The sequence below is a fragment of the Coenobita brevimanus genome, chromosome 45, assembly GCF_032717465.1.
Source record: "Coenobita brevimanus isolate Jiangsu-jjx chromosome 45, ASM3271746v2, whole genome shotgun sequence".
Classification (NCBI taxonomy): Eukaryota; Metazoa; Arthropoda; class Malacostraca; order Decapoda; family Coenobitidae; genus Coenobita; species Coenobita brevimanus.
Genome location: NC_136998.1, coordinates 8579156 through 8651244, shown reverse-complemented (window position 1 = coordinate 8651244; position 72089 = coordinate 8579156).

Below are 72089 nucleotides of genomic sequence, written 5' to 3'. Positions count from 1 at the left end.
TAGGCTCTTCTCCTAAAGGATCATGTCCTGGCTGCACAACAGAACATATTATACTACTCTGCAGCACTACACCTTACACTATTTCACACTAACATTGCTGTACACTACTATAGACTACATTAAAGCACACTATAATTTTCTACCAACCTAAAGCATACGTTAATACTGTAAAACACTAATTTATAGTACTACACAACACTGATGAGCATATAATACAGTAGAACACTAATGAACACTAATACTGACACCACTAATTTACACTAATGTACAATTCAACGCACTGTATATTGTTGTACAGCACCTCTATTAACTACCCAGTATAGTGAAATAATTCGTTTACACGAGAGAATGCTTAATTCAGTTTATTTTCTGGTGGCTGAAAGATACGGGAGACGTTAAGGTTGGTCGGGCCCACCCTTAGCGGCGATCGTAACTCCGGCTACCGTAAGGTCTCCGAAAGTGTTTAATGCATGCCAACATCCGACGCCGCTCCCTTTTCCCCCGCCTGTAGCAAGTTACGGGACCGCAACTGCGTTAGTGCATCCGGCTCCAGAATCGAAGAGAGTGTACTGAGATGGTATGGTCATGTGGAAAGAATGGACGACAATAGAGTGGTGAAAAAGGTATACCTGAGCGAATTTGAAGGAGAGAGGAGGCGAGGTAGGTCAAGGAGAAGGTGGAGAGATATGGTGGATGAGTGTTTGAGGAAGAGAGGTTTGAAAGTTGGTGAGGTTAAGTAACTGACAAGAGATCGACCTGGCTGGATGAATGTTGTGAGGAGAAGTGCATGATCAAGGATTTTGGCACCCCTTGTGAGCATGGCAGGGTCCGGATTGACTCAATCGGATACGTCTATGGGAAGCTGCAGAAGGTGGTGAATGTTTTTTTGGCGTATCCGGTAGAGCCAGGATTCCGGGGGCCTGAATGATGAGTGAATGGAAGTGTGGCCTATTTGGATTGGGCAAGTTTGTGCTATCTGGACATTGCTGCTCCTCACCCTGTCCTTGGATGGGAAAGGAGGTCCGGATGATGATGATGATATGATATATATTATGATGAAAAAGTACAAATAATCGGAAGAAAATTCTGTTATAGTGGAAAATACTTTTGATTATTGACAGTAAGTGAATAACTATTTTCTTCACAATATATTTTTTTATTTAGGATTTAAGTAGTAGTGGTAGTAGTAGTAGTTGTAGTAGTAGTGGTGGTAGCAGGAGTAGATGTAGTAGTGGTAGTACGTGTGTGTGTGTGTGTGTGTGTGTGTGTGTGTGAGCAGTGGTGAGGCGAGCAGGTACAGTCAAGGAAAGTTCCGCATTACCCACCTCTCGAAGCACTGGTGTGAGACAGGTGAATGTGATACAGCAGCGAGACCTTATGTGTCTGGTAACTCTGAGTGTGAAGGAGGGGGCGGCGTGGGACTGGGGACACAGGAGGGTTCGGTAATAGGTTGGTAATCACGTGTAAGTCTGCATATTATACGTTTCTCTTTTGTTTGCATAATTGCAACTCATATTTTTCTCTTTACTTGGACGGTGTGTTTGAGGTACTTTAGTACGGATATATGACAGTATGATGCTTGCGCGTTATTTAAAGAATTACATAGATGTCCGTTGAGTTAGGATTGTCAGGAAAGATACGGATGTTTGTTGGGTTCGAACAGAGGTTTGAATGCTTTCAATCCCTCTCGACTTTAACATGAGACGTTTCCCCATGGGATACTCGTAATGATATAACAGAGATTTATATTTTGTGTCGACTCGAAAACAAAGCCACTATATTATATCTGTCTGTCTGTGTCTATCTGTCTGTCTGTCTCTCTCTCTGTTCTTGTAAACTTGTTTATTTATCCTCTGTCATCCACAGTAAACACCCGCTTGCGCACATTCCTGGTGTTATTCAGGTAATTATTAATCTCGAACTAGAGAGTCTAGGGTAGTGTGCAACAATAATTAAAAAAATCTATATGAGTAATTAACAGACTTTTCGTTTTCCTTTAGACAGAATGACATGGGAAGTCCTAATTATTAGATCAGTCTCTGTAACTATCACTCGTATCGAACATTACGAAACGAAGGCAAAGAAGCATACCTTTGACAGTAAACATGTATTTTATATGCGGTAATGTAGACAGACTCAGAGAACAGTGTGATGCCATGCAAACAACATAGCTCTTTTGCACATTGAGAATACTGTACGTCGGACGCATTATCATTGGCTATTGATACTGTGACGTGAGCAACTCTCCAAACCCTCCTACTCCCGGCCATCCTCCCTTCCACTCACAGTTACCAGACATGTGAGGTCTGGCTGCTGTTTCTTGACTCTTCGTCGACCACCAATGCTCCGAACAGAGGGTAATGCGGAACTTTCCCTGACTGTACCTAAGCCAGCATGTTGCAATCATGGCACACTTTTGGAAAATATGCACAGAAATTGTGTTTGTGATGGATTGAGGTCTTCTGGATGGGTTATTATTGTGGAGTCTAAGCCTTAGTTGTGCCACAGCACCTCTGCCACGCATAGGCTACGGACACGGGCAAAAAAAAAAAAAAAAAAAAAAAAAATCCTTCTCTCTCTGACTACACGCACTTCAGAGACCATCTGAGGCAATCAACTTGAAGTCGAAGAACTGGCAAGTATTATGAAACTTTTTTTTGGTCAGGTATTAGCTGAGATGTGAAGGTTTTGAAATAGACGATTTTATCATAAATGACCGGCTGGGAGAAGGGTTGGCGGGAATTTATGCCGATGCGATGGGTTAAAGTGCATTAAGCATAGGGTAAATATTAACTGAATTCCTCCCAAACTGAACATGACCTTTCTACACCCAGTTGCACCATATCAGAGTGTCGGAGCTAAACTTTTCCGTTATTCGATTTCTAAGGATCACTCTAATATAGAGACAGATAGATAGACAGATAGATATAGCGTTGCCATACGTCTGGATTTTCCCGGACATGTCCTGCATTTTGATGCAAAAATCTTCTTCCGAGAGGAATTTTAAAAGTTCTCCAAAAGTCCGGAATTTCAGCATCCATCACTTTTTCCCGAAAAAATTAATATACCATTAATCTCTGTAACGACAGAGAGAGAGAGAGAGAGAGAGAGAGAGAGAGAGAGACCTTCGTTGTGTCCGTCAGCTGTTAAGTGTTGCCATCTTGGCTGGTTTAGTGCTAGTCGCTAGATAAAATGTCTTGCCTCTTCCTCTTCTTCAGCCACGAGTTTTTTCTTTTTCCATAGTGCTGTTATAGCCATAAAATAAATGGTAATTGCATACAGTTATTGGCTTAGTTTTCATTGTTACACTGTAGCATTTGTTATTCTCATGATCTTATCCTGCATCTAGTTTTAGCACTTGTTCATCTAGCCAATTCTGTACTTTGCCTGTTTTCCATTATATTGTAAACAGATTCAAGATTATGATACAGTACAACAGTATTGGTGTGTGTATCTCTCTCTCTCTCTCTCTCTCTCTCTCTCTCTCTATATATATATATATATATATATATATATATATATATATATATATATATATATATATATATATATATATATATATATATATATATATGAGCCTCTGTGGTACAGTGGTAGAGGGTGCGTTTCGTACACGGGTGAGCCAGGGTTCGCGCCCCGCCAAGGTAATAAACTTTGGGAGTGTTCGCCCGGCCTCGTACTGCGTTGGCGGACACAAGGAGTGCTGTGGTTGAACCAGTGTCGCTTAATATAAAGTATGTTTGCACCCAGTCGGCTTGCTCGGGCCGATTACACTTGGTTCACAGACTACACACACATCCAAAACCACTACAATTACACTTACAAGCACTTCTCACCCTACATACAATCTCTAACAGACAGCCTAAGCCACTTGGTAGAGGTACATTGTATCGTCCTCACTTCGATCGGGATATATATATATATATAGTCAAAGGCCCAAAATGTGTTTGGGGGCGGGGGTGGGGGAGCATGGACTTCAGCGTAGGCATCCGGAATTTTGACTGTTCAGATACATTCAAAAATTGTGTATATATATATATATAGATAGATAGATAGATAGATAGAGAGAGAGAGATAGCGACAATTCCTCTGTCTACACCAAACTACGTACACATTACACACCATAAATCCTGTTCCAAAATTTTAAAAAATGACAGGTCAACAATTAGTCTTGCAGTCCGCAGAGGGGGGGAACCATAAACGCTTCCACTTTTTATTCTTTTCTGCAACATTTCTGCCTTTCCACTAATTTTCTCCATATTAAACACCATCTTGCTTCCTCTAAATATCGCTTTCTGTTCTCCACTGAAACGAGCTCTGTGAGGCGACTGATAGCAGACCCTAGCCGTGTATCTTCTTACATTTTCTGTTCTCATTTCAAAGCCATGCGTAGTTGTTGTGTGTGTATGTAGCACCATATCTTGCTTTCGTCATGTTAAACTTAAAATCTCCTGAATTCTCATCACGTTGGCTTTGGCTATCATGTTATACTCTGACCAAATGTATCTGTTCATTGTGCTCATCCTCTAATTAAGCTCGTTATGGAAATTTCCCTTACTATCGTACTTATCAGATGTAAGCATGCTGTCAATTTCTCCTTTCTCTGACATCTGCATTCTAGGCGATTTCAACGTTCAACACCACCTTTGACGCTCGTCTCCATTCAGTGATACACCTGACTCTCGTCTCCATTCAGTGATACACCTGGTGAACATGCCTACATCTTATATGCCCTTACGACCTAGAGTAACTTGTACAGCATCCAACCCATATCCCTGACCGCCATGTAGAGAGAGTCCCAACATATCTGACCTTTTCCTTTCAACATGTCCTGTTTACTGCGCTAATATTTTAACTTCGCTGGGCTCCTCCAATCTCAACCTTATCACCATAACCAGTCCTATCGCTCCAGTAAGACCTGTGAACCCTCCCATGAAGCGGTGACTGTGGCAGAAGCCCCTGATTGTGAGGCCCTAAGGCAGTAGTTCTTTTATTTTCCGTAGAACAGTTATTATTTCCATGGCCAAGAGACATTTAAGTGTGCCTTGCGCATTATGGAGGTTTTTATCTTAGTCATGAAAGCATATATTCCTTTCTTTTATCCTCCGAGTAATGGGAAAAAAAAAAAAAAAGTGGTTAAATCACTCTTGTTCTAATGCTGTCCACAACAAGGACAAGCCCTAGAAAAGTTACTGGTGCTAATAAATCTCTGAACATCTCTTCTTTGTATTTCTGCCCGGAATCTATTCAAGTCTGTTTTCCGCCTTGCTAAGAATAATTCCATTTGTACTAAATGCTCTGAATTGACTTATTCAGATTCTTACTACTCATTCTGGCACCTTTCCAAAAACCTATCTAACGATGTTACTTCGTCCATCTTCCTTCCTCTTTCCTTCTCTAATGACTCTGTGCTGTTTTCTCCGCTAAAAAGGCTCAGACTTTTTCCTCTGTTCAACCTTAGATGGTTGAAGTGCTTTACCCCATCTCTCTCCCCTTCTGACTTCATCGTGACTGACATTAAAATTTCTTCAGGTGATGTGCTTTCTGGCCTCACTGGCCTCAATTCTAACAAAGAATATATGCTTCATGAGGTACCACTTGTTCTCAAAACCCTTGCTTCTGAGCATACACCCAGCCTAGAAAATCTTCACCTTTTTTTTTTTTTTTTTTTTGTCGACTTGTACCTTTCCTTCTTGCTGGAAGTTTGTTCTCATTTAGCATGTAGAGAAGAATGGTGACCGTTTTGAGTCCTCTAGCTATCGGTGAATTGCTTGAGCTTTGGAAAGATTGTACGCTTTAGAAATTCACGTTTACAGTATCTTACAACTAAATTCACTGTTGAACACCTTTCATGCTATCAAGTAAACATAGTATACTGTACACCCGACCCCCATCTCTGGACGCCAGACTTATGCCACTCACGTTGTGCAGTATTATCGTCAGCTTTTGAGGCTCCAGCACCAATTCAGTGCCGTTTCGTCTCTACTGTACTCAAGAAGCCATGAGCAAAAGTTAACCGATATTTCCTTGCTGGCTGTAACGATGGCAAATGTAATTTGACACAACAACATGAAGTACAACACAGTATGTGAAGGAAGGATGCTCTCTATTGATCAGGGAAGAATAAAAAATATGGGGAGCAGGACTCAATGATAACATGGGAGTGTCGGCGAACTTTTGGCAGCATATAACTTTACATTAATCTCCTCTGTTTTCAAAATATGCATTTTAAAAGAAAGGAATATATATATAAAAGCTTAAAATCATAACGTGCAAAATGCAAAATTTCGCCCTGGAGTAGGTGCTATGGTGCTTCCATTGCCCACGCAATTTCCAGCCAGAGTCGTAAGGCCCCGAATTTACTCGGTTCATACAAGGAATTACAGTTTTAAAGTGAACCTCAGGTAAAACTTGGGAGCCGTAAGATAAGGCGAGTGGCTGGGCTCGGGGAGACGGAAGTCTGAGCGAGAAAAGCAAGAGAGGGAAATATATGAAGATTAGAAAGCACACACACAGACAGAGTAAAGGAAAGATGAAAATTGAATGTTGCTTGTAGAAAGAAAGTTACCAGTTTTAACTCCATGTGCGAAGATTTCTTATGTTTTTTCTTAAACGTAAAATGAACTGAATCAGCAAAGGGGAGACGGCCATGCCGGACGTAATGAAAACTAGTCTCGTTGTGGAAGGTAATAATAAATAATCTTCATTAAACGATATAGTACGATATATTATGTGTTATGTATGCTTTCTAGGAACAGAGAGAGAGAGAGAGAGAGAGAGAGAGAGAGAGAGAGAGAGAGAGAGAGAGAGAGAGAGACTTCCCTTTATAAAAATACTGTACAGATGAACAGATGGCTGTATCCCACTGAAAACAGACCGCTCATTGTGACGCTGGTAGATGGCCTAGTCTTAATTTTTTCTAAAAAATAATGTTTTTGTATTCTCATCTTGCTACCGCCAGACAAATTTGGTAAGAAAGCAAAAGTGATTTATTAAAAATGCATTAGCATACGAGATGATCGTATAAAAATTTTTGAGAATACTAAATATTTTTGTTGTACACATAATTGTGACCAGAAAGAAGCTCAGACGAACCAAACTCAACATTTGCATTTATAATTAGAAAGTGTCAATAACACTGCAGGATCACTTAACGACAAATTACAGTATTATTGTTCGTTGTGACTCATACACCCAGTGAATTTTCACCCTCAGTAACAGTGATGGGCTTAAACCAGAAAATAATGAAAGACCTGTTCAGCACCCTTCGTAAGACTGTTTGTAGCACCTGTAATCCAGGGACCTCATACCGAAAATGAGTAAAATATCCTGATACTGACTGGAAAAACAGTATTAATGATGTCCCCGTTCATTTCGAGAGGTACCCTCCAGTGTAAAGTAAATCATCTTTCAGAAAAAAAGAATAATAAGATGTAACGGTACTAAAGATGTAAAGAGAAATTGTTCTTAGGCCAATGAGCACGAAGAGTCTCTCCTCAGATCGATAAAGCTGTCTGCCGGCATCAACGGCTACTTATAAGAAGTTGCTGTACTAAAATTAATTAAATTTTTTCTAAATCCCCTTTACAACAGGGAGTCGCTCCTCAGATGAAAAATATTGTTAACTACAGTAGTACACCATGTTATTCAATGAGTTATACTTGTAGGGATAATACCCATATGCTAATATTATGTATACTGGGACGATACAATATCGTCTGCCCTACTTGGACGCTCTTCTCTTGTACAACAGATATAGAATATCTGTGTGCCGGTCTGGTGTACGTGTTTTACTATGCTGCCGTTGTCTCTCAGTAAATACTGAAAAGAACAAGGCACACATAGCTCACCTACAACTATTTGTAAATTTGAGAAAAACAATTTGTTGGTGTTGTCCAAAAATTTGAAAGCATTGGAAGGGTGAGCTAAAACGCTCAAAGAGGGTGGTGCGAGGAGAGAGAGAGAGAGAGACAGCTGGGGGAAAGAGAGAAATCCTCCAAGCTCTCAACGGGCCTGTTCCCGATTTCCGAGCGGCAGGCGGCCAGCTCAGTGTTGAATCAGCAGTGGGTGGGGGAGAAAGCGCGGCATTCCATACCCCACTAACCCTTGTGTGTGCGTCGGTTGAGCCGTACCGTGGACTGAACCGCTTGGCTAAAAATGTCATATTATTTTACACAATCTTCTTTCGGTAAAAAGGCGAATGTGGAGCCGTTTCAGATTTAGGTCGATGTATATAGGTATCTGTCTTGTGTGTTTTGCTGTTGTATATGGAAATTTGGCTCCAGGATCAGAAACATCAACTCGCATCAAGAGCTGACTTCTACAATACGAACTCAATATGGAGTGCAGGACAGGGACTCATGAGGTAGGTTCCACACCAGAATTTTAACAGGTTGTAGCACACACACACACACACACACACACACACACACACACACACACACACACACACTGTAACTAATCATCAGATCTAATCACATCCAGTACACGAAGAACTGACTGTGACAGAAATAAAAGTTTGCATAACTAGTTTATGAAGAACTGAATATGGGAGTAGGACGTTGTTGTGTAATATCCTTAGACTGCTACCGTATCGTGAGGTGCCAACAAAACAGGTGACCTACAAACAGCTGATCCCTCAACAGCCTTCAGGTAACATAACGCCATAACACCAGCATCCAAAAAACAACACCATCAGCCAGGTAACATCGCCAACATCCAGGTAATATATTACCAACATCTTGGTAACACCACCTATACCCAGGTAAAAGTATCACCAGCCCCCAGGTAACAGTTACACCAGCATCAAGATAACATTGCCAGCAACCAGGCGACATATCATCATCACCCAAGTAACAGTTATGAACACCATACAGGTAGCAATTATCAACATCATCCTGGAACCATGCCAGCAGCACCCAGGTAAAAATTATCGACATTATCTTGGCCACATTATAAATAGGCAGGAACTAATTATCAACAGCATCCGGGCAATATTACCAGCACCTTGCTGACAATTATCAACAGCATCCAGGTATCGGTAATAATTATCAGCAGGACTCAGGCAACAATTATCACTAGCACCTAGGTAACATATCACTAACACCATGGTAATAGTTAACACTATCACCCAGGAAACAATTTTCTAGACCACCCAGGTACAGTTGACAATGATAAACTGCACCCATGTAACAACTGACAACAGCAGCCAGGTAACCCCGATCACCTGCACCATGGTATATACATATATATATATATATATATATATATATATATATATATATATATATATATATATATATATATATATATATGTGTGTGTGTGTGTGTGTGTGTGTGTGTGTGTGTGTGTCTATATACTGTATGTATAGATAGAAAGAGATAGATAGATAGATAGATAGACAGATAAATACTACCAACAGCATCCAGGTATAATGGCAACCTTATTACCAGCAGCCCTGTAACATACCTAACTCATCATGAACACTGACACGTACAATTTAATTGTGCTTTTAACTTCGTAAGTCCGATGGGACTCTCCAACACTAATGATCATTATACTGTTGGTAACAAATAAATTTATATTATAACGACCATTTTCTAACTGATGACATTAATTATTTTCTTTTTAGTTACTAAGTGAATACGAAGGCCAAGTGCGAGCTGAAAAGAAACAGATGTTTCAGTAGTGAAATTCGGCCATTACCACTGTATTTTGTAAGTGAAGAAACAAAATAATTAGAATACTTAGAACCAAAGCACTGGCAGCCTTACAGATTCACTGGTGAAGAACTGAATATGTGATAGGCTATTTACTTAGTGATAGGTCAGTGATCAGCGCATGAAATAGTTTGGCTGTAGCCAAAGTAAATCACATGAAGAAATGTGTTGGCAAAAGAAATCAGCTCAAAATTAGTATCACTGTAGCCAGAATTAAATTCCACGTTAGTCTTTGGCATTTCAAGGCTTAGGTAATTATGGAAAACAGAAAAGATTTCAGACGTACGACACGATCATGTCAGTATAACCTAAATGCTTCAAGATAAAACATGATACATAATATCTGACAGTAATCATTAATTTCAGTACACTCGCAAAGCATAGTTTTCTGATGAGTTGCATAACGCTTCCTAGTGAAAGCTAAAGTGAAGTACAGAAAACTAAATATTTGTGAGAATGTTTATGGAAATTGTTTTAACTCAAGCCCAGTCGGAAAGGGTGGTGGTGTCCCTTTAGGGGCAAAGACATTCCTGCTTTGTGGAATGCTACCGTACGGTAGTGATCAGGCACTAGTACTTCTTCGACTTAGTAACAGTTAGACTACTTGCTGGAAGGCAGACCTAGTTGCGGACAGACTAAAACCACTCTCATACCTTATTCGTGTGCCAGGCATGATGGAATGATGCGTATAGCCCTATATATATATATATATATATATATATATATATATATATATATATATATATATATAATCACTTCAACAAAGCAGACTTCGCTCTCTTGAGAAACATGTTATTTTCGGAGAATATGGGTATCATGAATGAATAATTTTCTTTTAAAATAACAGAACAAGGAAGGAAAAACAAATAAATGAAAAAAATATCGATACACAGGAAGAACGGTGTCGTCCATTCTTTAAAAATCTGTAACAGTTGGACTCCAGCAGCTGTAGGCTGAAGTTTGGGGGGAAATAACACTGGGGGAGTCAGTTCCAAAGAGATGCATTTCAGGGAATAAAAGATTTTTGATAGGCGGAAGTTCTGGAGTATGGCGGTGTGACATTCCTATCATGAGCGTTACCAGATGCTCGTGTAGCACAGGGGAAGGCATGGAGAGGTGGCACAATGGACGCAACTTCGTCTCAGCATTTGCCATAAAAGTATCAGTAAAATAATGCAAAGGAGGTAACATTCCTTCTTACCTTCAGGGGAGATAGTTTAGTTTTAATAGCAGTGTTATCAGTAATTCTAATAACTTTGTTCTGAACCATTCTTTAGTCAGGTGGGGTGTTTTGGCACTCCATTTTTTTTTTAAAGCTCATATTTCCTAGCCGGTAATTCAAATATTTCTCTCCAGTATTCTCCTGATTCAGTCAGGGGAGGGAGCATGTGGATTGGTTTAGTCCAGCCTCTGTTGTACTGAGAGGGAGGGGCACTTCCCCCCCCACCCTGGGGTGTCCAGTCACCCCCTCAAACTAACCATTTAGATCATATTGTGATATACATTGTTTTTTTTTTTATCTTATTTTTGCTTACTGTTTATCATTGTACTGATTTTAAATATCACAAAATGTATTTTCCTGTGCGTGTTTACCTGACAAATGAGATATGAGTCCATTTGGTGGAGGATTAGTGCCCCTCCCTGTAAAACAATTAACTCTAAGCCCTTGGCCACCCCGTCTGGGATACATGGCGTCTGGCAATGAATGAATGAAAAAATGTATTTTATTAATATAAATTAATAAACACCACCTACAAGGCATTCGGTCGTTTCATTAGTGATTAGAGTGATATGCTGAAGTGGCAGTATGAATATATTTTACATGTTAGCAACACTACATGTATTTTTGTATTGGGGTGTTGTAACACCCCACCGAACTAACCACGTTTGCCTACGCCACAGGACTAACGAAGGGTTAATTTTGTTTACTTGTTTTAGTGCATCCTCTCTTCCACATCCATTCCACAAGGGTGAGCAATATTCCAGCTTAAAGTGCATATGATTCTTATAAACTATAGCTAATTGCTGGTTAGTTAAAAAGCTACGAACTCTGTACAATAATCCAAGCTACTTTGAGGTGGTTTTAGCAGGTGATCTGACATGAGAGGTCCAGCTGAGGTTATTGTTAAGTGAAACACCGAGAATTTCAATACTTTTGGAGTTAGGAATATTAGTAGCATTGATGGTAATACAGGAATCTGACAATATCTGTCAATTAGTAAACTGTACTCGTATATATTTGCTTTTACTGATATTAAATGAGACAAAGTAATTTTGTCCCAATTCAGTGATCAAAGTTAAGTGTTGAAATATGGAGATGGCAGTACTGAGTTGTAAGAGTTATTACACTTTGTAAATGGATGTTCAAGTGTAAATGAACTGTAAAGTGTTGAGTCACCTGAATATGAATGGATGGAATTATGGGTGACAGATGAGAAATCATTAATATGAATTAGGAATAGGGTTGGAGCCAAAACTGATCCTTGTGGCACGCCAGCATTAACTGAGTGGAAACTGGAATACATCATCTACTTTTATATTTCTGTTGCTGAGATATTAAGAGAAAATCAGAGGAACAAAAGACGTTAGTCCATAGCAGGGGAGTTTAGATTGCAGGAAACAGTGCCACACTCTGTCAAAGGTTAAGAAATATCAAGGTCTGGTGCATGAGTTTCTCTATGTCGGCCAATCGATTGATGGAGGGCATGGGTCAGTAGATTGAATATATTGGTGGTGGATCTTTCGTGGCAAAAATCATACTGTCTATCAGTAATTAAGTTGTTGGATTCAAGATATTTAACTACGTGCTTATTCGATACAGTTTCAAATACTCGTACTTTACAGAGAGAAGACGTGATAGCTGTTAGTCTGTAATCAGAGGGGTCAGACGAACTTCCTTTCTTCGGAACTGGATGAATGGTTAATGGCTTCTTTCTAAGCATTAGGAAATGAAAAAGTATGTATGCATAAGCTGAATAATTTAACTAGGACAGAAGCAAGTCTGGGGAGCATTTTTTCAATACAGTTGTTAATTCCAATTGGCCCTGGAGCTTTGTTGGTTGGTAAATTGTCTAGTATGGATTTTACATACCTAGTCGTACCGTAAGAGAAGCAATATTGGGACATTCAAGTTCTAATACTGGGACGTTCTGGCTGACTTCCTCTTACATTGAAATCCTGGCAAATGTACTAGCAATGATGTTCACTTAACCAAGCGGGAAATTTGTAATGTTAATGTCTGACGATTTTAGTTGGGGAATGGGTGATGACTTGTTAAAGTTGTTATTGAAAGAATTGAGAGTTGACCAGAATATTCTATTGTCATTAGGATTGTTTCGTAGTTTTGATGCTTGGTTATGAAGGAAGTTTGATTTAGTGAGATTTCTTACTGCTTTTGCATGGGCTCTAGCAATTTTAAATTGACAGTGATTCAAATATATTTTATTTTAAGTTAGAGTTATACGCTAATGACTTTTGGGCCGTTGCTCTGGCACAATTGCTCTCAAACCATTTTTGGAAATCCAGTCTTTTAGTGAACTGTTGACTTGGTATGAACAATTCCATAGCCTACCAACTGGTATTAAGTCATTAATGAGGGACTGGGTAAAACCGATGTTACTAGAGAAGAAAGACTGCCATGGAGTATCAGCAAGATAATTTCTGAATCCACCTTTAGTAAAAAAAAATGATGTTTCCACAGAATCTGAGTGTCACAAAAGAATACACAATTATGATAGGTAATACCTACCATTAAAATATCGTCATTTAGTACTGGAGGCTGAACTGTCATCTGAACCCAAATCCTTGTATAGGACTGATTAATTTAAGCAGCTTTTAATACTGTTCCTCACCAAAGAGTTGTTACATGTAGGGGTGACCTTTATTTCAATGAAATTTAATTGAGATTTTTGCATTGTTAATGCAGCTAAGTTAAGTGGATGTTTGGGAGCAGGTATGCTGCTCACAGGGTAAATGGGGAGGAACCCAAATATTCTCGAAACAGAGTGCTAGCTTGGGAAAGAAATAGTTCCTTACCCCGATAGGCAAGACTTGCGTGCAATCTAGTGATTCATTCTTCCACTTGGCACTACACTGAGAAGGTCGAGTCGATATTTCTAGTGTTTATTCTCTCTTTTTGCACATAACTTCTGTGATTTTCATAATCAAACCACTGTGGTAGATTTGACAGAGAAAAGAGTACTTGAAAGAACAGTTGAGAAATGACCCAGAATATCTTTCAAATGTCATTATGGGTGACGAGACCTGGGTCTGTGAGTATGACCCTGAAACCATGCAGCATCCAGTCAGAGGAAGACACCAACATCTCCAAGATCAAAAACAGCACGTCAAGCCAAGTCCAACATCAAGACAATGTTGGCCTTGTTTTCTTGACATTGGGGAAGTTGTCCATAAAGAATTTGTTTCCCTTGGAGAGACAGTGATGCAGCACTTTTACATTACAGTGCTGAGATGTCTCCGAGAAAGCATTAGGCTCAAACGTCCGCAAAGTGGCTCACCCAGAAATGGTTTTTGAATCACGACAATGCCCCATCACACACCACTCTGCCAGTAAAGCAATTTGTCACCATAAACAACATCGTTGTTGCTCCACACATCCCGTACTCATCAAATCTCTCTCCCTGTGTTTTTTTCTTGTTCTCCCACATTTAGTTAAAACAGAAAGGCAAAAGATTTGACAACTTAGAGAATATCCAGTAGAAAACGCAGAAGCCTCAGGTCGAGGAAAAAATAAATAAAATTGAGGGAGTGGAAGTGCTTCCAGGGATGGGAAAAGCACTAGGGAAACTGTATAGACTATTGCATCTCAAAAGATGTACTGTGAAGGGAACTAAAGTGGATTTGCTTAAGCTTTATGATTCTTTTTGGATAACAATTCTGTGATTTTGTGTTCCCCCATATATGTGGATGAGAGCAGGTTTAACCTGTCTCTCCCTCTCACATGAGCAAGGTACGACAGGTGCCAGGCATAGAGAATGGTGTGCGGACAGCATGGCCAGAACATGGCTCTCGTCATGGCCATTTTGGACCCAGTCGGTATTTTGCACGCCGAGTATTCCTGGGGTCCAGTCTCACAGTGGAGAGGATCGAAGAGTAGCCTACTCGAAAATTTGTCCGTAATCTTAGGTGAAGAACCAGTTGTGTTGATAATTGAAAGTTCTCTCTCACATACCAGGAGCACCAGTGTAGGACAGTGTTCAGATCGAAAGCTCCTTCCCTACAGTCCATTCCTCAACCCAATTAAGAATTGCATCTCCAGAATAAAGTTTGAAGTAAATCAAAGACTGAGACCAATCCAAGGTCTTCTGGAGAATCGTAATGCAGCATTTCAATCGGTTTACCATATAGGACTGGAGACAACTTCATATCCAGCTTGTGACAGAGCTTAGTGTTGAAGATGTGATGCAGGTGGATGTAGTGGCATATTACTGTTGGTCCATGAGTTTCCTCAAAAGATGTGTTGCTCAGGAGGGGTGTTTGAGATGAGTAATGTTAGAGGAAAATTATTGTATGGGTAGTAGTAGTAGTTGTTCCCTAGGCAGTCTGGCCGAACAGCCCCGAGTCCCTTAGGAAGGCCATGGCCGAGACCGGGCTTTCCCACAGAGCTCTCAAAGAGTGTATGTTGTGTTGTTGGCGTAGGTGCTTGTGTGCAATGCAGTCTTCCATAATGTGCTTAATAGTATGGGGTGCTGTGTTGCATCCTGGACAGGCATCAGCGACTGAGTCATCCAGCCTCTTCTGGTAGCTTAAGAGGGCTGGATGGTGCCCACATCTCAGCCTGGCCAGGTGGACCCTGTCCTCATGAGGAAGATAGGATTCAGAAGGGTGGATGTCAGGAGGCCGTGCATGCAGCTGTGTGTTGTCTTTAAGTGACTGAATGGAGCAGCGAGTGATCTGAGTGTGGATATGCTTCTGGAAGCTGGTCTGAGGTGGGCGAGGGGGGAGAGATGATGTCTTAAAAGACTTTGTATAAACTTGTAGAGAAGTTTTGTTGTTTAGTTATATATACATTAGACTTGTGGACGAGCGATTGTTATAAGTGAGTAGATTTGTAAGTAGATAATCTTGGTTCCCTTTTGTCATGCAATGACAGGAGAGGTAAAGAATAGTATGGGACTATTTTTATTAGTCTTGGAAATATTAACAAAGTCTCTCACAGAGCGAAGTATAAAGTAGAGTCCTGCTAGCTACCTCCCTGTCTCGCTCTCTCTCTCTCTCTCTCTCTCTCTGGGAGCGCGGTAGCACAGTGGTAGCGCGCTGGACTCGTAATCGGGGGATTGCGAGTTCGAGCCTCACCTGGGCTGCCGTGCTGAGAGTGGTAGCTCGCTCCTGTAACCCTAGTGGGGCTATATAGTCCAATACAGGGCTTAACTCGGGGAATTCCATTTCTCCCATTTTTTTTTTTTCTCTCTCTCTCCCATGTTGCTAAGCTCGTTCTCCCTACTACCTGTCGATTCTATGGCCTGTCTCCTTCTGCCTCTGCTTCCTAAATTCTGGTGTAGCAGGGGTCGTGTCACGTGTGTTACACTGTGGTTGGAAAGTTCTAGAAACCTGTGTGTGAGTATGTGTGTATGTGTGTGTATGGTCACGAGGCGCTGTCGTGTGCCTATAAAGCATTCCTTGAGTTAAGAGTGTGTAAGCATGTTTAGCATTGCTCGATTCTCGCAGACACAATACCTTCTCATCATCTGACTTCCTGCTTCTATCTATCTCTCTATCTATCTATTTATCTATTTATCTATTATGATTTGTAATTATAATATGGAGTCCTAACATATGCTCGGCCACGCCGCTGGAGGTCCTCTGACAGCAATCATCATTGACATATGCTAATCTATTAGTACATAATATTGATTATAATATTGTATACATATAATATTCATAGTAAATTGCAATGATCTAGTAATATTACATTTTAAACAAGTTGTATACATATTTGAATAAATGCAATGGTTGTTGTATGACATTTTGTAAGATGTGTATGTATAACAGACATACGCATATCATTGTGCAATGGTAATACTGCTAGGTTATTCATTACATATTGAGTTATCCCTTTAGTAATGTCTAATATTTCACCTAATTTGTATGATGATACTGGTAATACAGAATTGTGGTATAATTGTACGACTTATAATATTGTACTAACATTGTGGTAATACATAATTGTAACATTGTGAATTGTTACATAATTGTATTGAATTGTTACATTGTAGTAACATTGTAGTAATACATAACTGTAATATTCTATGAATTGTTACATAATATTGTGGTAATGCATAATTGTATTGGTCTTATAATTGTAGTTACATTTTGTTAATGCAACTGTTACATAATTGTGTTGGCCTTAGAATTGTAGTTAAGGTTACATAAAAGTTACATCTTGTTAATGCAACTGTTACATAATTGTTACATATTGTTTGTAGTTACATAATTATAAAGTTACATAAAAGTTACATCTTGTTAATGCAACTGTTACATAATTGTTACATATTGTTTGTAGTTACATAATTGTAGTTAAAGTTACATAAAAGTTACATCTTGTTAATGCAACTGTTACATAATTGTTACATATTGTTTGTAGTTACATAATTGTAGTTAATGTTACATAAAAGTTACATCTTGTTCATGCAACTGTTACATAATTGTTACATATTGTTTGTAGTTACATAATTGTAGTTAAAGTTACATAAAAGTTACATCTTCTTCATGCAACTGTTACATAATTGTTACATATTGTTTGTAGTTACATAATTGTAGTTAAAGTTACATTAAAGTTACAGCTTGTTAATGCAACTGTTACATATTGTTACATATTGTTTGTAGTTACATAATTAATATAATTGCAGTCCTGACATTGAATCCGGTCTTGCTGCGGTTGATGATATGATGTGCCATGCCACTAGCTTGTGGAGACAATTTGCTATTTTGTTTGTAGTTTATGTGGTATTTTGGCATTTGTAGTAACACTTACACTTATTTTCATTTGTTTGTTATGTGATCTTACTCTATTTCTTTTTTTTTTTTCTTTTTTTTTTTTTTTTTGGTATGTATTGATTTTCTTTAGTTTGTTTTTCTTCGTTTGTCTACGCTTTTTCTGTGTTGTTCATGGTTGCATAATTGCTGGTTAATTCACTTGGGACCCTTTTTTAAGGTTTAGTTTATATTGCACAGATATTACTGAAAATGATATTATGTAGCCCCATATTTTGTTATTTTATATAAAAAATATATATACACTATATACAGTATTAACTATATACACTGACTTGTTCTTCACTTGTACCTATCGTGCGCAATATATGTGTCAGCACTGTGTGGAAATCTTTGTCTTCACAACTGTGTTGAAGATGTTCATTCTTGCTAACATCATCTGTGTTGGCCATTTTTTTTCTTTTTTTTTCTGGTTTTCCTTGTAGCTTAATTTATCTGTTTCCACTAGGTAGCTTTAATTAATAAATGATTAATACAGTTCTTTTGATAGCTCACTGAGTAACTGTGATTGTATATTTTCTTTATCACTTTGTAGATGTAATAATGTATAGCTGTATGTATGAAACACGTATTTTATGTAGGTATAAATGGTAACACTCGTTGGTAGTAAATAAATGCTATAATAAATGAATGAATATATACAGTGTAGAATATTTATTGTTGGTGCAAGTATTTAATGATTGAATTATGAAGATAATTGAAGTAGGTATATGTATTTAAGTTGTAACTATACAGCACGTTTTATATGTTTGTGCAGAAGTTTTTTGTCTATCACTGTGTATTGTATAAATGAAGTAACTCACTTTTACCGTGGTGGGAATGGTGTTAGCGATGGTGCAGGTGGTGTGTTGACTGACGTGGCGTATTTTCAGCAAGCACGCATGATGACGTCGACTTCCCACACTGGTAGCTTTGGTGAGTGAATGAGTAGCGATGAGTAACTTGAGTGAAGATGAGTGAGTAAGATGAGTTGTGAATATGGACTTGGTATTTGCTTCGTCGTCTTGGCCTCTCGACTCCTGCATCAGCGGTGGAGGTTGGGTGGATGTACCAGAGAGGTTGTGAGCTGTGAGTCGTATCTCACTCTTCGTTTGTTTGTTTTGTTTTGTCTTTCTTGATGTATTCTCGGTCCTTTTTTCTTGTAATTTACTCATTGTGGGATGAAGACTGCCGCTACTTGTAGGAGCGTGTAGAAGATTATAAGGTGTTACTTGTAGTTGATTGTAGATGGTTGTAGATCGTTGGTTCGTCATAGAAATTGCAAGATTGTTTGTATCAATATATTGTTAAACTACTTGCAGGGCGTCTGTGACCTCTTCACCTCTACATCAGCGTGATGATCAGGGAGACGGAGGGGGGGTTGGAGAGAACTGTCAGGAGCTGGTTGTGAGTTGTTGGTTGTGATAGGTATTTTTTTGTTTTCACTCTTGATAATGCAGAATCAATTGTACACTCGTGGGCATGTATATTGTAGGAATTCATTGTAGAACTGAAGCTAATTTTGTAGAGTCTCGCCTGCTTTTGTAGAAATTCACTGTTGATTCGAAGACAAGGTCCGTACTTTCGCTGGCCACCATATCTCATAAAAGGCTTTGTAACTTCTTTGTAGTGATGTTTTATATATATTAGACTTGTGGACGAGCGGTTGTTATACGTGAGTAGCTTTGTAAGTAGAAAATCTTCGTTTCCATTTGTCATGCAATGACAGGAGAGGTAAAGATGAGTATGGGACTATTTTTATTAGTCTTGGAAATATTAACAAAGTCTCTCACACAGAGCGAAGTATAAAGTAGAGTCCCGCTAGCTACCTCCCTGTCTCGCTCTCTCTCTCTCTCTCTCTCTCTCTCTTCCATGTTGCTAAGCTCGTTCTCCCTACTACCTGTCGATTCTATGGCCTGTCTCCTTCTGCCTCTGCTTCCTAAATTCTGGTGTAGCAGGGGTCGTGTCACGTGTGTTACACTGTGGTTGGAAAGTTCTAGAAACCTGTGTGTGAGTATGTGTGTGTATGGTCACGAGGCACTGTCGTGTGCCTATAAAGCATTCCTTGAGTTAAGAGTGTGTAAGAATGTTAAGCATTGCTCGATTCTCGCAGACACAATACCTTCTCATCATCTGACTTCCTGCTTCTATCTCTCTCTCTATCTATCAATTTATCTATTTATCTATTATGTTTGTAATTATAATATGGAGTCCTAACAATGACAGTATTTGTGTATGGTATCGTGTGCTGGGTGTTGTTTGGATGTTCCTTGGTGTGGTTGGACGTGCTGCCATGTACTGTAGTGGATGTTGTGGGTTTGTGGAGGCTGCAGCAGTCTTGACACATTGTAACATCACCAGCATTGGCCATTCCACATCTATCCAAAAAAGTTTACACTGGGGTTGGGGCACGGGCAGTGGGTGTGAAGTGTTTGACTGCCTGGTTGTCAGTGGCCGCGACTCCGGCTACTATGGGGGAGGAGGGATTAGTGCTTTTGGGTGTGCATGCATACGCATGTGTGTATGTAGTTCTGTGAATATATGTATATAGTGCATGTATGTATATAAATGTACCGTATATATTACTGATAATCTTTATATCCTCTCTCTCTCTCTCTTTATAGACATTAACCATATTATTAATAGCTGTCATATTTTTACGTTTGAATTATTGTCAGCATAAAAATAAAATCAATACTCTTCCATGATAACAATCAGTTTTTTTTATTACAATATATACAGTATAATTTTGCAGGTTGAAATGATTTTTTTTTTTCGACAATAGGGATGCCAGTTAGATGGGTTTGCATAATTTTGATATCGATAAATTAATTTTGAAACATCTGAAGCATTCTATTTTGGAAACAGATTTTTTTTTTTTTTTAATGTGTCCGACTCTGGGCAAAGGCTTCAGGGCCTATATCTCCGGGGCAGTAGCCTATCCCAAGGCCTAGTGGTCCTCCTACACCTCCACATGTCACCACTTCGGCGCTAACACCCACCGTCCATATTGAATACATGCTAGGGCTGTCTCATACAGGACTGGTGTATTGGTATTAGCGGGGGTATTTTTACGACATGTCGGCGGGTCATCTGGTAGATCAGGAAAGTCTGCTTTTAATGAAATTCAAATCCTTAAACTATCCCCTGCCCCAGCCAGGATTCAAACCTGGGTCTATCAGGACTGCAAGCCGCCTCTCTACTGATTCAGCCACCTTGAATGTATAGATATAGTTCACAGGTTTGTGTGAAGATAAATATAATCAAAGTGAGGGATATGATTGTGAAGTAGCAACAGAATCATTAAACAGTTATCATTATCTTTGTACTGTCGTCAACTTTGTTATAATAAAATGCAACTGAAATTTGTTAGAGAGGTTTATTATATACCTTGGTTTATTCTAGTATTTCTTTTAAACTTGATGTGGTATGGCTTATTGACAAAATTAACCGCAAAGCATAGCCTAAAATAAAAAGTAATTTCATTTTCTCCATCTAAGCATTTATCATTTGGCAGGGTACAGTGTCGGCTAAAATGACCTTGGTGTCACTTCCATTTACAAAACGTCGTCGTAGATGTTTGCTTCATGTCGAAATAGGTGTGGAGAGTCAGTTCTGTGTGACAACAAATAATGTTTCAAAACCATCTATTTCCAAAATAGAATGCTTCAGATGTTTCAAAATTAATTTATCGATATCAAAATTATGCAAACCCATCTAACTGGCATCCCTATTGTCGAAAAAAAAAAAAATCATTTCAACCTGCAAAATTATACTGTATATATTGTAATAAAAAAAACTGATTGTTATCATGGAATAGTAGATTTTATTTTTATACTGACAATAATTCAAACGTAAAAATATATATAGAGAGAGGATATAAAGATTATCAGTAATATATACGGTACATTTATATACATACATGCACTATATACATATATACACAGAACTACATACACACATGCGTATGCATGCAGACCCAAAAGCACTAATCCCTCCTCCCCCATAGTAGCCGGAGTCGCGGCCACTGACAACCAGGCGGTCAAACACTTCACACCCACTGCCCGTACCTCAACCCCAGTGTAAACTTTTTTGGATAGATGTGGAACGGCCAATGCTGGTGATATTACAATGTGTCAAGACTGTTTTTATAGACAATGAGGACCAGTAGGAGTTAGTATAATAAAGGCATTTATTGTGTAATACTACTCTGTTATCCAAAACATAATTTTCTGGACATGAGAAATGCATGAAAGTGAAAGAAGACCTACAATGTATTATGTGTTATTCATGCTTACGTCGTATATTAAAGTGTTACAAATAAGTATAATATAGGAAACAAAACCTGTTGAAAAATATGACTTCTTTTCAAAGCTATTCTCCTCTTACCTCTTACGCCTCTCTTACCCTCTCCTACACCACTCCCACCCTTTGTTAACCATCATAAACTAAGATAATGATGAAATGATCCATCAGGTATTGATCATATTATATTATCATACACCACTGTATTAAGAGCCAACAAATCAGTAACATAAAATACTTTGGTATATCTGCCAACTACTTCATCCTGTTGAAAGCTGTTATGTGTCATTCGCACTGCAAGTTGAACCTTGTTTTACAAGGACATTTGGTTGTTTATCGTTAACTCGGGTTATGTGTGGTTTTGGATGTCCCTTAATTCATATTAATGTGGCAATTTAAGCCTTACATCATAAACACATAAAGTTTATGTTCCTGTCATTTTTGCATTAACCAGACTAATCAGGAATCGGCTGTGATGAACCACAGACTCGCTGCTTTAACAAAATATTCCGATCTCTTGTGACAACAGTGACACAGTATTATTATGTATACAACTGAGTGTGGGTCAATCATATACATACTGACATTGTGTCACTGCTGTGACAAGAGGGTGGAATCTTTTCATTAAAGCAGGGTGTGTGGTTCGTCAGAGCCGATCCCTGACTTGTTTCGTTTGGGTGGCGGTAACTCAAGTAGCTTCGTATCCATTTGACCGATATTTGATTTGATTTGATTAATTTATTACGCCCGAAGGTGACAAACCTGTTACAGTGCCATGTGGCCATATGCAAGGCAAGTACAGGGGAATTCGTGCCACACAGGATACACTGTCTAGCTAAAACAAATTAACACCTACCAAACCGTGGATGACGTATGAGAATAACATCTAGGTTATCATCTTCCAACAAATGTTTACAAGTGTCCACTAATGTGAGTCCGTGTGGTATTAAATCAGAAACAAGTGGACATTGCAGGCAATAAGGATCAAAGGTGCTGGCACTGGGTGCGTCACACAGCTTACAGGAAGAGAAATGAGGTGTGTTGCCCGCCCCAGCCACCTGCCATACAGGTCGGTAGCCCAGTCTGAGGCGGGCACACACCATGTTATGTCGATGAACCATAAGACCACTGCAGCGATATCTATGGGGACGAGAGAGAAAGTGGTCATAATGTTGGATAGAAACACCGTGAGCCCTCTCAGCATTTGTATGGTGGAGAATAGGGGAGTGGGCTGCTCTGCATATTATCTGCTTGTAGCAAATGGGGGAGGCATTAATAGCATCCACAGAGGGCGGATCCAGTCCACAGGCAGTCCTAGCAATGAGGTCAGCGGTGTTGTTGGCTATGAGACCAATATGAGAAGGAATCCACAGAAAGTGCACCACCAGCAAACGAGCGCGGGCAATGACCAATTGACAGAGTATCTGCATAACGAGGTATTGATATACAGACATGGGAGAGGAGAGGGCATGGAGGGCTGGCTGTGAGTCACTGTTGTTGTTTGTTCATATTAATAAAGTAACTTCATCCAGGGGTCCATGTAGTTCGCAATACATAGAGCTCGACGAGGTTGGCAGTCAACGGCCCAACCAGCCCCCTTGAGGTGGGTCCTGACTTGGAGAAAATACAGCACAGCCAGTACTGTCATCCTCCTGCAGGGAGCCATCAGTGTAGATATGGTGGGCCGAAGGGAGGGAAGATGACAGCCTGGCGATGGTCTCCAAAGCTAGTTGTTTCTAAAGCTGAGGCAGGTCAGTCTTGGAGGCTGGAGTGCATGAGACAGCAGGCACAGGGGTCTGCCAAGGTGGAATGCTATAGTCCACCTCCTCAGCAAGCACCGGTACGTTGATGTTTAGCCATCTGACGTTTCAACAAACAGTATTAACAAGTGTGCGGCCACCACTGCGAAGCAGAGGCCTTGATGCAGTGGGATCAAGATAAGTCCGAATGATGTGAGAGTACTGGGGAGAAAGGTGAGGATAATGCAGGCACTTAACGCTGAAGAATGTAACCATGGAGTATATTCTCTCAACAAGTGGTGGAAGGTTTTCAAGTTGCATGTTGACAATTCTGGTTGAGCCAGGGCAACCCAGGATGAGTCTCATTTTTGTGTTTTGGAACTTTTCAAGAGGTTGTAAGGTTGTTCTGGAAAGTTAACAAAGAGCAGGGGAGAGATAATCAACAACTGATCGAATGAACGCTATGTATATGGTTTGCGCTACAGGGATAGACACCCCGGCAGTATAATTGGTGAGCCACTTGTGAGGTTTTAGGTGCTGCTGTAGCCGGGTCATCAGATCCTGAACAATCAGATGCACGCATTGTCTTGCAGGAATGGAGGGAAAAATCTGTACCAGCATCCCCAGGTAAAGGTACGAGTATTGTGTGCACAGAGGAATAACACAATCCCCGACAGAGAATACAGGCAGTGTTCTTGCTGGACGGGAAGTGAAGATTCTACTCTTTGCTGGAGAGATAATGAGTCCACATTAGGAAGCCAATTCCTGAAACAAGTGAAGGAAACATTGCAGATCTGCTGGGGAATTGGAGTGAATGCAGATGTCATCAGTGTAGCAAGTAATCGTGGTTCCAGGGATGTCAGGAAGGAGGGTGAGTAGATGATGTATGAGGATATTAAACAGAAAAGGACTAAGGACACCACATTGTGGAGTACCAAGCTCGAAATCCTTAGCAGTGCTGTATGCACCCTTAAAAAGAACACGAGAGGACCTACTAGTCAGGTAAACACGCATCCATCGCAGCAGGTTTCCCTTGACCCCAAAATCCACTTGCTGGTCGAGGATGATGTCTCTGTTGGCGACATCAAATGCACTCTTTAACCCCCCCCCCATCCCAACGTTTTCTGGATAGTGGTACGCCCCAGTCCCGACATTTTTGGACCTTTTTTTTTTTTTGGCTCAAACATCCGCTTTTGATGAGAAACATCGAAAATTCATATAGAAATCGCTCACCTGAGGTTTAAAATACTCGTTCCAGGTAGGAGTACCTCCTTACCTTACAGGGTTTTGTATCAGGCTGGCTGCAAAGAAAATGAGTTTTATGGGAGGATAACTATTCCAAACCACTCATAAATGGTATTTATTTATCTATTTGGTACGAATTTATATGTAGTACGAGAGTATATTGGTTTTCAAACGGTAATATAGGCATTATAAGCATTGTTTCACTCACTAACTCATCACCATTCCTGACCTTTTTTTGCCGCATTACCTGAACATCATTTCTGACTGTTTCTTCCTATAATGCTATGTAAACTTTGTACTCCACATTGTCATCGATTGGGGAATCACTCTGGCCCTGAATGTCTTTATTGGCCAGGTCACTGGTAACAGGTGAATTGCCGAGACAATGGCGTGCAAGGGGGGGGGGGAGAGGTTATGCGGCGTGAGGCATTGTCCCTGCTTGGCATCTTGTAGAGGAATAAAGGAAGGTGTCCCGTGTATACGTGCCAAAAATCACTAGCGAAAATTGAAAATTGTGCAAATTAGGGACTTTGCAATGTTGCCGCGTTAATTTACGTCTCCGGGATATGAGTGCACATCATGTGAGGGCGTGAATTCACGTCTACGGGACGGGGCGGGTTAAATCAATGAAGGGCACTACACTGGTGGTGGATAGGAGGGTGTATAGCTCCATGAGGCAGTGATGTGTCCCTCACTGAGGTAAAAATCCGTACAGTTGGGACAAGAGCTTGTCCTGTAGCCTAAACAAGAGTCTTGTGAGGAGGATACATTCTGCTACTTTACTGAAGTAGGAGGTGAGGGAAACAGGTCGGAATTTATCAGTGCCAGGTTTAGGAATTGGCACAATTATACTGTGGGTCCAGGCTTGTGTCATGTATCCCAGATGGATGCAAAGGTTGAATAGCCGCAGAAGGGGATTACCAGGAACTTTCAGGAGGACACGGAGAACAGAAAAAGTGATGCCATCATCACCTGGAGCAGTTACCCTACCCCTGGCGAGGGCCTGTCGCATTTCATCATCAGTTATAGCCACACCATCCTCATCATCTGCCCTCAGTAAAGCGACGGTGAGACAGAGTGCACAAAAGTTTTTCTGGGTGGATGGTGTGTCCTGTATGTGTGCGGGAAGGGTGCATCTGTGACTGTGCAGACCAGGCATCTAAAAGATCCAGTATGTACTGTGCTGGACTGTGGTGGAGGACACTATCGGGCTTCTTAACAACTTTGTTGATAAGGTGCAACATGGAACCAACAGTCGTTTGATGGTTGATGCTATCAGTATGTTAATGCCACGAATCAGTATAAACACAGTGCTGGAGAGCAACTAGATTACCCCTTGACAATCGATACCGATGGGGACTCTCGGGGGAATGTCATCTTTGAAAAGTAAGACCATCTTCCACTGCCTTCCTATCTACCTGAGTGATGCAATTATCCAGAGTCCAGGTGTGGGCATCGTGATGGCACGTAATGTGTGGCCTGCTGACATAATGGGTGTAGAAGTCATGCATGGAGCTGACAAGTGATGAATACAACTTTTCAGGACATTGAAGGTTGAACGTGGGAAGTAGGTTAGTCATATAGGAGATGTATATAGGGCAGTACTTGGGTGGGATTGCAATGCAAGTGCATCTGTGTACAAGTGAAGGTGTAACAGGGAGGGAATAATGAAGCCTGAGATCAATGTGATCAGAGAAGAGAGCAGGGATAGATGAACACCTGACTCGGGACGCCACGAGGCCGGATGTAAGGATGTGATCTAGTGTGCCTCCTTGAGAGCGTTTGGCCCCACCAGTGTCCCAGTGGGTGAGCTGATTACGACGAATATACTCAAGAAGTTTAGTCCCATTACGGTTAACGGTGGCAGAAAGGTCCCCCAAAGCAGGGTGTTGGGCATTATAATCCCCCATGTATGTTATGCCACAGATGGTGGAAGCTGAGAGAGCAGCTGTATTCAACCTGCCTAGCTCAGAGTACATGTTGCACAACTGAACTGGCCGCTTCCAATGGTGACCTCAAGAAGCTGTTAGGTTGTCTTAGCATCTACAGAGCTTTGGAGGAAACGGTGCTGGATGGAGGAGTGGACATACATGACAAGTCCATTCCTAACTCGATGGACGTAAGAAACATAATCACTGAGAGTGGGTGCCTCTACCCTGAGTAGTGTATGACCAACAAAGGATTCCTAAATGAAAATAATATTCGGGTGGTGACTGTATTCATATCCTTTGAGTGCAGTAAGTTTAGACTGGTAAGTAACACCACAGGCGTTCCAAGAGATGACGTGCAGTTGTGCCATGTTACTGAACTTTGCCATGATGTTTGTGGAGGCCTGATGAGGAAGTGGTGGTGGCATGAGAAGTGCTATGCGGCGTGCCATGAGGGGAAGACTCCCTGGGGGGAGCATTCAGTCGTCCAATGGGAGTGACAATGGAGTCCAGCTTTTCCGTAAGGGTGGTGACAGTCATAATGATGACTAGTTGTAATTCAACCAGTGAATTTAATGTTGTCTCAAGTGTGGCTTGCTTGATAACCAAGCCATCAATGTGGGCTTCTATTGCATTGAAACGTGCCGTAAGTGAGCTAATCCGAGTCCAGAGAGTGGCAACAGCATTGCAAAGTTCAGTGACTGCAGCTTAATCCAAACCGACAGTGGAGACAAGGGGAGTGGCAGTGTGGAGTGGTGGTGGTGGTGACGCTAGTGGAGCCCCATGCTTGGCAACGGGGGCAGGGTTAGCCCGGCGTCTAGTGCAGCCATGCCAAATTAATTCCTTCTTGATGACATCAGGGACATCTCCAGTGCAAGGTATCTGGAGGTGGCGGGTTGGGTTGCATCGAGGCTGTATCAGAAGCAGGTGGAGGGGGTCGGTGAGGACACGTCCGAGAGTCGTATTGGCCAGAGTACCATGCACACTGTTCTGGCGCAGAGCAATACTGGGAGATGTGACCAATGTCCCAGCATCAGAAGCACCACAATTGCTCGTCCTTCATCTTGCGAAACTCACGAGATGGGAGGTAGGGAAGGAAGCTGAAGGTGACAATTGGTGGTGGCAGGTTAGGAAGGCTCCAGGTGACTACCAGCCAGTTGGTAGGAGTGCCATTCTGGTGGAAACGTTGGGCTGAGTAGATACCTGGCAGCTCCTTGGCCAAGTTGGGAGCAGTACAGACTGGAGGTAAGTACGAAACTAGCGGGGCCTCTCAAGTGAGTCTTGAATTTCCAAAGAAAGGGATAGGAACTCTCCTTTAGTTATGCTATCTATAATGTCCCTGTGACGTCTGGAGATATAGACAAAACAGGAAGTGATTGCAGACATCTTGACCTCCGCTTGGGTGCAGTCAAGGTGAAAAGCATGGTTGACCTCAGACAACCATTAAAGTTTGATGTCCACAGTTGGACTGTCTTTGAATTAAAGCTTGATGTAGTCAGCCCTGGGCGTGAATGCCGGAGGCATAAAGCAGGAAGCAACGGTGAAACTTGGGGGGATTGAACAAGCTGCGGGGGGTGAGGAGTGTTTAATCCAAGGGCGGTTTCCCTCTGCAGAGAACCAGAAGTCTCTTGCTGCTTGGAGAACTTGGCAGCAGGGGATGAAGACTCACTGTTGCTGTCTGAGGTATTATGTGCAGGGCGCTTGGCAGAGGAAGATGCCTGGCCGACGAGGTGAGATGCGACAGGTATAGATAGTGCTGGTTCCATAGCTAGTTCCCCAGCTAGTGAGACATTGCTACTACTTTGTGGTAGCTGTGGCCAGTCACTCTGAGTCACCTCATCCTCATCACTCTGCGCCAGATCAGCTTCAAGGTCCTCGAGGGTGGCAGGACCCAAGTACTCCATGTTGCACACCTAGGCAGGTAGCAGGGTGAACGGGGCATCAGCTTCACCAGCACGACAGAACAGACCAATGGTTGCAGGGGAATTCCATGACGTCACACAGTTCGTACTGTGCATGCACAGAAATGAGAAGACCCGACCAGGGGGGCCCCGTCTGCCATACTTAATTTTCCCCCCAAACTACAGGCTAAGTCTAAACACCCAAAAAACACAACCAACGGTGAAATAAGCACTACACCTTTATGTTGCTCCCTGCAATGACAGAAGGGTTGTGGAAGGCAAGGACCAGTTGAAAAACCAGGAGTATGAGCCACACACAGCAATGATTTGTTTATGTACGGCCCTCTGGTGGCGTAATCTCATTTGACCGAGGCAGCATAACTGCATATTATGTTATTACCTAATTTTTGTTTAACTAAGGAAAGCATATGTTTTCACTTTGTAATAATAATTTTTCATTGAATAACATAATAGACACTGTAGGTAATGCCAGAATAATGAATATGTGTTAGTTGTGAACAGCTAATGAGTTTAAATCAGCAGCTCGAACAGAAGGAATACCCAGAGTTAGCCATCATGAAACAGAGGTAGCAAGAGAATCACAGCAGTAAGTCTATAACGAAAAGATTAAATTTAGTTTTCTGAGATTAATAGATATTATATTTATAAACTTTTAAGGATTTTTATTATTTTAGTATGGGTTGTGGATATCGATTATTAGTGTATGTGTGTGTGTGTGTGTGTGTGTGTGTGTGTGTGTGTAATTCACCGGGTCGGTCAGGATCACTAGATGGTCGTGATCGTCAGCTTTTACCCTCCCTGAAGGGAGCTGAGAGCCCATATAGTCCAATCTAAGGGCAAGGCTGTGACCTTCACACACGCATACACCCGACCCGTTGCTCAAGGGGGACAGTAACCACCCACTTCGTCAGTGAAACTTTTCACAACCTGAGCAAGGTGCAAACTCCCATCTACCAATTGGCAAGCGAGAACTGAGCCAGCGAGCAGTATGTGTGTGTGTGTGTGTGTGTGTGTGTGTGTGTGTGTGTGTGTGTGTGCACCCCATGTGATAAGCAGATTGAGAGGCACAGGCAGTGTTAGTGTTGGAGGTGTAAAGGGACGGGAATATATCCCAGTGTTTTTAAATTTCTTTCGCATACCTTATCCTACCCATATCCTTGAGCCCCTTTGAAATGCCTGCAAGAAGTAAATTTTTCAGATAATTCCTAATTTCAGGTAATATGCATTAAAAGTTAATGACACAATTTGGTGTTATATTGAGAGCTCTGTTTTTAACCTGCCCCATCCCGACGTTTTTGGACCTTTTTTTTTGGCTCAAACATCCGCTTTTGGTGAGAAACATCGAAAATTCATAGAGAAATCGCTCACCTGAGGTTTAAAATACCGGATTTAGGTGCGAGTACTTCCTTACCTGACTGGGTTTTCTAACAGGCTGGCACCAAAGAAAACGAGTTCTATGGGAGGGTAACTATTTTATCCACTCATAAACAGTATTTATTTATTCACTTGGTACGAATTTATATGTAGTACAAGAGTATATTGGTTTTCAAACAGTAATATAGGCATTATAAGCATTGTTTCACTCACTAACTCATCACCATTCATGACCTTTTTTTCCCCACATTACCTGATCATCATTTCTGACTGTTTCTTCCTATAATGCTATGTAAACATTGTCCTCCACATTGTCATTGATTGGGGAATCACTCTGGCCCTGAATGTCTTTATTGGCCAGGTCACTGGCAACAGATGAATTGCCGAGACAATGGCGTGCAGGGGGAGGGAGAGGTTATGCGGTGTAAGGCATTGTTCCTGCTTGGCATCTTGTAGAGGAATAGAGGAAGGTGTCCCGTGTATACGTGCCAAAAATCACTTGCGAAATCACTCGCAAAAATTGAAAATTGTGCAAATTAGGGACCTTGCAATGTTGCCGCATTAATTCACGTCGCCGGGACGGCGCGGGTTAAGGATTTGCATTAGGATGAGAATTGGTTTATAAGAGGTAATATACATTGGAAAGTTGCATTGAAATCCTGGAAGGTCTTGTGGCAATACTGGAATGGCTGTGACGACTGTGACTAACAGACAGCAGATCAAATTCACAATGATGATTGTTTTTTTTTTTATTAGCAAGTAAAATGCGTCCAGTTGCATTGCTTGGTGCCATACCTAGAATGCACTGGACTTACGAAACCGAAATTAGGACCCTTGTTCTGCAAAGGGGGTAATAGGGACTTATTTGTTGGTATTATAGAAAAATGCGTTTTGTAAAGAATAATTTGCAGCAATAATTATTAATCGATGGCATATGTATATACAAGAAGTTCATTGAAGAATGTATTTTCATTCGCATTATATTCAACAGAGCAGGAGTGTCAAAACTCTTGAGTGATGTAATGTAGAAAATAGTCAAAGTGAAAGACCATCGAATATAAAATATACCACTTAATTTAATTTCTGCCGTCGCGGGATGATATGCCGTCAATTTTAGCCTTTTTGTTGTGCCCCTTTTCCACCCTGCCAACATATATCTAATTTATGACATAGTTCAGGGCAAATAGTCCCATCATGATAACATTTGGATGAATGAGGTGTCCCATCCTCAAGTCAGAAAGACAGAAAACACAGAGGAGGAATGAAACACCTTTTGGATGAGCCTAGAGGTGAAGGTAGTGTCGAGATGGTTTAACCCCGCTGTGTGCCAGCTATTTTTAGCCCTTTGGGTCGCCTCCGTGCTGGCCATTTTTTGACCTTTTTTGGGGGGCTAAAATGACAGATTTTGATGTGAAAACAATGAATTTCACCATTAAAATGCACATTGAAGCTCGGAAATGGGTTTTATTGAGTCCTGAATACCATAATACAGGTATAGCTGCTCTCTCACGCTCACCACGTAGGTGAGAGAAATACGTTTTCTATGTAAAATATACTCAGGTATTTATGCTGGGAAGGTATACCAATGTTCAGTACACTTTTCTGATCACTTACTACTTCATCATCTATCACAATTTGCATGTCTTTCTCACTGTGAATGCATTATCTTACACTTGAAGATAGGTACAACCTGACTTCATTATGTACAGTCCTGGCACTTACAAGAAGGTAATTACAACCTGACTTTATATAGTCCTTACACTTACAAGGAAATATTTACAACATACACTTATGTGAAAATATTTACAAAATGTCTTCACTATGTACAGCAGTGGGTGAGGCACACAGGCAGAGTCAGGCAGAGTGAGCATGAGGGGGGGGGAGGAGTGAGTGAGTGTATGGCCTTGAGAGCCTGGGGGATGGTAGAGGAACAGTTACCATACATGCCCTCCAATTTTTACCCTTGAATCTTGAAAAATGTGGTCACAGTGAATTTTTTTTATTTTAAACCATTTTAAAACGGCACTGGCACTGGCCACGGAATTATGTCAGACCGTTTTAAAACGGCACTGGCACGCGGCGGGTTAAGCTTCAAAGTATTTTACGTATTATCTTCATAGCATCTTTCATATGTACTCACTAATTAGCAGATGGTGGTCTCTGTGTTTGCCTATGTTATTATATTATATAGCCTCAGACTTCATTTCATTATTAATGAATGTTTCCCTACATTTCCAAGTGGTTGTAGCCTGTCTCATACCCCTCACCAGTGCTGTAATTTAATGCAACCTTAATGCATGAAGAGCTGGTAATGAAACTAAGAAATAATTCAGCTGATTCAAGCCTGTACACCATTTCTGTAATTTATCATTCTCATCGTAATCACCTATGTTAATATCACCATCGCTATCCTCATCATCATCATCATCATTTCCAATGCATTACCTCTTAAAACATTTATGCTGATGTCAGCTGATGTTTGTTTAAGTTGATGGGTCAGTACTGGGATTGTTCGGCCACTCACCTGCAAGAATGGACTTCATGTCGAGATAATCCTGAGACACAATATAACCTCGCCCAGTAAATTTTTTAAATTCTCATCTCACAGCTTACTAAATCCACCAGTGAGGCTGGTCAGCAAAGAAAGAACGTGAAAATGGAGAAGATGGGTACAGCTAATATGCACCTAATAGTGTCTGTTCCTGTACTCTGCTTCTACTGTCAATCTTTCATATATCACTGATTTCATTCTAACTGTGCTTGCAGCCCTGTTGCATAGATGGTAAATGTTTTCAGTTGCTTTATATAACACTTTTGAATAATATTTTATTTCGTGAATGTAATGGTCGAATTATTATTTTTTTTTATATCCCACCGTTGTGGTTCTGTTTAACTTACTCGTTGATAACACAAATGGTACTCAACTTAGTCTCCCCTCAATGACTGATAAAGTATTCACCTCAGTAAAAACAAGGGGGGGAAGTACTTCGACTTTGAATGATAAAGGTTAATTGCTTAACAGATATTTTTGGTAGCGTTTGTAGTTTTGGCCGAGTCAAGAATAAGTCAGTACCACGTGTGTTAGTCGTTCCCAAAGCGGAGGAAGCTTGAACTGGAAGGGGAGTGAGTTATGCGTGAGAGGACATAATTCCCTTGGTTGGGTATCAAAATTACATATACTTTACTCTACTTTAATAATTCTATACTTGTTAATCAACAGACATTTTTGAATTACATGACCATTAATCGTATGTAAAAGGGTTGTAAATTAAGCCATAGTTTGGGCGAAAGTCATACAGTACTGTTACCAAGCGAAACAATTTGAATATTCAACAGTGACTTCTGAGGTCATCCCATTACATTCTTTATTATCGGTTATTCTTGGGCTCGTCAATAGCCTCAAGACTGGGACATTTATTGACATGAATTGTCTTTTCGGGCTGACATAGCCTCGAACAAAAAAATAATAATAATAATAATCACTTGTTCTATTTCGTCGGGGCAGTATAAACTCATCACACAATTCACTAATTATTCAAAATCACTAATAATTCATAATCACTAATAATTCATAATCGATCACTAATAATTTATAATCAGTCACTAATAATTCATAATCAATCACTAATCATTCATAATCACTAATAATTCATAATCACTCGGGCTTGTTTAGCCTCGAGGAACAACTCAAAAATCACATTTTTCTTACAACCACTAAGTTCACTTCAACACTCCCAATATTCCTAACCTATTAATAGAAGAGAAAAGAAAACGGTTGATGAGTTTGAATTCGCCTTTCCGTTACATGATCACATTATCTTTCAAAATTCTGTACCTTAACGACTATAAAAAAAGGTTCACCTGATTGATTCATAATTCAGTTTCTAATACATTCATTTTATAAAACTTTTCATGGGTAGTGTAAGTGTGTGTGTACGACAAGTCTATGGGCAATATCACATGATGGCCTCGTGCACGCCCCAAAGTCACGGTGTCTGTGAACTGAATCAACGTCTGTTATCCACCACGTCTGGGTAGCAAATGTCTACGTTAAGCTTCTAACAACATTACTTCATATTGTTCACGACAAGTAAGAATTAAAACCAGCAAGGGTGGGAGAAAGGAGGAATGTGTACAGCTCACCTGAATCAACGACTGTTATCCACCACGTCTGGATAGCAATTGTGGCTTGTCGGGCACATAGGGACTCCACTGGCAGATCAAATGAGGCTGTGTTTTTGCGATATGGTGAGGTTTAATTCTCTTCATTATTTATATAGTAGAGTACACATGACGTTAGGACTTTTGGTTGAATTGGGGAAAATTTGAGATTCATTCCTTACTACATTTAAATACTGAATTTACTGCCATCCTGCCTTGAGTTTGGGGTAGCTTATGCCATCTAGTGACGGCTAAGGCAAACGGGACTATTTGGTCCTCAAAAATTACATTATCTTGGCCTTTTTTACTATTAATTACACATATTGGGATTCTAGCAGCTTCATTAGTAAGCATTTCACAAGAATGATACGGAAAGAATTGCATACCCATTATTATTCTGTTTAAAGTTTAAACTTAGCGCCCGGCAACGACGCACCAGCACGGGAGGGACGTTGCTCACATCTGTTATTCGTTACTCCCATAGCTCAACACTTCAGTTACACTACCTATGCATAGATACAGAGATGTATACATATAAAAATAAAGTTATCCCTACATTGATCATTAACACATGAACTACTACTTAGGACAGGAGCCTTATAGACTAGTATTCAGATTACACCCTATCTAACGTAGAAATTACAGTACCTCTAAACATATACATGAGTACTAAATTTGTGGCATTACACGGGTCCCACATTCGGAAGACAAATTTTACCCAAGTTAGTCATGTATGACATGTGCATGGATGGAATGTTGTTACTCCTATAACTGCTATTAACACTTTGAATTGGAACATTTTTTCTCCCCACAATCGGTGGCACCTGTCGGTCCACATTAAACACCTGATGCGTACCTCGGAAGGTCGCTTACTCACTTCATTAGGAGGTATGATCACTCCTTACACTTGATGTGATGAGGGAATTTATGCCCCAGTCAGCCTCAGGTTTTGGAGGATAGCTTGTCGCCCACCTGAGCTTGACAGGGTCTCTTGAGAGTGAGATCACCACGGGGGCGCTTCCTTCCACTTTTCCATTCGCATTCGCATTCACTCGGTTCTTTTGTTTCCAGCATTCCGCCCGCAAGGAGGTGAGCGCTCATTCTGTCCTGAAGACTCCACTACCTCACAAACTGTGCTAACTGTAAGGTGAGGGGATTAATTACTCCCCTTGAAGTAAGGCACTTCCCGGTTCCAACCGGAACACTTTTCTCTCTTTTTTATTTCTTTTTACACCCTCTCCTCGGGGATGAGTCCACCCGGAACACAACCTCAGGTAGTTATGTTTCACAAAATTCGTCTCATGCACTTATCTCTACTTTTCCGTTTAACACTCCTCTGTGAGCCTCCAAGGGGCATTCCTCACTCGCGGTGGTAATCGCTCATCTTCGGGCTCCGGGGCGAGCTCCTGCTGCAACGGTTCAAAGAGCCATTCCTCGGTACCGTAATATGATTTTACCTTTTCAGCAGCCCTTTGTATTCTCTTGCCACTAAATACATTTTCAGTGATATAAACACTTCCATCTAGCAACACTTCTATCACTTTATATGGACCGTCCCATTTGGCATTCAGTTTCCTACAGGTACCCGGCTGTATGGATTCTTTTTTCGCCAACACCAAGCTATTAACCCCAACCTTCTGCGCTCTCCTCTGCCTGTTGGCCACCTCCCGGTATTGCCTGGTCATCTTCTGGTGGGTGTTCTTAATAAGGGTGTGTGCTATTGCTAGGTCATCCTCCTCTGCGTCCACGGAAGGCAATAAGGTACCAATGAGGCGAGGGGGTTGGCGTGAGAAGATGGCATAATAGGACTGTTGTCCCGTGCTCGAGTGCACCACTTGATCTATGACGGATTGGCACAATTGGAGCAGCTGAGGCCAACGCAAGGGGTGCCCGTTGCAGAGGGATGCTAGGATACTTTTCATAGTCCTATGCATCCTTTCGGTGATGGAATTTCCCTGGGGATGATAAGGGGTGACGTAAAACAAGTCCACCTGGTTCCTCCAGCAGAATTTCTTGAACTCTCCACTCGTGAACTCTCCGCCGTTGTCCAGGACGATACCTCGTGGCGTCCCAAAGTCGGTGAAGTATTGCCCAAGACAGTGTATGATGTGTTGTGTATGTTTGTCTCTGAGTGGGTAATATTTGTCTAGAGAACGATAATTACCTAACCCTTAACATTCTAAGCTGAAAGGAAGGAAAAGTAAAGAATTAGCACCAAGCTTGGAGGAAACATGGAAATATCAAGACGAGAGGTAGGACAGAAGAGCAGAAGAGGACAGTAAGGAGACAGACTGGAGACAAAAAGGCCCCTTTTAGTCGCCTCTTACGACAAGCAGGGATGCTGGGGAAGTATTCTTTCCCCCCCTCCCCAGGGGTAATACCAACTAGTACACTATTAGAACCTCCTACCAGGATGTTCTGACCATAGAGTTGCGGAGGTATTTGGGAATGACCAACCAATGTTACCCTTAACATTCTCACTCTCTTTCCTAGTCACTTCCCTTCACTTTCTCGCCAACGCCACTAACTGGGGAACGATGAATATCCCACCACTATTGACACCAGTGTAATGGTCGGATTATTATTTTTTATATATCCCACCGTTGTGGTTCTGTTTAACTTAATCGTTGATAACACAAATGGTACTCAACTTAGTCTCCCCTCAATGACTGATAAGTATTCACCTCAGTAAAAACAAGGGGGGGAAGTACTTCGACTTTGAATGATAAAGGTTAATTGCTTAACAGATATTTTTGGTAGCGTTTGTAGTTTTGGCCAAGTCGAGAATAAGTCAGTACCACGTGTTTTAGTCGTTCCCAAAGCGGAGGAATCTTGAACTGGAAGGGGAGTGAGTTATGCTTGAGAGGACATAATTCCCCTGGTTGGGTATCAAAATTACATATACTTTACTCTACTTTAATAATTCTATACTTGTTAATCAACAGACATTTTTGAATTACATGACCATTAATCGTATGTAAAAGGGTTGTAAATTAAGCCATAGTTTGGGCGAAAGTCATACAGTACTGTTACCAAGCGAAACAATTTGAATATTCAACAGTGACTTCTGAGGTCATCCCATTATATTCTTTATTATCGGTTATTCTTGGGCTCGTCGATAGCCTCAAGACTGGGACATTTATTGACATGAATTGTCTTTTCGGGCTGGCATAGCCTCGAACAAAAAAAAAATAATAATAATAATCACTTGTTCTATTTCGTCGGGGCAGTATAAACTCATCACACAATTCACTAATAATTCAAAATCACTAATAATTCATAATCAGTCACTAATAAATCATAATCACTAATAATTCATAATCACTAATAATTTATAATCAGTCACTAATAATTCATAATTAATGACTAATAATTTATAACTAATAATTCATAATCACTCGGGCTTGTTTAGCCTCGAGGAACAACTCAAAAATCACATTTTTCTTACAACCACTAAGTTCACTTCAACACTCCCAATATTCCTAACCTATTAATAGATGAGAAAAGAAAACGGTTGATGAGTTTGAATTCGCCTTTCCGTTATATGATCACATTATCTTTCAAAATTCTGTACCTTAACGACTATAAAAAAAGGTTCACCTGATTGATTCATAATTCAATTTCTAATACATTCAGTTTATAAAACTATTCATGGGTAGTGTAAGTGTGTGTGTACGACAAGTCTATGGGCAATATCACATGATGGCCTCGTGCACGCCCCAAAGTCACGGTGTCTGTGAACTGAATCAACGTCTGTTATCCACCACGTCTGGGTAGCGAATGTCTACGTTAAGCTTCTAACAACATTACTTCATATTGTTCACGACAAGTAAGAATTAAAACCAGCAAGGGGGGGAGAAAGGAGGAATGTGTACAGCTCACCTGAATCAACAACTGTTATCCACCACGTCTGGGTAGCGAATGTGGCTTGTCGGGCACATAGGGACTCCACTGGCAGATCAAATGAGACTGTGTTTTTGCGATATGGTGAGGTTTAATTCTCTTCACTATTTATATAGTAGGGTACACATGACGTTAGGATTTTTGGTTGAATTGGGGAAAATTTGAGATTCATTCCTTACTACATTTAAATACTGAATTTACTGCCATCCTGCCTTGAGTTTGGGGTAGCTTATGCCATCTAGTGACGGCTAAGGCAAACGGGACTATTTGGTCCTCCAAAATTACATTATCTTGGCCTTTTTGACTATTAATTACACATATTGGGATTCTAGCAGCTTCATTAGTAAGCATTTCACAACAATGATACGGAAAGAATTGCATACCCATTATTATTCTGTTTAAGGTTTAAACTTGGCGCCCGGCAACGACGCACCAGCGCGGAGGGGACGTTGCTCACATCTGTTATTCGTTACTCCCATAGCTCAACACTTCAGTTACACTACCTATGCATAGATACAGAGATGTATACATATAAAAATAAAGTTATCCCTACATCGATCATTAACACATGAACTACTACTTAGGACAGGAGCCTTATAGACTAGTGTTCAGATTACACCATATGTAACCTAGAAATTACAGTGCCTCTAAACATATACATGAATACTAAATTTGTGGCATTACATGAATACATATATTTTTAACTTACAGGAGACATTGTTTTGAAATGCTGCAGGTAATGACGTAAGCAGTAAAACAGAAGTGTAAAGATAAACCTGCTTTCCAGGCTTCAGTTTTGTGCACCTACCTAAACTGAACGAAGATATGATTTAAGGACTTTGCAAATTATTCTCTAGGACCATATAATAATCAGAGGAAACAGATCTTAAAAGAAAATATAACATATTATGATATCCATAATTCCATGAATGCAGAATATAAACACTTGTTGATTTCTTTTTTTCATATGAGGGAACTGGGACATTCGTGGTTCCATGAAATACGATGAGTCAGTTACGTGGCATGAATGAGTCATCTTGGATACCAATCAGATTCCTCGTCCAGTTTGATAACACATGGATAACTGAGGTGCAGATGGGCAAAAAATATTTGTCAGGTGAGGTTAAATGCACTATAATAGCAGTCTATCTATTCCAGTTGTTCTCAGCTTCATTCAGGTTATGCACAACTTCGCTTTGGTTCACACATCCATGCGCAATTCATAAGTCTTGGTTCGCATATTCACCTCCCCTACCTCCGCTTCCTGCCATCATGTGAATGTAAACTTATTCCAGAATTATTATTATTATTGCTGCAACTTCAGCTGGACATTAACCCAGATGAATACAGGCTGTATTATTAATCCCACTGCTATCCACTATCCTCCTTTTAGAGGGATGCGGGAAGTTGGGGGGGTTTTATATTTTAACTAGGGTGCGGTTCATCTTGCAACATAAGACTTTTTGGTTATCTTTGATTTTCTTGCAGAATGACGAGATTAGTGAAAGAGGAAAAGAAAAAAAAAACGATCACGCGACAGGTAATACACGGGTACAAAGAAAAATGAGCTATGAAGGCTGAAGGACAGAATGTGACTACCTTTTAATCAATAGTTCATCGTGACACACACACACACACACACACACACACACACACACACACACACACACACACACACACGCACACTTGTTCAAGCCTCTCACTATTTTTCTCTTGAATCTTTAGGTCCCTTATGGAAGTTGCTCACGCCACCTTAAGAGGGCGCCTCCTCCCCGGTTTGGATCATTGATCTACACCATTTGTGAGGAGAGTGCATGGAGGATACAGACACGTCATAGTCTTCGTTGAGCGTCTTTCATATCTTGGTCTACACGTCAGTACTAATAAATCCTCTTGTTAGTTTTGTTATGATGCAAGGTATAAATATCTATCAGCATGTATCAAAGTTAAACATACTGTATTTTGTAATGAAACTGCAGCTTATTTCCTACTTTTTAACCTCTGTAATCCACACTTTTTATCCTCAGTTTCTTTGTAGCCTTCCATTTCTTGAAACTTCAGGGGTGTGGGGGCAGAAATCACTCTGTCCCACGTATGGTGCAGGGGAAGGTGTTGCATTCTAAAAGCTGCCTGTGTTATTCGTTCGTTCCCCTGACATCGTTACTAAACTCCACTAATACACCCCTAGAGGTTAGCCCCCCCACTCACCTATTATTACCCTACGAAACTGTTTTCACCCAATGGACCCGTTTTTCTCCATGGATCTATTTCCGAGTCATCAGTATTTCCTATTGACCAATTACAGTATATCTCTGAAACTCATATTCCCTCATGGATCTGTTTTTCTTATAGATCTGTTCTTCCCTGAACCAACGTTATTCCATGCACCTACTTCTCCCAAGAGCCTGTTTTATCTAAGTGGGGGTAGATTCCCCAATGGATTTATTTTTCTCAGTGGACCAAGATTACCCATGTACTTATTTTCCTCACTGGTCCACCTTCATCCATTGAAAATTTTCCCTTGTGGAGCTGTTTCTTCATCAGCCTTTATTACCCATGGACATATATTTCCTCCATGGACCTACTTTCTGCATAAGACTGTTTTCCCCCGAAGTCGTATTTCTTTCTGTGGGGACACATTGACTCTCTACTTAGACCTATTCTCCCCCATACACCTATCTCATTCATGGACCTAATTTAATCCGTTTGCATTAGGCTTCCATGTAGGTCTATTTCCCCCAAGGAACTGCTTTCCCACATAGACCTGTTCCAACCCATTCACCCAGTGAAACTGTTTTCCCCCATCCACCCATCAAATCATATTTCTGCCCACTCACCCAGTGTAGCAAGATTGTCTCCTGCCTTCTCCTCTTGTGAGGCACACATCAACTCACCTGCCAGAAAAGCACCCACCCCAAAAAGTCACTCATCCACCCTGCCCAACCTAATCTCACCTGTCTCCTATTCCACCATGCCCGTTCACCCCACTTCACCTTCCTAACCCTACCCCACCCCCCTACTTTCCACCTACCCATCCCATCCACTCAGACCTCCCACTTTACCAGTCTCACCCTCTCATCTCACCCACCCCATCCACCCAACTACCCACCCTGTCCATCTGAATCACTCCAACCACCTTGCTCCACCCATTCCACCAACCTGCTTCAGCCATCCACCCACTAACCAGCTTATCCATCCTTCTACCCAGCTAGGACCATGAAGAGGATGATTGCAAGTTTATAACGAGAGAGAGAGAGAGAGAGAGAGAGAGAGAGAGAGAGAGAGAGAGAGAGAGAGAGAGAGAGAGAGACTGACAGACAGACAGACAGACAGAGAGACAGAAGAGAGAGAGAGACAGACAGACGGACAGCAGACAGACAGAGAGACAAACAGACAGAGACAGAAGCAGGTAGACGGGTAGACAGGTAGAAAGACAGGACAGACACTGGTGGATGGACAAACAGATCAATAGGTAGCCTATATTGATAAAAAGAAAAAAAATACGGATAGGCTGAAGGAAGGCTGCACGGACGGATATACAGTATATATATATATATATATATATATATATATATATATATATATATATATATATATATATATATATATATATTTGGAGCCTCTATGATACAGTGGTAAAGTGCACGTTTTCGTACACTGAACGAGGGTTCGCGCCCCGCCAGGGTAATAAACTTTGGGAACGTTCTGCTGGCCACTTACTGCATTGGCGGACATCAGGGGTGCTGTGGTTGAACCAGTGTCTCGTACTATAAAATATGTTTACACCCAGGCGGCTTGCGCAGGCCGATTACACTTGGTTCACAGACTACACACACATCCTAAGCCACTCCAACACTACAATACACTTACAAGCACTTGTCACCCTGCATACAATCTCTACCAGACAACCTAAGCAACTTGGTAGAGATACATTGGCTGTATCGTCCCCGCTTCGGCTGGGATAGGCCTGTCTTGCAGTGGACACTCAAACTGCTGCTGCTGATGATGATATATAGATAGATAGATCGTATAATCCTGTGTTGCCCCACAAGGAGCGTAGGAGCCCATGGCTAGGCATGTTGGTCTGGACATCTAAGATTAGGGTGACCGGTCTCACTCATCCCTGAGTGGTATTACGTGAGCAATAAACCCCAACCACCCCTTGGATATGAGCCTGCACCGGCTCAGTCCGACTGGAGCGCCTTAATTACCCATTAAACCTACAAGGCGCCATAATTGGGTTATATGTTTACAACTCAGCTTAGTAAATGGTCCTGGTGTACAGGAAAGCATTTTGGCTTGTCACTTAGTGTAGAGTCACCCGTGGGCAGAAGGAAGAGGAAAGAATGAAGGAAACGAAGACAGAAGAGGGAATGTAGACTCATCCGTAGGTATAACGAAGAGGAAAGAATGAAAGAAAAAAGACAGAAGAGGACGGAAGGAAAGAAGGAAGGAAGAGGTGAAAGGTAAGACACCCGAGAGCAGCACTACATCGAGTGAGTGGATAGCGAGCGTCCCCACCTACCACTTATATATATAGATAGATAGATATATATAGATATAGATATGGACAGATAGATAGATAGATAGATAGATAGATGGATAGATATAGATAGATAGATAGATATCCACATCAGCAATTGCATGTCCACTGCTGAACAAAGTCCTCTCCCAACTTTCTCCACGATTTCCTTGACTGAGTCAATCTCTGCCAGGTTTTGCCTGCAAACTTCTCTATCTCCACTCTGCACCTCCTGTCTGGCCTTTATCTGCAACGCTTACGATCTCTTGGAGTCCAGACAGTCAACCTATTGCTCATTTGTTCATCCCTTATTCTTGCTAAATGACCTGCCCACTTTCATTTCTGTTCTTTTACCTCTTTTATGTCTTGAACTATAGTCAGCTTTCTCACCCAAGTTGATCTTCTTATGTCACTTAAAGATATTCCCAATACTGAATTTTCGGTTGTTCTGTGAGATCAGATTAGTTGATTTTCCATCAATTATGCCAGTTTCCAGTCAGAACCGTACGTCATAAATGAAATTTTACATTCGTTGTATACTTTTCGCTTCATACACACTGACAACCTCCTTTTCATGATGTCTCTATGTTTACTGAAAGCTCTACATCCAACTGCTGTGCGTATTTTTGTTTCGTTATCATGGTCTTTCGTTATATTTGGTATTTGCCCTAAGTAACTGCACTCCTCGACTTCTTCAGGAATTTCGTCGCTTAGGCCTATTCTGATGACACTCTTTTGTGTATTGAGATTAAACATTAGTTTTACTCCGGTTCATCTTTTGCCCAACTTTAAGACTTTCTCTGTTGAGATCATGTAACATTTCTTGCAATGTCTCTTCTGTTTCTGAGAATAGGACAGTGTCATCTGCAAATTTTAAATGCTTTAGATTTTTTCCATCTATGTTTCCTACTTTGTTCTCCCAGTCTAACTTTCCGAAAATGCTTTCTAGGCATGCCCTAACTAATTTTGGTGATCTTTTTTTTATAATAACAGAACGGAGGAAGGAAAAACAAAAGAAAAGAATAATAATCCCTACACCAGATTACTGGTGTCCTTCTCTTCATAAAATATCTAACAGTTAGACTTGAACACCTGTGGGTTGATATTTGGAGGGAAACAACTCTGGGGAAGCGAGTTCCAGAAAGATGCAGTTCGGGGAATGAGAGAATTCTGATAGGCAGAAGTTCTGCAATATGGCTGAGTGACATTCCAGTCATGAGCGCTACCAGGTGCCCGAGTAGCACGAGGGAAGGCATGGAGAGGTATCACCATGGACGCAACTTCGTCTGAGCATTTGCCAAAAAAATATCTAAAATAATGCAAGGGAGGCAACATTCCTTCTTAATTGCAGGGGAGGTAATTTGTTTGTAATGGCAGGGTTGTTGATCATTCTAATAGCTTTGTTCTGAATTTTATCTAGTTGTTTTAATGCAACCTCTGCACATCCATTCCACAAGGGTGAGCAATATTCAAGCTGAGAGCGCACATCTATCTATCTATCTATTGCCAGACGCCTCAGTCCCGTTCGGGGTGGCCACAAACAAATCGCCTCCACGTCGCCCTGTCCCCCGCCATTTCACTGCCCCGCTCCCAACTCACACCCCTCTTTTGTATACCTCTCCACCCCATCCCTCCATCTCATCCTCGGCCTCGCCCTCCCTCTTCCCCCCTTCACCTCACTTACATACACTCTCTTCGTCAGTCTTTCGCCCTCCATCCTCTCCACATGGCCAACCCACCTCAGTGTATTCCTCCTAACGCTTCCTATCACATCCATATCCACACCACAACGCTCTTTTATATCCTAATTTGTCAGCCTCTCTCTCCATGTGACTCCACAGGCTCCTCTTAAATAACTCATTTCCACTGCTCTCACTCTTGACTTGTGTCCTTCCAGCAACGTCCAAGCTTCACTTCCATACGTTAGAGTTAGTATCACAATACTGTAATATAGTAACTTTTTCACTTCCATGGTCACTTCCATGCTTCTTATCACTGGTTTCAAGGAACCAGCAACCTTTCTTCCCTGCTGTACCCTTTCAAGCACTTCACCCTCCAAACCTCCATCCTTACTCATCACACTCCCCAAGTACTTAAACGTACTCACATTTTCCAATTCCTCACCATCCAACCTCGCTGTTCATTCACTGACCATCACTCAAAGACCATCACTTTACTCTTCCCTACATTCACCTTTATATTCCGTTTCATACACACTCTTCCAAACTCATCCACCAAGCCTTGCAGCTCTCCTTCGTCTTCACTCAACAACACAGTATCATCTGCAAATAACAGTACAGTGAGTTTCCAAACACTACCCTCTCTCACTAGGGCCACTCCAACATCCTCTACCCTACCTTGTACCTCTTTTATTACCCCATCCATGTACAGATTGAACAACCATGGAGACATGACACATCCCTGTTTCAACCCAACCTTCAAAGAGAAAAATTCACTCAGTTCACCATCCACACCCACTGCAGCCTTAGCACCATCATACATACTCTTCACAGCATTCAACAACTTCCCATCTACTCCATATATTCTTAATACTTTCCGCAATCCTTGTCTATCCACCCTGTCATATGCTTTCTCTAAATCCATGAAAGCCGCATACAACTTCTTTCCCTTCTCTAGAAACTTTTCCACTAAAGATCTAAGAATGAATATCTGATCTACACAACCTCTTCCCTTCCTATAGCCTCCGTGTTCTTCTCCAACTAATTCCTCTGTTCTTTCTCTAACTCCGTCAGTAAGTATCCTACCATACACTTTTCCTGTTATACTAAGAAGACAGATGCCCCTATGATTACCACACACTTCGTTTTCACCTTTTCCTTTGTACAAGGGAATAATTATACCGGTACCTGACTTCCAATCCTCCGGGACTCTACCTTCATCCCAGGCCAATCTGCACATTTTCCACATCCATTCTGCTACTATCTCTCCCCCATACTTCAGCATCTCACCACACACTCCATCAATTCCTGGGGCTTTCCCCAATTTAACTTTCTTCATTGCTTCCACAACTTCTATCCTACTGATTTCTTCCTGTCTTCTCACCTCCCTCCTCCTCCCAGCCATTCCCCAGCCACTTATACTCGCATTACTTCCATCCTCTATGTTCAACAATTCCTTAAAGTGTTCTCTCCATCTGCTCACTTTCTCTCCCCTCTCCACCAGCAATCTACCATTTTTATCTTTCACTCCCCTGCTAACTTCACTTCCACCCTGTCTTACTCTCTTCCCCTCTTTCCAGAATATTTTCTTGCAGTCCCTCCACTTTACACTCAAGTTCCTTCCAAATTCCTCATCCACTCTCTTCTTACTCTCTCTTACTAATCTTTTCACCTCTCTCTTTCTTTCTACATATAACTCTCTCTTCCACCACTCAACTTCTTCCACGCCCCTATTTCTCATCCATTCATTGTATGCTTTCTTCTTTTGTGCCACAGCCTGTCTCACCTCTTCATTCCACCACGCTGTTCCTTGCACCCCCCCTTCGTCTTCTCTTCATCCCACACACCACATCACACGCTGCACATATTTCTTCGGTAAATATCCTGCACACACCTTCCACGTCCCCTATCTGCTCCAATTCATATTTGCCCAATCGTTCCTCCACTTCTCTCTTATGCTCTGCCTTTTTTTCATCCTCTTGTAACCTTTCCACTCTCCTTACAAATACTCCATCTTCCCGTCCCTCCCTTCTTCTATTTCTCCATCCTAATTGGACCTTGATTCTGTCCACCACCAAGTAGTGGTCAGAAAGTCCACTCCCCCAACCTCCATAAGCTCTTGCATCCATTACATATTTTCGCATCCTTTCATCCATACACACATAATCAATCATTGCCTTCCTTTCATTCAGTTCGCCACCCACCCTTCTCATCACTCGCCATGTATACCTGTGGATCATTTTGTGCCTAAAGAGGGTATTGGCTATCACCAACTCCCTCCCAGCACAAATGTCCACTAATGCACTGCCATTCTCATCTATCACAGCAGGCACACTCCACTCACCAACTATTCCATCCACCTTCACATTCCCTACTTTACCATTCATATCACCGATCAAAAACACTATCTCATCCTTCCCAACTTTTCCATGCATACTTATAGGCAACTGCTCATCAGCGAAGAAGTTACGGACTCTGTACAATAATCCAAGTTTCTTTGAGGCAGTTTTAGCAAGTGATCTAACATGAGAGGTCCAGCTGAGGGCATTGTTAAGTGAGACGCCAAGAATTTCAATACTTTTGGAGATGGGAATATTAGTGGCACTGAAGGTAATGTACGAATCTGGCAATATCTGTCTATTAGTAAATTGTATATATTTAGTTGTACTAGCATTAAAAGAGACAAGGTTGTTTTGTCCCCATTCACTGATCGTAGATAGGTCTTGCTTTATGGAGATGGCTGTACTGAGTTCAGAGGTAGAGATATTAGACTTTGTAAATGGGTGTCTGAGTGTGAATGAACTATGTAGTGTTGAGTCATCTGCGTACGAGTGCATGGGATTATGGGTGACAGATAAGAGATCATTAATATGAACCAGGAATAGGGTTGGCGCCAGAATTGACCCCTGCGGCACGCCGGCGTTAATTGAGTGGAAATTGGAATATACATCATCTACTTTTACTGGTATTTTCCTGTCACTAAGATATGAAGAAATCGAAGGAACAAAAGACGTTAGTCCATAGCAAGGGAGTTTGGACAGCAGGGAACTGTGCCATACTCTGTCTAAAGCTTTAGAAATATCAAGAGCTACTGCAGGAGTTTCTCCATGTAGATCAATTGATAGATGGATGGTATAAGTTAGGAGACTGAGTATGTAAATGGTGGATCTTTCGTGGCGAAAACCATATTGTCTATTACTAATTAAGTTGTTGAATTCAAGATGTTTGACAATGTACTTATTAATTAAAGTTTCAAATACCTTACCAAGAGAAGATGTGACTGCTATTGGACTGTAATCAGAGGGGTCAGACGAACTTCCTTTCTTCGGAATTGGGTGGATATTGGCTTCTTTCTATGAATTTGGGAATAAAGAAGTACGTATGCATAGTCTGAATAATTTAGCTAGAACAGAGTAAAGTTCAGGGGAACATTTTTTCAGAACAATTGGCGGAATTCCATCTGGGCCTGGAGCTTTGTTGGTAGGTAAATTGTCTAGGATGGATTTTACATATCTTGTCTGTATTTTAAGTGGGGCAATTTCGGGAGAATCAAGTTCTAGTACTGGGACATTCTGGCTGCTGTCGTATATGGTAGAGTTTCTGGCAAATGTACAGGCAAATTTATCTGCTTTCCCACGGGGGTCATTTGTAATGTTGCCATCTGAAGATTTTAGTGGGGGAATGGAAGATGACTTGTTAAAGTTATTATTGAAAGAATTAAGAGTTGACCAGAATATTCTATTGTCATCAGGGTTGTTAAGTAGTTTTGATGCTTGCTTTGGAAGAAAGTTTGATTTAGCTGATTTAATACAGCTTTTGCATGATTTCTAGCAATTTTAAATTGAAAGAGTGATTCAGATGTTTTTTTTTTTAAGTAAGAGTTATATCCTAATGTCTTTTGGGTTGTTGCTCTGGTACAGTTGCCATCAAACCATTTTGGAGAGTTCGATCTTTTAGTGAACTGTTGACTTGTATCTCGCTGATGCACACCGGACATAGTCTTCATTTTTCCGAGTCTTTATGTAATTTAACTGTATCTTTTCCCTCTTTATATGTTTATGAGCAGTTTTACAATGTTCTCATTTACTCATTCCTACATTGCATTTTTAATTGCTATATACTCCACTGTCTTGAAAGTCTTTTCGTAATCAACAAAACCTAAGAACAGTGGTTTATTATATTCTGTATTCTTCTCGGTTAGCAAATTCATTGCGTGTAGATGATCAGAAGTTGAATACCCGATTCGGAATCCTGTATTCTCACGAGGTTGGTTTTCTTTCAAATCTGTAGTTTTTCTGTCCGTAAGGACTTCTGAGGAGTTATTAAATAACTGGTAATAAGCTAATGGGTCGATAGCTCCTCAGATTTTTTGAGTCACCTTTCTTATAAAGCAAAATAACTATGGCATTACACCACTTATTGGGATTTATCTTTTTTATACAATGCGTAAATAAGTGGGCGAGCATTTTGTTGTACTTCTACTCCTGCATGCAACAGTTAATCTGATACTATCCCGTTTTTTCCTTGGACCTTCCCTCTTTTCATACTTTTAAGGGAATTGTTTTCTTCGACTGGTGCTACCTCTGGTATTTCAATAGTGTCAATTGAAAAGTCAGCTATTTTGTTTTTATGTGTCCGACTCTGGGCATACAATAGGTTTCGCAGCCTGCTCCCAAGGCCCAGTAGTCCTCCTACATTCCATACACCTCAACATGCCACCACTTCGGCGCTAACATCCACCGTCCATATTGAATACATTCTAGGGCGGTCTCATACAGGGCTGGTGTATTGGTATTAGCGGGGGTATTTTTATGACATGTCGCGGATCTTCTGGTAGATCAGTAAAGTCTGATTTAATGAAATTCAGTTCCATAAACTGTTCCATGCCCCAGCGGGGATTTGAACCTGGGTCCGGCATGACTGCAGGCCACCTATCTACCGATTGAGCTACCGCGTTTGATGCATACAGTTCTTTTATTCTTCAAGTCTGTTCACCATCTTTTCTTTTCTTTGCCTTTAATGACTTCACCGTTTTTGTCTTTCACTGATAAATCTGTTGCTTTCCTGATGCCATTTTACTTGGGACCTGTTTCAGACATTTTCCTTTGTTGATGGTTTCCTTGAGCTGATTCATATTTCTCTTTATTTTTCTTCTTTCTGTCTCTTGCTGATAAGTTTGTTTAATTCTGTTCCCTCTGTTTCATCTATCTTCGTTTGTACTTCCATCTCTTCTTTTCTTTTCATGAGCTCGAGGGTCAATTTTGCATATTTGTTGGCTTTGGTAGTAATAGATTTCCCTACTACCTGCACTAGTTCTCTTAGCACCTTGGTTAGACTATCATTCAACTTATTATTGTCTGATTCAGCATTACTTATAGCCTGAAAACTGTTCGCTGTTACTAACTGAAAGGCTGCTTTGTTTTCGCATACTTTTAATGGGAATATGTTTAATTTTAATTGTCTTCTTTCTTTCACTTTGAAAATTGATTCTGGCAGTGCAACTCACAATATGGGCATTTCCAATATATTCTTTGTTGGTAACTGTGACATTTATGATCGTGTTATTCTTATCTGCTGTAGCTAATAAGTCGATTTAATTATTTATTTTTCCTTTTGGACTTTTCCAGGTCCATTTTCTCCCTGTTCTTTTGTGAAAAAAAATTGTTCATTATTCTCATGTTACAAATTTCTGCAGACTGTACCATCATTTCACCTCTGTCATTCCTTTCTCCCACTTCGAAATTTCCCATACATGCTTCTCCATTATTCGACTTGCCAACTTTTGCGTTGAAGTCTTCCATGAGTATAATATATCGGGTCTTTTCTTGTTCCATAATCATTGAGATGTCGTCATGGAATGTTTCTGTTTTTTCATTTGAGCTTTGAGAAATCAGTGCATATAGCTGTATTACTTTTAGGGTGTATATTTTGACTAGTCTGGTTACAACCCAAGCTATTCTGTCAGATACTCTGCTGAATTTAACAATGTTCTCTACAACATTTGTGTTACTTATCGTAGTCCTGTACCACTAACTCTTTTATTTTGCCTTCCTCTGTAGTAAAACTTGTTGCTGTCTTAGAGCTCAGTGAAACTTTTTTCTTTTATGTGGATCTCACTGAGACCTTCAGTATATCACCTATTTTATTTTTTTTATTTAGTCTCAAAGGTGTCAAATTGGTATCTTCTCCGAGGCTTCTTCCTTTGTATGTGTAGATCTTCATGAACTTCATTATGTTAAATGTCCCAATCTCTTATTTGTCAAGGCCGTGCCTGCTTAGCTTCGGTGGCACACTGCCTGTAAACACACGATGCAGTCCAGTTAGGCATTAGGTGGATGGTAATCCAACAGGAACGCCAGTGAATTCATTAGCAATAGAATTCATGTTTGCTTGGATGGATTGCGGCAAATAATCTCACCTCCTTGCCATGTAGTTTCTGGTGACAAAATTTTTTGTGCCACCTTATTTAGTATATATATTGAGCCCTATATATCAACAGGGGGTCTCATGGTCTGCTCCGTCTAAGACTGTACCTTGTATAGCTGCAGGGTCTTGCATTATGCTCCATCTGGGAATGCACCAGGTAGCAGTGGGATCCTTCTCCCGAAAAAAAAATTATTTCTATCTGGCTGTCTATTACCAAACACCTCAATTCCGTAAGGGGTGGTCACAAACAAATCGCCCCCAGGTCGCCCTGTCTACTGCCACTTCACTGCCTTGCTCCCACCTCACAACCCCCTCTCTCATATGCGTATACCTTTCCACTCCATCCTTCCATCTCTAGGATTCCATGATAGGCTATCCAGTTGGCACTAGGTTTAATGAACGAATACTCTGCTATAATATTAAATATAACTCTACTAGTCTCAATACTACTTGTTGTTCATAACCATTAGCCGCCAGGGAGTTCCCGGCTGCCGCACAGGCCTCTCTACGGGCGATTTCCGATATTTTGGGAAAAATACCCTTACTTCAAACCCTTATATCTGACAAACTATAATAGCTAGAGATTGAAATAAAAGTTCATAAGACTCATCAACTCTTCCTCTTTCCAATGAAGGTATCCCGAGGTCTCTAGGTGGTCCCGTCGATGAGTAAGGATGAGTTTAAGACGAGTGGTTTTTCATGTTTTGGCACGCTGCTCTGAGCGTGAGCCACTGGCTGCGGCCTTGGCCCAGCCGGCTAGCGTTGGCAGCACTGCCTGGAGTGGTGATTGTAACACTGCCCGTGCGTCCTTCGAAGGAATGCGCAAGATTCCTCTCGTTTTTTCTACTACTCCTTACTCACTGCCGTGAAAATGAGTCATCACCCGGTTCGTGTGGCTCACTCAAGGATTTACCGCCCGCTCCATAATGCCTCTATGCCCTGTAGATGTGTGAGAAAGGAAATATCTTGTCGTTTTTCTGTACTCACTTCTTCGTAAATAATCATATTTCTCCTTTACTATGACACTTAGAACTGCACTGTACATCACCATTACGCGTAATTACACTTTCACAAGTAAATGTTGTTGCTCTTTCACGACTTATCGTAGAGTATGAGGTAATTATTTGTACTGTAAATCATATACTGCTTTGTACTAATCAGGGTTATAGTGAAAATCATATAAATGTTTCAAACAACTAACATTATTTGTACTTCACATCACAGATACACTGATGCTAATATTTGGCACAATCTCCCTGAGTATTGAGTGAAATAATTTAGGTATAGCCAAGCAGGTATTGTTCTTCGTGGCCTGCTCACAAGTGGTTTTCTTTCAGGTAACGCATAGGCAAATGCAAAGTATTTCCAATAATTTCCAAACCAATATCCAATACACAGTATCAATTTCTGTATTGCACTTACTATAAATAACTTATCTGCACTTGTTGAGCTTATTATAAATGACTTACATCTTAGCACTCACTATACTTCACTCATACTATCACACTTTCACTCATTTATGAAAATACACAAACTTGTGCGTTGCTGTAATTATTTACACTTCCCCACACACCTGCTCTGTACTCACGCTCGGAGTGATACTCTGAGAAGCATTTGGGGCATAGGGGGACCTTGCATTCTGCACATTGGTACGAGATCTCTTTTCGTGCTAGGGGACGGCGTTTGGTTGTGCGGCAGACATGGCACCGCCTGTATGCCAGACGACCTGCTGCTGTTCTCCCAATCTCCACAATCTTGTGCTGACAGAAATACTCAGCACAGCTGAGCCTGTCCGCTGGAGCTGCTGTCCCCCTCCTGGCACCTGTCACCTGAGCAGTTGAATATTGCTCAAGGAGTTCTCGTGCAAGCTCTCTCTCAAACTCTCGTAAAGAGAGAGGTTTCCTGACAAGCTCCTTGAACAATCTGAAACTGTTCAGGACGGCGATATCAAGAAGGTGTAAGAACGCCTTCTTGTACCACCTGCAGGACTTACGTAGGCAATCGACCTCACCAATTTGCATGTCCGATTTATCAACCAGCTGCATGTTGATATTGTAATCGTTGACTTCATCTGGCTTTACTACGGGTTCCCTGGTCCTGTAGTCTGTTTTACCAGTTTCCTCCAGCACACCCTTATGAACTGTAAACAACATGTTAACCCGTCTCATGTCATGCCAGAGAAGGGCTAACATGTTCCCACATTTCTTTGTCAGAAGGGCTCCTTTCTCAGTATTTGCCGGAAATACTGAGAAATTCTCTCTGTTGGCCCTAACAGTTCCACAGGACCCAATATCATGGTCAAGCAAACACTTTGTCAACGCTGGGGCTGTGTAATAATTATCGGTACACAGAATGTGGTGCCTGTTGAAATACCTTTCCATCAGCACTTTCACTACTGATGCAGAGAATCCATGAGGATCATCGCTAGGTATATCAACATCTGTTGCCGAGTAAACTATTACATCCAGCACATATCCAGTTTTACAGTCACAAAGCACAAAGAATCTGAGGCCAAATCTGTGATACTTTGATGGCACATACTGAATAAATGCAAGCCTGCCCCTGAATAACACCAGTGACTCGTCAATAACCACTTTCTGGAATGGATGGAAAACCCTGGAGAATGACTCTTTCAGCATTATCAGGATTGGTCTTATTTTCCATAACCTGTCGTTCAGTGCAGGCCCGTAATTTCGATTGAAATGTAGGAACCTCAGGATTGCCAGGTACCTTTCACGGGCCATGTACTTCCCGAAGTCAGGTGTGCCAACGAGTTCATCCACCGACCAATAGTTGTGGAGCACATGTTTTTTTACGTTCACCATCAGTATGGTCAGGGCAAGCTACACAAAACTCTCCCTCACCTCAACAGGAATCCATTCACGTATGTGTGTGCTCTCGCTAGCAGGTACGTCCAGCCAACGCATGCACATGGCCTGGTGGAAATTTATTTCATCCACCAGGTACTGCAGAATTGCAGTTGTAAAAATTGCCTTGAATAGACTACTAATAGTCCAAGGCCTGGGGGGAAGTGCATCCTCCTGCACACCTGCACCCTCCTCATCAAATGCCGGCACAGACGGCTCAAAGGCGGCACCATCCTCCCACACAAATGTATCTACTCTACCCACACGTGGTAAAGCAAGCCGTCTGGCAGTTGCACTGCGTTTTCCAATCACTCGTGCACGACCACGGGCAGCGAGGAGGGCAGGAGAAGGAGAGGGAGAGGGAGAACGAGAGATGGGGGAGGTGGGGGAGTAAGCGGGTGATGACTCACCTGATGCAGAACTTTCCTTTGAAGACACTCAGAGCTGTGTATCACCACGTGGCTCCCGCCTAGGCAATACAACTCCTGAAGGGACTGGTTGAGGCGATTCTGCCCTTGAAGTGGTAGGCTGAGGTGTGGGGGAGCGGTGGAGGAAGATACGTTGGCGAGCAGGCGGGGAGAGTGTGGGGGAAATGCTTCTGTGGCGTTTTTTCCGCAGATGCCCGCCAGGTCCACGGCCACTTTCCCGATCTCCTGGGTCATCTAGCGCCTCCTCATCACCAAAATCATCGCTCTCGTAGGCTGTCCCTTCCTCCTGTAGAAGTCGGAGAGCCCTCTCTGGCGTCAGAGAGCGAGTAGGGGATTGAGGGCAAGAGAGCTCGCCCTCCACGTGGTAGCTCTCTTTACCCTCAGATGACGTACTTTCACTAAATGTCGTAGATGACACAGTTTCGTCTAGGGCACGTCCTATGGCACTATCACTAAGCCCTTTCCCTGGCACAAAGGGCATGACTTTAGCAGGGGTCAATGAGGCGATCGGCCCTTCACGCGGTGGAACGGAATCGGACGATGTCAGTGAAGATGACATGGCTCCTCTCGCTACCACTGCCGAGTACAGACTGAACCGCGCAACCGCGAGGTACCTGTGGGTCCTACCTACATCGTAGGTATCATAGAAAATGGTCCCGCGCTCAAACAGTGGCGGGAAGGTGAGTGTGGTTTAGCAAGACAACTGGCAGCCCTGCGCGCCCTGAATCCTGTCATGCATACATGTCAACTGGCGGATAAGGGATAATATTGAAAAATTACGCGATCACCTATCAAACAGCAATTCGTAATGCTTGTGGCCAATCTTCCTCAGGGAAAAAGGACAATTGAAGCTGATTAGTGGGAGATGTCGTTGTGAACTACTGTGTGTGTGTGTGTGTGTGTGTGTGTGTGTGCAGGCTTCGATAAATATGCCTGACCTGTCTACCATTACCGAAACCAAACGTTGAGGTTACCCTGCCCTACAAGAACATCACACATGAACCGCATTTTACATTATCATGGCTGTGAAGCTAAGCGAAAATGTATTCCAAGGTCACCACTACTACATTCACCACTCGTCCTTACTCTGTTTAATTTCCTTCTTAAAGGTTTGTTGGTCTCGGGTCTTGGGTATTATTATATAGGTTTAATGACTTAATAGTGAGTAAAACTGACATGCGAATTAGCGTAATTGGAATATTTAATCCTTTTATTCTGACACTTCACTGACCTTTTAATGCATCCGTAGCGGAACGACAGCTTACAAAAATACTAATTCATTTAATTACAACATGTAAACGTAACGTCTCTTAAATAAATCCACTCTTCCTCCCTGCCTACTCCCACTTTTTACCATATATACAACTTTTCCCTCCTCCTTCCCTCCCTTGCCCTCCACCATATCTTACTCCCCAATTCTGACAGCGGCTCTCCCTCCTCCTCCACCTGACTCAACTCTCTCTCTCTCTCTCTCTCTCTCTCTCTCTCTCTCTCTCTCTCTCTCTCTCTCTCTCTCTCTCTCCACCCTACTCAACCTTTTCCTCCCATCTCTGGAGAGGATCCATGAATAAATTAAGGATGTTTCCGTATGCTATGTCATGATAAAAGATATACATATGAGCAGATAAAAGCAAAATGTGCATTGTACATACATGTTAAAAAAAAAAAAGAGCAAAATAATAGACCCCGGTTGGAGAATTTTAATACCCCTGTTTTTCAGACATTTGTAAAGAAGATTGCAGTGTTATCAGCTATCAGTGATCACTGCAGATAAATTAGATTTAGTTAATATATATTTTGTAATAAAAGACACCCTGCTGCACTGTGATCATGAAAGTAAAGTGTGGTTTTAAAAAATCTTTCCAACAGCTGTATACAAAAAGGTACAAGGCATGATATTCGTTCTATTAACTGCTAAATGTGTTTTGTTCGACTGTTGTACTCAGAGACTATTCCTCTCTCTCTCTCTCTCTCTCTCTCTCTCTCTCTCTCTCTCTCTCTCACACACACACACACAGAGAACCCATTCCAGAGCCTGTTGCATTTGTTTTTCCAACCACGGGGGTGTTTCCCTGTTGCCCGGGCAACACCCCTGGATCCGGCCATGCATCTCTCACCATTGCTCTCCACACAACCCTTTCTCCAAATCTCTCCTTCTCTCACCGTCCACTTTGTGAAGAACACATAGATTTCCATTTACTCCCCTTTCCTCATTGTCATCTGTTTTTACATACTCTCAAAACTTTACTCTTCGGATGGGGAAACTACAGTATGAATCTGTTTCCGCAAAAAAATAGATTTGCTACAGGGAACTGTTCTCATGATGGACAGGCGTTTCTTTCAGATAGGCCTACCACAACACCCATTAGGTTTTTTTTTTTTTACCCACATAGGGAGGCTTGCCAATTCCCAATAGATCAATGTTCAATTGTGAGGAAGATTTTTCTGTCCTTCATTGTCCTGTTTCCCCATGCGAGGGGACCTACCATTTTCCTCCTGGATTTACTTCCCCGTATATGACATACTTGTTTATCTACTATGGAGGAGGAGGACATACGTATTACTCCATCACCTCTCTCTCTCTCTCTCTCTCTCTCTCTCTCTCTCTCTCTCTCTCTCTTTCTTATATATATATATATATATATATATATATATATATATATATATATATATATATATATATATATATATATTATTACGGAACAGAGAAAACTGTCCCGCAAAGTTCCAGGTTCAAAACAAAAAGTTAGGTAAAATTACAAGTTAAAGTTTAATGCTCAAACTAACAACAAAACATTCAGGACTCATAAGGATAATGTAATGGCAAAAAACAGGTTAAATATATGGTTAACTGCAATAGCCTCTATTAACACGAAATTAGCAAGAGTAAATTTATCTAAGTCAGCCCTGATAAAATGACAATACACTGGATAATGCTCAGTTAATGCAAGATAAATTATTACAGATACAAACTATTATTAACAATTGGCTGACATAAAACCTTACATTAATCACAAAAATCTTACTAGGCCTAAGAATTAACACCTTATGCTACACAGTACAAGAAAAAATGCAATAACACTTATACTCAAATTACACAGCTGCTAGATGGTTGGAGACTTGCTGAGCACTCACAATAATAACAACTGTACAGGGAAGGACAGAGTTGTGAGCAAAATGAGGAGTAGATCTAAGTGGCAATTAATGTAGAGACTGAGCTCATTATATAGGGGCCGGCAGAGCTTGATACAACTTGTAAGAAGGACGCGCAAATGAAGCCAGAGGGGACAAAGAGTTGACAATCCTGCTCTGAACAACAGAAAGAACGACTTACTCTACTATAAGGGAGGAGGGGGGGAGGGAGGTAGAACACGCTCGTGATCAAACATGCAGCATACTGTACATTAGAATTACACAAAGGATGATGAAATCATAGGCTATGTAACACCTCCCCACAAAGAAAAAAGAAATTTACAAAGGAAATTTATTATTACTCTAAAACAATCTGTCTAAAGTCTAGATAAGCAATCTGCAATAACATTTTCTTTCCCCTTGACATGTTGTATGTCTAATGAATACTCCTGAAGAAGTAGACTCCATCTTGTCAATCTCTGATTTTTATCTTTAAACTTACTAAGGAATTTCAGTGGGTTATGATCGGTATCAATGACTATGGGGTCAAAACCAGAACACAAATAAAATGAAAAATGCTGTAAGCCCAAAATCAAGGCCAAAAGCTCTTTCTCAATAGTTGAGTAGTTCTTTTGAGGTGGAGTGAACTTCTTACTGTAATAAGATACAGGATGTTCAATACTCTGATCATCCTCTTGCAGCAAAACAGCCCCAGCTCCTGTATCACTTGCATCAACAGCCATCTTAAAAGGCTTAGCAAAATTTGGAGTAGCGAGCACTGGCTGACTTAATAGGATAGCTTTAAGTTTGCTGAAAGAGGATTCACAGTTATCGGTCCAGACAAATTTAATTCCCTTTTTCAGTAGGTCCGTAAGTGGTGAGACAAGAATTGAAAAGTTAAGAACAAATCTCCTGTAATAACCTACCATTCCCAAAAATCTTTGTAGCTCTTTCCTACTTTTAGGTCTGGGAAGATCACTTATAACCTGAACCTTAGCTCCTGGTGGTGCAACATGTCCATCACCAATTACGTACCCAAGGTACTGAACTTTAGCTTGACCAAACTCACACTTTGATAAATTAGCTACAAGATTAGCCTGAACCAAACGCTCAAGAAATTTACTGACATGGCATAGGTGATCTTTCCAGTTGTCACTGAAGATTAATACATCATCAATAAAAACAACACACCCTGCCAAACCCTCTGTTACAACATTCATGAGCTTCTGAAATGTGGCTGGTGCATTCTTCATACCATATGGCATTACAGAACATGCAAAAGTCTTTCCTAGTGTTACAAAACATGAGATCTCCCTAGCACGTTCAGTCATAGGTACTTGCCAGTATCCCTTTAACAAATCAAACTTACTTATGTACCTAGCCTTTCCGATCTTGTCTATGCAATCTTCCACACGAGGGAGAGGGTGTCTGTTTTGGTTATCTGATTAACACGTCTGTAGTCGATGCAAAGCCGCTGTGACCCACCTGGCTTAGGGACTAGAGTGACAGGAGAACTCCACTCGCTCTGACAGGGCTCAATCATCTTGTGGTCCAACAGGTGGCCAAGCTCCTTCTGGATGAGAGGAGCTTTCACTGGGTTCACACGGTAAGGAGGCAGTTTAATTGGCTTTCCGTCTCCAACATCAACATCATGCATCAACACAGTGGTTCTTCCTGGAGTAGCACGGAACACTTGCGGGTACTCCTGCAGTAATGCCGAAAACTCCTGCCTTTCCTCAGGAGGTAGATGAGAAAGCTTAGTCTGGAGATCATTCATGATATCAGGATTCTTCCCCAAACTATCACTCAGGCTCATGCTGCATGGGAGAACTTCACTTGCAGACTCGGGTGGAACAGCTACAGTGCGGACTGGATTATTTTCGTCCCGCCTGTGATATAACTTTAGCATGTTGATGTGACAAAGTTGCTTGTTCTTTCTACGATCTGGTGTGGCGATGACATAGTTGACATCACTGAGTTTCTTCTCCCCGAAATAAGGACCACTAAACTTGGCTTGAAGAGGTTGCCCATGCACCGGTAGCAGAATCAAAACCTGATCTCCTGGCTGAAAGTGGCGTAACCTGGACTTCTTATCATACCAAGTCTTCATCTTCTCCTGAGCAGCTCCTAAATTCTCTCTCGCCAGCTGTAAAGCAGTGGACAGCCGTTCTTTGAACTTCATCACATACTCCAGCAGGTTGACGTCATCTTCCTCCGACAGCCAGCATTCCTTGAGTAGCTTAAGGGGTCCTCTTACTTCATGGCCAAACAGTAGTTCAAAAGGTGAGAAGCCCAGTGATTCATTTGGAGATTCTCTTGCGGCAAATACAACGAATGGAAGACCTTTATCCCAGTCTTTCTGATGTTCCAAACAGTATTTCTTGAGCATCGATTTGAGTGTTTGATGATATCTCTCCAACGCTCCTTGGGTCTGGGGATGGTAAGCTGAAGACGTGATCTGGGTGATGCCCAACTCTTTCAGAGACTGCTTGAAAACATTTGACATGAAATTACTTCCCCGGTCTGACTGTACCTCCTTGGGCAGACCAAACTTTGTGAAGAACCCTAGCATTTCCTTAACCACGTTCTTTGCTGAGATATTTCTAAGTGGAATGGCTTCAGGATAACGAGTAGCCATATCAATCAGGGTCAACTCATAAGAAAATCCTGAAGAAGTCTTAGGAAGAGGGCCCACAATATCCACCAACACACGGGTGAATGGCGCCTCAAAAGGAGGAATGGGAACTAGAGGTGCAACCTTTTCGGTCTGATTACACTTCCCCACAACTTGACAGGTGTGACAAGACTTACAATACCAGGAAACATCCCTGAAGATACCTGGCCAGTAGAAGTGTTTCAAAATGCGTGCCACAGTCTTCCTCACTCCAAGGTGTCCTGCCAAACTGGAATCATGAGCCACTCTAATGATATCCTGCCTACAAACACGAGGGATGACAACTTGATATACAACCTCCCATTCACAGTCGGCTGATGCTGTTGGGGGTCTCCACTTCCTCATAAGTACTCCTGACTTTATATAATAACAAGTAGAAGCACCAGCTGACTCTTCCTCACTGCAAGCAGAGTTAGCTAGACCTTTCAACTCAGGGTCAGCAACCTGCAACTCAACCAACTCTTGACGAGACAAATTATCAACACTACGGGGTACTGCCTCATCTGGTGAGTGGTCCAAATTAGCAAGAAAAGTGTCAGCTAGGATAACATCATCATCATCATTATCCTCTAAGTCACCAGTAACTTTAGACTTAGCCCTAGTGACAGCACATGCAGGGAACACATCAGAGACATCACAATCCTGGGACGCAGCCACTGGCTCACTAGACAACTGAGGAGCTGGACACACTTGACTTCCACCAATATCATTTCCAAGTAAGAAAGTTACACCTGACATTGGGAGTGTCTCAACCAACCCAACCATAACAGAACCATTAACAAAACCAGACTCTAAATTCACTCTGCACAGAGGGACAGAGAAGTAATTATTCCCTACACCTTGTAAGATTACAGTTTCATCAGAGGAATTAACATTAGAGCCTAGAACACTGGTCAGCATAAGGGATTGGCAAGCACCTGTATCACGATATATTTTAACTGATTTCCTGTCATTACTGTCCAGAGGACTGACAAAACCATCAGACAGGAAATTAGCACATGAACTCTTGAGAGTGTCACCCACGTTACTGCTCAAAAGAGGAGCTCCATCATGAGAATTTAAGTTACCCCTCAAAGCAGGTTCAGTTAACTCAGTTAAAGAATTCTGGGAACTCTCAAGGGTGGACACTAGACCAATTGACTGAATATTTAAAGACTCCTTTTTGTTCACATCAGGCTGTCTCCTGAAACATTTCTCCGTAGTATGACCAAGCTTACTACAATAAGTACATTTACTTTTCTGAAATCTAGAGGTGGAGCTGGTATTTACTTCCTGAGAAACATCATCTTTATTCTCTTTCCTGTTACCTGTACTCTGAGTAGAGGCAACGTACTTACTCTCAGCTTTCCCTTTTTCTTTAGAATATCTCTTGTGAGTGAGAACATATTCATCAGCTAAAACTGCAGCATCAGACAAATTATCTATTCTTTTCTCATCAAGATATAGGCTTACATCTTTATAAATACACCTTTTGAAGTCCTCCAGCAAAATCATCTGCTTAAATTTGTCAAAATCAGAATCCACATTCTTAGAATTTAACCACTGCTCTAACAGATCTTCTTTGATTTTTGCATACTCAACATGGGATTGCTTATCTTGCTTATAAGTTGTCCTAAATTTTACTCTATAGGCTTCAGGAACAAGCTCATAGGCCTTAAGAATCAAGCTCTTAACTACATCATAATTATCAGATTGATCCTGAGGCAAAGATGCATAAGTTACTTGAGCTTTACTGGTGAGAACAGTTTGAAGGAGTACTGGCCAATACTCTTTTGGCCAATTAAAACCTGTAGCTACCCTCTCAAACAACTGAAAATACTTTGTTAAATCAGATTCATTAAAAGGAGGGACAAGTTTAACATTTTTAGCCACATCAAAATCATCAGAGCTAGATGATCCAGTTCTACCTTGTTTCATGCGATACTCATGGTCTGCCTGAATCCTAGCAATTTCAATTTGTGCCTCCTGAATACGACCCTGAGACTCAGCCTCCTTAGCACGTGCCTGAAATTCAGCCTCCTTAACACGAGCCTCCTGCAGGGCTAGCTGTAACTTAGCTAATTCAATCTGCGTTTGCTCATTTGGAGGAGTTACATTAAACAAGCTTTCATTAATCATGTCAACAATTTGATCTTTGGAATGATGAGAGTGAACAGCAATTCCCAATTGTTGAGCAACAAGCTTAAGTTCATTCTTTGTTCTGTTTTCTACATCACACACTGTTTGCACATTTGTCAAAAAATCTTTGGCTTCATCAAGCGTAGCAATAGTAGACATCATGAATAAATCACAGTCACAAAATATCAACCAATATCCTTATGATAATATCCTGAATATCCTGATAAGAGGTCGCCAAATTTATGTTACGGAACAGAGAAAACTGTCCCGCAAAGTTCCAGGTTCAAAACAAAGAGTTAGGTAAAATTACAAGTTAAAGTTTAATGCTCAAACTAACAACAAAACATTCAGGACTCATAAGGATAATGTAATGGCAAAAAACAGGTTAAATATATGGTTAACTGCAATAGCCTCTATTAACACGAAATTAGCAAGAGTAAATTTATCTAAGTCAGCCCTGATAAAATGACAATACCCTGGATAATGCTCAGTTAATGCAAGATAAATTATTACAGATACAAACTATTATTAACAATTGGCTGACATAAAACCTTACATTAATCACAAAAATCTTACTAGGCCTAAGAATTAACACCTTATGCTACACAGTACAAGAAAAAATGCAATAACACTTATACTCAAATTACACAGCTGCTAGATGGTTGGAGACTTGCTGAGCACTCACAATAATAACAACTGTACAGGGGAGGACAGAGATGTGAGCAAAATGAGGAGTAGATCTAAGTGGCAATTAATGTAGAGACTGAGCTCATTATATAGGGGCCGGCAGAGCTTGATACAACTTGTAAGAAGGACGCGCAAATGAAGCCAGAGGGGACAAAGAGTTGACAATCCTGCTCTGAACAACAGAAAGAACGACTTACTCTACTTTGTGGGTGGTGGGGGAGGAAGGAGGTAGAACACGCTCGTGATCAAACATGCAGCATACTGTACGTTAGAATTACAGAAAGGATGATGAAATCATAGGCTATGTAACATATATATATATATATATATATATATATATATATATATATATATATATATATATATATATATATATATATATATACCGGATGCAGGTGGTAGATTATTAACCCATGGAGATGAAGTAAGGACCAGATGGAAAGAATATTTTGAAAGCCTGATGAATGGGGATAGAGAGAGCAGAGCAGCTGTAAACATGATTAGTTTTAGGGGTGTGCAGAGAAGAAATGTAGTGCCAGGAGACGTGACACTAGCACAGGTGAAGAGTGCTGTGAAGCGGCTGAAAAATGGGAAAGCAGCTGGGGTTGATGAGGTGTATGCAGAGATGCTTAAATGTAGTGGAGAGAATGGAATGAAGTGCTTGTTGGACATATGTTAGAAGGTATGGATGAGTGAAATTGTGCCTGCAGAGTGGAAAAAGGCTGTGATTGTACCCCTTTACAAAAATAAAGGTGAACGAAGTGAGTGAAAGAATTATCGTGGCATAAGCCTACTGAGTGTGGTAGGGAAGGTATATGGAAGAATTATTATAGAGAAAGTAAGGGAGATATCAGAAGTCCTAGTGAAGGATGAACAGGGTAGGTTTAGGAGTGGCAGAGGATGTGTGGACCAAATATTTGCAGTGAGACAGATAGCGGAGAAGGCTTGTGAGAAGGACCATAAGGTGTTTATGGCATTGATGGATCTGGAAGAAGCATATGACAAAGTGGACAGAGAAGGATTGTGGAAAGTTTTGCGCATGTACGGTGTAGAGGGTAAGCTTCTAGGTGGCGTCAAGAGTTTTTATGATGGTAGTGAAGCATGTGTCAGTGTTAATGGGCATCTAAGCGAATGGTTCACGATCAGTGTGGGCGTGCGACAAGTTTGTGTGATGTCCCAGTGGTTGTTCAATTACGGATGAGGTGATGAGAGAAGTGAAAACACGAGTAATGGAGAGAGGGATGGCATTGGTAATGAATGGTGATGGATGGAGAATCTCAAATTTGCTGTATGCTGATGATGCAGTAGTGCTTGCAAGTACCGGACAAGAACTTGGTAGGCTAGTGCAGAGTTTTGCTGATGTCTGTAAGCGTCGTTCCTTGAAAGTAAATGTAGAAAAGAGTAAAGTGATGGTTATTGAGAGAGAACGTGACTCCCAGTGCAATGTAACAGTGAATGGAAAGAGACTGGAATTGGAGAGAGTTCAAATACCTGGGTAAAGTGATAGAAAAGAGAGAATAATGTGCAAAAGAAGTTGAAAATAGAGAGACACAAGGAAGAAAAGTAGCTGGTGCAATGAAGGCCTTGATGAGAAACAGAGGCTTGAGTGTTGCAGCTGCACGAGGCTTACATGAAGGAGTGTTAATGCCAACTTTAACATATGGATGTGAGACTATGGTGTGGCATGAAAATGAAAAGTCTAGAGTAAGAGTTGTAGAGATGGGACTGCTGAGGAATGTATGTGGAGTACAGAGGGTGGATAGGATACGAAATAATGTGATTCGTGAAAGATGCAGAGTGAGGAAGTCGGTGGACACCAGAATTGAAGAGAGTGTACTGAGATGGTGGAGAGATATGGTGGATGAATGTGTGAGGAAGAGAGGTTTGGAAGTCGGTGAAGCTAGGGAACTGACAGGAGATACGGCTGGCTGGATGAATGTTGTGAGGAGAAGTGCATGATCAGGGATTTTTGGCACCCCTTTTTAACGTGGCAGCGTCTGGATTGACTCTGTTGGATACGATTATGTGAAGCTGCAGAACGCAGTGAATGTGTTTTGGCGTATCCGACAGAGTCAGGATTCCGGCGGCTTGAATGAGTGAATGGAAGCGTGGCCCATAGGACTGGGTAATTTTGGGCTGTCTGGACATTGCTACTCCTCACCTTGCCCTTTGGTGGGAAAGGAGGTCCAGATGATATATATATACATATATAGTCACTACTGTCCCGTAAAGTTCCAGGTTCAAAACAAAAGAGTTAGGTAAAATTACAAGTTAAAGTTTAATGCTTAAATTAACAACAAAACATTCAGGACTCATAAGGATAATGTAATGGCAAAAACAGGTTAAATATATGGTTAACTGCAATAGCCTCTATTAACACGAAATTAGCAAGAATAAATTTATCTAAGTCAGCCCTGATAAAATGAGATACCAGCTAATACTCAGTGAATGCCAGATAAATACTTACAGATACAAACTTTTATCAAAAATGACTTGACATAAAGAACCCCACACGAATTACAAAAACTTCACTAGGCCTACAAATTAAACTTATGCTATACAGTACAAGAAAAAATGCAACAACAGTTATACTCAAATTACACACAGCTGCTAGATGTTTGGAGATTTCTTGAGCACTCACAATAATAATATCTGTACAGGGGAGGACAGAGATGTGAACAAAATGAGGAGCAGATCTAAGTGGCAATGATGCAGAGACTGAGCTCATTATATAGGGGCCGGCAGAGCTTGATACAACTTGTAAGAAGGACGCGCAAATGAAGCCATGGGGACAAAGAGTTGACAATCCTGGTCTGAACTCCAGAAATGACGACTTACTCTACTATAACGGTAGAAGGGGGGAACTGAGGCAGAACACGCTCGTGATCAAACATGCAGCATACTGTGCATTAAAATTACACAAAGGATGATGAAATCATAGGCTATGTAACACCTCCCCCATTAAAGAAAAAAGAAATTTACTAAGGAAATTTCTTATTACTCTAAAACAATCTGTATATGGCATTACAGACCATGCAAAGGTCTTTCCAAATGTTACAAAACATGAGATCTCCCTAGCACGTTCAGTCATAGGTACTTGCCAATATCCCTTTAACAAATCAAACTTACTTATGTACCTAGCCTTTCCGATCTTGTCTATGCAATCTTCCACACGAGGGAGAGGGTAAGTGTCTGTTTTAGTTATCTGATTAACACGTCTGTAGTCGATGCAAAGCCTCTGTGACCCACCTGGCTTAGGGACTAGAGTGACAGGAGAACTCCACTCGCTCTGACAGGGCTCAATCATCTTGTGGTCCAACAGGTAGCCAAGCTCCTTCTGGATGAGAGGAACTTTCACTGGGTTCACACGGTAAGGAGGCAGTTTAATTGGCTTTGCGTCTCCAACCTCGACATCATGCATCAACACAGTAGTTCTTCCTGGAGTGGCACGGAACACTTGCTAGTACTCCTGCAGTAATGCCGAAAACTCCTGCCTTTCCTCGGGAGGTAGATGAGAAAGCTTAGTCTGGAGATCATTCATGATATCAGGATTCTTCCCCAAACTATCACTCAGGCTCATACTGCGTGGGAGAGCTTCACTTGCAGACTCGGGTGGAACAGCTACAGTGCAGACTGGATTATTTTCATCCCGCCTGTGATATAACTTTAGCATGTTGATGTGACATAGTTGCTTGCTCTTTCTACGATCTGGTGTGGCGATGACATAGTTGACATCACTGAGTTTCTTCTCCACGAAATAAGGGCCACTAAACTTGGCTTGAAGAGGTTGCCCATGAACTGGTAGCAGAATCAAAACCTGATCTCCTGGCTGAAAGTGGCGTAACCTGGACTTCTTATCATACCAAGTCTTCATCTTCTCCTGAGCAGCTCCTAAATTCTCTCTCGCCAGCTGTAAAGCAGTGGACAGCCGTTCTTTGAAATTCATCACATACTCCAGCAGGTTGACGTCATCTTCCTCCGACAGCCAGCATTCCTTGAGTAGCTTAAGGGGTCCTCTTACTTCATGGCCAAACAGTAGTTCAAAAGGTGAGAAGCCCAGTGATTCATTTGGAGATTCTCTTGCGGCAAATACAACGAATGGAAGACCTTTATCCCAGTCTTTCTGATGTTCCAAACAGTATTTCTTGAGCATCGATTTGAGTGTTTGATGATATCTCTCCAACGCTCCTTGGGTCTGGGGATGGTAAGCTGAAGACGTGATCTGGGTGATGCCCAACTCTTTCAGAGACTGCTTGAAAACATTTGACATGAAATTACTTCCCCGGTCTGACTGTACCTCCTTGGGCAGACCAAACTTTGTGAAGAACCCTAGCATTTCCTTAACCACGTTCTTTGCTGAGATATTTCTAAGTGGAATGGCTTCAGGATAACGAGTAGCCATATCAATCAGGGTCAACACATAAGAAAATCCTGAAGAAGTCTTAGGAAGAGGGCCCACAATATCCACCAACACACGGGTGAAAGGCGCCTCAAGAGGAGGAATGGGAACTAGAGGTGCAACCTTTTCGGTCTGATTACACTTCCCCACAACTTGACGGGTGTGACAAGACTTACAATACCAGGAAACATCCCTGAAGATACCTGGCCAGTAGAAGTGTTTCAAAATGCGTGCCACAGTCTTCCTCACTCCAAGGTGTCCTGCCAAACTGGAATCATGAGCCACTCTAATGATATCCTGCCTACAAACACGAGGGATGACAACTTGATGTACAACCTCCCATTCACAGTCGGCTGATGCTGTTGGGGGTCTCCACTTCCTCATAAGTACTCCTGACTTTACATAATAACAAGTAGAAGCACCAGCTGACTCTTCCTCACTGCAAGCAGAGTTAGCTAGACCTTTCAACTCAGGGTCAGCAACCTGCAACTCAACCATCTCTTGACGAGACAAATTATCAACACTACGGGGTACTGCCTCATCTGGTGAGTGGTCCAAATTAGCAAGAAAAGTGTCAGCTAGGATAACATCATCATCATCATTATCCTCTAAATCACCAGTAACTTTAGACTTAGCCCTAGTGACAGCACATGCAGGGAACACATCAGGGACATCACAATCCTGGGACGCAGCCACTGGCTCACTAGACAACTGAGGAGCTGGACACACTTGACTTCCACCAATATCATTTCCAAGTAAGAAAGTTACACCTGACATTGGGAGTGTCTCAACCAACCCAACCATAACAGAACCATTAACAAAACCAGACTCTAAATTCACTCTGCACAGAGGAACAGAGAAGTAATTATTCCCTACACCTTGTAAGATTACAGTTTCATCAGAGGAATTAAAATTAGAGCCTAGAACACTGGTCAGCATAAGGGATTGGCAAGCACCTGTATCACGATATATTTTAACTGATTTCCTGTCATTACTGTCCAGAGGACTGACAAAACCATCAGACAGGAAATTAGCACATGAACTCTTGAGAGTGTCACCCACGTTACTGCTCAAAAGAGGAGCTCCATCATGAGAATTTAAGTTACCCCTCAAAGCAGGTTCAGTTAACTCAGTTAAAGAATTCTGGGAACTCTCAAGAGTGGACACTAGACCAATTGACTGAATATTTAAAGACTCCTTTTTGTTCACATCACGCTGTCTCCTGAAACATCTCTCCGTAGTATGACCAAGCTTACTACAATAAGTACATTTACTTTTCTGAAATCTAGAGGTGAAGCTGGTATTTACTTCCTGAGAAACATCATCCTTATTCTCTTTCCTGTTACCTGTACTCTGAGTAGAGGCAACGTACTTACTCTCAGCTTTCCCTTTTTCTCTAGAATATCTCTTGTGAGTGAGAACATACTCATCAGCTAAAACTGCAGCATCAGACAAATTATCTATTCTTTTCTCATCAAGATATAGGCTTACATCTTTACTAATACACCTTTTGAAATCCTCCAGCAAAATCATCTGCTTAAATTTACCAAAATCAGAATCCACATTCTTAGAATTTAACCACTGCTCTAACAGATCTTCTTTGATTTTTGCATACTCAACATGGGATTGCTTATCTTGCTTATAAGTTGTCCTAAATTTTACTCTATAAGCTTCAGGAACAAGCTCATAGGCCTTAAGAATCAAGCTCTTAACTACATCATAATTATCAGACTGATCCTGAGGCAAAGATGCATAAGTTACTTGAGCTTTACCGGTGAGAACAGTTTGAAGGAGTACTGGCCAATACTCCTTAGGCCAATTAAAACCTGTAGCTACCCTCTCAAACAACTGAAAATACTTTGTTAAATCAGATTCATTAAAAGGAGGGACAAGTTTAACATTTTTAGCCACATCAAAATCATCAGAGCTAGATGATCCAGTTCCACCTTGTTTCATGCGATACTCATGGTCTGCCTGAATCCTAGCAATTTCAACTTGTGCCTCAGCCTCCTTAGCTTTTGCCTGAAATTCAGCCTCCTTAGCCTGTGCTTGAAATTCAGCTTCCTTCACACGAGACTCCGCCTCCTTAGCCTTAGCCTCCTGCAGGGTTAGCTGTAACTTAGCTAATTCAATCTGCGTTTGCTCATTTGGAGGAGTTACATTAAACAAGCTTTTATTAATCATGCCAACAATTTGATCTTTAGAATGATGAGAGTGAACTGCAATTCCCAATTGTTGAGCAACAAGCTTAAGTTCATTCTTTGTTCTGTTTTCTATGTCACACACTGTTTGCACATTTGACAAAAAATCTTTGGCTTCATCAAGTGTAGAAATAGTAGCCATCATGAATATATCACAGTCACAAAATATCAAACAATATCCTTATGATAATATCCTGAATATCCTGATATGAGGTCGCCAAATTTATGTTACGGAACAGAGAAAGATAATGTACACTTTAAGTGAGAATACGAAGAGTCACTACTGTCCCGTAAAGTTCCAGGTTCAAAACAAAAGAGTTAGGTAAAATTACAAGTTAAAGTTTAATGCTTAAATTAACAACAAAACATTCAGGACTCATAAGGATAATGTAATGGCAAAAACAGGTTAAATATATGGTTAACTGCAATAGCCTCTATTAACACGAAATTAGCAAGAATAAATTTATCTAAGTCAGCCCTGATAAAATGAGATACCAGCTAATACTCAGTGAATGCCAGATAAATACTTACAGATACAAACTTTTATCAAAAATGACTTGACATAAAGAACCCCACACGAATTACAAAAACTTCACTAGGCCTACAAATTAAACTTATGCTATACAGTACAAGAAAAAATGCAACAACAGTTATACTCAAATTACACACAGCTGCTAGATGTTTGGAGATTTCTTGAGCACTCACAATAATAATATCTGTACAGGGGAGGACAGAGATGTGAACAAAATGAGGAGCAGATCTAAGTGGCAATGATGCAGAGACTGAGCTCATTATATAGGGGCCGGCAGAGCTTGATACAACTTGTAAGAAGGACGCGCAAATGAAGCCATGGGGACAAAGAGTTGACAATCCTGGTCTGAACTCCAGAAATGACGACTTACTCTACTATAACGGTAGAAGGGGGGAACTGAGGCAGAACACGCTCGTGATCAAACATGCAGCATACTGTGCGTTAAAATTACACAAAGGATGATGAAATCATAGGCTATGTAACAATATATCTCTATCTATCTATCTATCTATCTCTATATATATATATATACAGGGTGGTGCAAAAGTAGGTTGACATAATTTTGTTTTATGTTTGTAAAAGTAGTAGTAGTAGTAGTTGTTCCCTAGGCAGTCTGTCCGAACAGCCCCGAGTCCCTTAGGAAGGCCATGGCCGAGACCGGGCTTTCCAACAGCGCTCTCAAAGAGTCTATGTTGTGTTGTTGGCTTAGGTGATTGTGTGCAATGCAGTCTTGCATAATGTGCTTAATAGTATGGGGTGCTGTGTTGCATCCTGGACAGGCATCAGTGACGGAGTCATCCAGCCTCTTCTGGTAGTTTAAGAGGGCTGGATGGTGCCCACATCTCAGCCTGGCCAGGTGGACCCTGTCCTCACGAGGAAGATAGGATTCAGAAGGGTGGATGTCAGGAGGCCGTGCATGCAGCTGTGTGTTGTCTTTAAGTGACTGAATGGAGCAGCGAGTAATGTGAGTGTGGATATGCTTCTGGAAGCTGGTCTCAGGTGGGTGAGGAGGGAGAGTTGACAGTATTTGTGTATGGTATCGTGTGCTGGGTGTTGTTTTGATGTTCCTTGGTGTGGGTGGATGTGCTGCCATGTACTGTAGTGGATGTTGTGGGTTTGTGGAGGCTGCAGCAAGAAACTGGGTGCCTCTCATGTCTAGGTGATCCTTGACTTTGAGGACTTTGGTTTCTTGATGTAGGTGGTCTTTGGGTTTAGTAGCTGTGCAGCCTGTGATTATTTTTAGGGCCTTGTTCTGTATGGTCTGTAGAGTGTTGTAGTGTGTTTTGGTGAGGTTAGAAGCCCAGGCAGGGCTTGGATAATTCATCACTGAACGTATGTATTGTTTGTATACTGTGGTGGTAGTTTCTTTGTTGTGTCCGAATGTTATATGGGCAAGTGACCTCAAAGCATTGAGTCCTGGTGTTATTTTATTTTTAATGTTTGTGATGTGTTGTTTAAATGACATTGATGTATTGTATGTTACACCAAGGATTTTGTGTGTGTGTGTGTGTGTGTGTGTGTGTGTGTGTGTGGTAGGGGAGTGTTGTTTATGGTGAGGTGTGGGATGTGACTGTGTTCTGCTGTCCAGTTTGTGAGAAGAGTCACTGTAGATTTGGCTGGGGCTATTTTGAGCCTGTTTGTGGTGAACCATTCGTGTAGTGTGTTGAGATAAGGTTGAATGATGTGTGCAGTTGTGTTTGCGTTTTGGTGCGTGCATGTAAGTGTTATATCATCTGCATAGGAAGCTATGTCTATTTGTGGTGTGTGGGGTGTGGGTATGTCGTGCATGTATAGGTTAAAGAGTGTAGGGGACAAAACAGATCCTTGGGGGACGCCGTTTGTGAAGTTCTGATGTTAGAAGACTGACCGGCAAATGTTACGTGTGCACATCTGCCTGCTAAGTAGTTTGCCAACCATCTTTTTGTGTTTTTGTGCATGTTTGTGTTGAGTATTTTGTTTGTGAGGTTGTTGCAGGGGATGGCATCAAAAGCTTTGCTAATGTCTAGTGTGATTAGGAGTGTTCTATGTGGTTTCCTAGCTGAATTCATGCCATCGAAAACTCTTTGTGTAAGGTCTGTAAGAAAGGTGTTTGTGGAGTGTAGTGGCCTAAAACCATGTTGTGACTGGGCTAGGGG